This window comes from Salvia splendens, chromosome 7, assembly GCF_004379255.2.
Source record: "Salvia splendens isolate huo1 chromosome 7, SspV2, whole genome shotgun sequence".
In the NCBI taxonomy this organism is placed as follows: domain Eukaryota; kingdom Viridiplantae; phylum Streptophyta; class Magnoliopsida; order Lamiales; family Lamiaceae; genus Salvia; species Salvia splendens.
This window is the reverse complement of record NC_056038.1, coordinates 10073416-10144216: the sequence shown is the minus strand read 5'-3', so window position 1 is coordinate 10144216 and position 70801 is coordinate 10073416. Positions and strand designations below refer to the sequence as shown.

The following is a 70801-nucleotide window of genomic DNA, read 5'->3' as shown; positions in this document are numbered from 1 at the left end:
AAGAGAGTAAGAGCATCCACAACCGTGCGGCACGGTTGTGGGCCCGGGCGGTACTATTCATGCCTGCTCTCTGGCAAAAGCACAACACCCACAACTGTGCTCTTCCGCAAGGACGAGCACAATTAATTTAATATTCAATTAAACATAAACATTTCCATAATACTAAAATTCATTAAAAAATCACAATAAATATTACAAAATACAAATAAAATAAAAAAGACATAATTAAAATCCTAAAAATTAAAAATTACATAATTAAAATACTAAAAATTAAAAATTACATAATTATTGGCTAATATTACCCGAGGAAGACTACTCATCCGGCGGCAACAACCCCAATTGTTTTTGGAGACCCACTATCATGCCCTCGTGCGTTTGAAGTTGCGTGGGGGTCATAGTTGACCTATCGGCCAAATTGAGTTGGGCCAAAAGGGCCCACAACGAGTTGTTCGTGGGTGGAGGTGGAACATAGGGTGCGGGTTCGGGGGCGGGGGCGGGGGCCGATGGAGTCGCGGAGCGCCGGCGCTCGGCCGCCGCCTTCTTCCTTCCTTGCGGTCGGCATTGGGAACCGCTTGGTCCGGCGTCGGGGCTACCCAAGTTAGCTTCGGCGAGTTGGCTAGCCACTTCTTCGGAGCCGGAGTCGGATAGGGATACCGACCTTGACCGTTTGGAGGAGCCACTAGAGGAGGATGTTAGGCGTCCCAGATACCTCGGGTGGAACCGCGTTTCCTGCCAAACGTTGAGGTATTTGAACGACTTACCGTTCATGGATTGGTATGTGCTCAGCGCCGCAGTGATGATGTCGACCTCGCTCCGGCCGCTCCCGGCATTCCGCGACTCCTGGAGGAAATAGCCATTGAACTTGCCAATTTCGTCGTTGGCTCGGCCGATGCAGTTGCGCACCATACTCTCGTTGCGCTCGATCGTTCCCGGCGGCCGGTTTGCATTGTACCGGCGAAATACGCTCCACCAAAAGTGATCGCCCGATTGGTTCGTGCCAACCGCCGCATCTTTGGAGATTTCGAAGTACGCCTTGAACAATTTATCCATCTCCGCCGGCGTGTACGGTGTGCGGACACCGCTGCCGCGAGTAGGAGCTTGCGGAGGTTGGGAGGGGGCGGTCGGCCTAGGCTCCGGTGTCCACCCGTATCGTCCTTCGGAGGCACCTTGGTCGTCGATTGGGTATGGACGGTAGCCACCCAGAACGGCCGAATCTTGGGTTTGAGGCGGGGCTGAATATTCCATTTCCGAACTAGGAAACGGTTGTGAATCGAACCATTCGGGGTTCCTACCGTGGGAGCCCGTAGGGTTATCGCCTTGGCCGGACATAGTGATGTTGTAGGGTATGAGAGAATGAAGATGAAAATGGATATGAGAGATTGAAGATGAGAATGGAGATGAGAGAATGATGATGAGAATTGTGTAGTTTGATGTGAATTTTTTGGAGTGAAATTGGGGGTATTTATAGATGAAAGTGTGTATTTTGGGGGTAAAAAAAATAAAAAAAAAAATTAAAAAGTGGGAAAAAATGGTTATAAACGGATATAATTTTTTTGGGAAGTGAATTTTTTTTTTATTTTTTATCGGTACCGATTTTAAAAAAAATTATTTAAACCCAACGGCTATGCCGTTGACGAATGAGGGCGTGCCACGTCAGCTGCTCGCTGGCACGGCGCTGCTCGATCGAGCAGCGCCGTGCCAGCGGCGCGAGCGCAGCGGCGGCGGGTGGCGTCCGTGCCAGCGGCGCGGACGGCGGTGGCGAGCAGCGCCACCGTTGCGGATGCTCTAAGCAAGTTTCTGAAGTAAGCAATGTATCCCAAAAAAAGCACACTCTCAAATAGAATAAGCAAAACGTTCAACAAATTAAGCAATGTCAACAATAAGCAATTAGCAACTTGTCGTACCAAGAATAAGCATAGTTTAGACAAAGTAAACAATCATTTGTATAAAATAAGCAAACTTTCACACTACAATTGCAAAATTGAGTAAATTGTCAATCAAATTGAAAAAAAAATAAACATGCTTGAGTCGGTCAAGGATAGTAACTAAGTTTCTGAAGTAAGCAATGTATTTCAATAATTAAGAACAAACTCGAATAGAATAAGCAAAACATTCATCAAATTAAGTAATGTCCACAATAAGCAATAATCAACTTGTCGCACCCACAATAAGCATAGTTTAACACAAAGTAAACAATAAAAATAAGCAATTTTTCACACTAAAATTGCAAAATTGAGCAAATTCTCAATCAAATTCTCAAACTAAGCATATTGTCCAGCAAATTAGGCAACATTTCGAATAGCTTATGCAACATTAAGCAATATTTCCATCAAAATAAGCACATTCAAGAAGATATTAAGCAAAACACCAGTTGCAATAAGCAACAACAAAACACCGTTAACCAAACCCTGCACACCAAATCGATTAATCTACTTGAATTCGCGCAGAAATTTAAGAAACACCATCGCAATATTAAGCGGACAAATAAACTGATACGATTATTATTATTATTATTATTATTATTATTATTATTATTATTATTATTATTATTATTATTATTATTATTATTATTATTTAGTTAGTTAATTATGGATTTGCATATCTTTTTCATATCTTTTATCTTGCTCATTAAGTTAGTATCCACTATTATAAATAGTGGACATTGTTAGTCATTTTGATCAATTCAAGAAATATCAATTATCCTTCTATTTTATTTTCTCTTATTCTCTTTCCTTTCAAACGTGCAAAACGCACAAAACCCTAATTTTGACGCCGGATTGATCGACGGGCAAAAGCTCCCGCGACGTTCGACGTAAAATCTACGAGTTAAGGAACTTCATCCTTAACAATTGGTGCTTTCATCGTGATCTCTTCCTCCGAATCGCTGTCTACATTTTCAAACGTGCAAAACGCACAAAACCCTAATTTTGACGCCGGATTGATCGACGGGCAAAAGCTCCCGCGACGTTCGACGTAAAATCTACGAGTTAAGGAACTTCATCCTTAACATAAACAAATTAAGCAATTAACCGAAAGCTACAAACAATACTCTTTTTTTTACAAGAAGTGAACCAGCAAACCCAAACAAAGCAGGAAATTACCATTTCGTGAAGATTCTTCGACGTCAGGCTCTGTGTTGTTCAAAATTTCTCGTCTTTTAGACATTTATCGAATTGGTGGTCGGTTGATGGAAGCGGTTTACGCTATGCTGATGAAATTGCTGGACTTTAGGGTTTACGCTATGCTGATGGAAGCGGTGAGCGGCGGAATTGAGTTAGGGTTTTGAATTGAGACTGTGTTTTTGGAGGTTTTTGGAAGTGAAAGCGGCGGGAGAAAAAATTCCCTAGTCAAGGAATACCAAGGTGGCAATCCTATTTGGTATGTCACACTAATAAGATTTTGACATATGGAAATATTTATTCTCTCAATTCCAACTAGATAAATAAATTATGGAAACACTCTTGATATAACCTCACACTATTAATTATATAGAAAGTTTCTGCATGTTCCATATATAATACATGCACTACATATTTACACATAAAATAAGTGTTCCATTATCGTTTCATACATGCATTCATATAATACAATTAAGGTGCAATAATAAAATAAATTAAGATAATATTTTAAATCTTTCCTTTTGTTAATTTAATTAATAGTATTCATATAGTTCTTAATTTATTTTATTCGTTACACATTAATTACATGAATATTAATATATTATGTTAAACTATAGAAATATAATAATAATAATAATAATAATAATAATAATAATAATAAGATAATCTAAAAAAGAGCAGTATTTTATTATATTAATCATTTGTAATGTACCGTGAAAATTTCATAAACAAAATACGACATATGATTATTGTCTGACATAGCAATTAAATTTGAAATTATGAAAAAATAAATTACTATAATATAAGTTATCGTGATCCCCAATCAAAAAACTTAAATAAAATAAAACAAGTAATAATTTTAATTAAAAGGTATAAAAAAACTCTCTTCCAAACAATAATAAAATATATATTATGTGTATAAACTCTCCTCCAAACAATAATATATATTTTATGTTTGTAAAATATACAGTTCTAAATAGTTTTAATAGTATTACTTGCACATTAATCGTTCCAATAGAATAAAATAATACAAGTAACAGTACTGACATTAATTTAATTTTGATTAGTGTACCTTAATTCTATGAACACTATATGAATCAATTTTATCATTGCATGTATGAAACGATAATTGAATACTTATTTTATGTGTAAATATGTAGTGCGTGTATTATATATGGAATATGCAGAAACTTTCTATATAATTAAGAGTGTGAGGTTATATTAAGAGTATTTCCATAATTCATTGATCTAGTTGGAATTGAAAGAATATATATTTCCATATGTCAAAAATTTATTAGTGTGACATACCAAATAGGATTGCCACATTGGTATTCCTTGACTAGGGAATTTTTTCTCAAGCGGCGGAACGGAATCGAGTTTGGAAAGAGAGTGGAAGGTATTAAAAGGAGTTGAATGAGCAGACGGATTGTGTAATTGAATGATCCCTGAAATCTCGCGCCTCAAATTAGGAGAGTGGGTTAAATACACGAACTGACTAATTTACCCTTTAATGCAACGAAAATGCTAAAAAATGCAATCTCAGTTGATGAAATCACAACCCCACATCTGTCTATCTAACGGTTCATATCAGTAGGATGTTAGAAATGTATGTGTATAGGGAGTGTAGTGCTCCCCTATAGTAGTATGGAGCAATTTAATAAATAAATAATACTACTGTAATTAATAATAAAAATAAATTGATTAAAATTGTTTTGTTAATTTCAAAATCTATTCCATTCTGTTCAAAATTTAGAATTCTTGTTTTGTGTATATAATTTATGTAAATTTATCTTCATTCACAACATAAATCAGAATTCTATTTTTGAATAACGATAATTCAATATGTATTCGCAATCAATATAGGAGTATTAAATTTGTGATGCATTATTTTCAATTTGGTCAAAGTTTGCATTTTCCTACTATAGGACAAGACAGTAAAATTGAAAACCCAGCAGATTTTATTTCCACTCTCGAGAAAAAACAAAAATCTGTCATGATTCGTCCTTCATTACAACTAAATATATAATGAAAATGGTTTATATCATATTCCGAAGGTAAATTTATTATACTCCTGTCAAAGAAGCACATATATAGCAAAACTTTCATATTAATTTCATGTAAAAACGGATTCCTTTTATACTACTCGACAAGAAAGTGGAGGGGTATAGAATTGCTACTAGAAGCATTTAGGTAGTCAATCTACTCACAAGACATCTCTATTCATAAATATCCTAACATACCAATTATTAATGCAATAAGAAGTTGTAAAGACCACAATTCAAGTTGTATTAGTGGACATAATTCAACACGAATCTAGCCATCTAGGTGTTTTTATGGAAATGAACCACAAGAATCTAGGTATTTTATGAAATTGAACAATTAATGTTTTGAAAAGTGAGGAAGCACAAAAATTATTACTCCGCATTCTCAATCCAATCCAAGAGTTGTATAGAAGATTTCTTCACTATACTTTATAAAGAATTTGGGTGGTCCGGAATAGTAACTTGTATAAAATAAGTTCAACAATGATAGAAAATCATACTCCATTCGTCTACAAAAATTAGATAAAGTTGTAAATTGTAAATAATACGGATTTTAATGTATAATTAGTAAAGTAAGAAATAGAGTGAAAAAATGGTGGAAATAGTATTAGTGGATTGTGGGATCCACATTTAGAATGATTTATTTGGTTAGTATTAATTTAAAACTTTCTATTTTAAACTTAGCCTAATTTTGTTGGACGGTTCAAAATGATAAAACGTGTATATTTTATATGGACGGAGGAGTACGCTAAAAATATCACCAATTTAATTTGATCCTGAAAATTTGAAAGCATGTCCAAGTTGAATACACGTGTCATCAAAGCTTCAATTATTAGATCTCTAAACACAAGTTATTATCATTTCTGAAATGTTCAATCCAAGAGTCAAGACTGAGTTATACAAAGTAATAAAAAGTCAAGAGACTCAGAGCATCCACAACGCGTCCCGCGCGCGGCTCACGTTCCGTCCCGGAGGGACGGTTCTGCCGCAGGACGCGTTGCAACGTTCGTCCCGTACTGAGCCAGTCCCCAGCCCGTCCCGTAGCCCGTAGCCGCGAGACAAGGGACGCGTCGTCCCGTCACACGCCCGGGCGACGTGTCGCGCGCCCGATGCATGCGTGACGCCCACTCGCTGGCCCGCGAGTGGGCGTCGTCACGGATGACGCAATGATTCGTTTTTTTTAAAAAATTCGAATTTTAATAAAAAAAATTTATTTTTCAAACGGTAATGTTACCGTTTATTTTTTATTTTCTTTTTTTTTATTTATTTACTCTATAAATAATCATATTTCATACTCATTTAACACACAAACACACATTTATTCCTCTCAAATCCTCTTTATAACCACTCCAATTTCATCTTAAATCAACTCAAACAAATGGATCATTTTAATTTTAATGAAGTTTGTTTTTTAATAAAGTGTGTTTGTTTTAATTGAATTAGGTTGAAAAAAATATAAAAAATGAAATTGAATGAATAGTAATTTAAGGGACGGAATAAGGGAAGGTTAAGGGACGGAGCGTTGCAGGTTCCGTCCCTTAGTTAAGGGATGGAGGAATAAAGTACAGTGAGGCCCTCAAATAGTAATTTAAGGGACGGTGGGGAATAATGTAGATGCTCTCAAGACATTGTATATGACGTTTGATATGTCAATTTTCAATTTATTAAAATTTTATTACCAAACTGAAATTCTTTAAAAGTTACGCTAACATTCATGTTAGAATTTCTTTTCCCAATATACAATAAAACATCTGCAATGAGATATGACAACTTATCAACATTTCACAAATCAAGTCAAGGTAGGCAATTACGCCTTCCATGTCAGCTTTTATTATGGAGGAATTTTACATCGTTATAAATTTAAACAAATTAAAAATTCACATATTATCAAGCGTTCATGCCAGTTTGAATGCAATTTCGAAAATAGCTTAGGTATTAGTCCCAATAATACTTCCAAATAAATCTATTACCTCCGTTTTTTTTAAAATAACAACTATTTTTATTTTGGGTCATTCCTTAAAAATAGAAACTTTATAATCTTTCTATTTTAGGACATGGACCCTACAATCCATTAACTCTATTTTCACAACTTTTTCCCTTTCTCTTTTTTACTTTACTCATTTTTCTTTTCATCTCTCTTACTTTATCAACTCTTCTCACTTAATTTATCAATTGTGCATTAAAACCCGTGTCGTTTCAAATGTTTCTATTTTTCAATACGGATGGAGTAATAATTAATATTCCAAATTAAAACTCTATCCATCCATAATTAATAGTCAAATATTTATTTTGGGTTATCTAAAAAATTGACAATCTTCTATTTTTAGTAATTTTTCTCTCAATTGTCATATTTTTTTCGGATAGATAATTTTTATTTTGGGTTATCTACAAAAATTGACAATCTTATATTTTGGTACTTATCTCTCTCTGATGATGTTAGACTTATTCTATATCAATTATATTCTAACAACATTTTCTTTTTATCGGTTCTTACTTTATCAATTTTATACTAACACGTGACATTCACAACCAAAATTATTGGTAATGGACAGATTAATCCTCGATTTTGGCTTGTCGTATCTGATGATGTGGCGAATTTTTGATGGGAATAAATGCAAGTAATAAATGATCACAACACGGGAAATTACGTGGTTCGATTTACTGAGGTAAATCTACGTCCACGGGAAGAAGAGAGGGCAAATTTGTATTGCTTGGTCTCGCTTACAGATTACAATACTGATTCGCTATAAGATTCAGGATCTAGAGAGCTTAACCCTGGTCTATCTGATCTAAGTTCTATTTATACATTCGAACTAAGATCGTGGTTTGCAGCCCTGGTAGTGGGGTTGATAACTGCTTAATACCACTAAATAGATCGTGGGTGTAATGGAGGTCGTGGAGATCCTGCATGGGTCCACTATCTCCTTGTTCGGTCGAATACTGAGACCGAACTGCTGAACTTTGCCGATCAGCTTTTGCCGATCTGAGAGTTGAGCTCGATTGGTCGGCTTTTACCGAGCTATGGGCTGTGACCGGACTCTTTGGTTGTGCCGAACTGATATCAGCTTTTGCCGATCTGAGAGTTGAGCTCGATTGGTCGACTTTTACCGAGCTATAGGCTATGACCGAACTCTTTGGTTGTGCCGAACTGATACTCTTTCTTGGGTTTTGGGCTGATGGGCCGTCACTGCTATTGGGCTCGCAATTAGGGTTTAGTTGTTTAGTTCGTACCCCATCACCACCCCCCCCGAAAAGCGAAGTGAATCACTTCGGCATTTTGGATAAATGTAAGGGGAGGCTGACGTCAGGGGACGCGCCATGCGCGTGTCTGCATTAAATGTGACAGTAAATCCGGCCGTTGAATCCAGAAAAAGTGGGATTTGAAACGGCGCGACGGATTTGAAATGCCTTTGCGAATCCGATAAATATTTCCTTTCTTCATCATTGGAAACACTTTTGCGATTATTTCTTCTGTATTCTCTCCCTTTTTCGAAAAATTTTCTTCCGCTTCTTCAAGACTTTCTTCAGACTTTCGACCATCAGAGAGTAAGAATCATGTCTTCTTCTTCTGAATCTGTTTCTGAATCAGGTAGCGGTAGGAAGGGGGGTAAGGGGTCTTCTGGCCGGAAGAAGTCCGGGGAGAAGACGGTAGAATATTTTCCGAGCATTTTGAGTAAGGATACTGTGATATCCTTACACGGAAAATATTTTCTTCCTGGGGGGTTAGTGGTGATTCCCGACGACATTCATAGGGCTAACTCGCCGCCGGAGGGTTATGCCACCGTTTACGAAGCCTGCTTAGAATGCGGGCTTCGTTTCCCTCTTCCCCCTGCCTTTGTAGAGCTTCTTGATTTTTTTCAACTTCCTTTAGGTCAGGTGACTCCAAATTCTTGGAGGCACTTATCGGCCTTTGCTGCCGAGCTGCGTAGACTAGAAAAGGATCTGTCTCTGAGGGCAATCCTTAATTTCTTTCAGTTTAAGAGAAAGGGTTCCTGGTTTTACTTGATCCCTTTACAGCCCTTCAGAGCATTCTGTAAAACCAAATGGCCGAAGTGGCAAAATCGTTTCTTTTTTTACAATAGGACAGCGGCTCCGGACTTTTCCTGGAGAGGGCCGAAGTCCGTAATTCCTCATCCTCGGGTAGAACCGTTGGACGAGCTCGAGGGCGAGCTCAATAAGATTCCCATGATTAGGAAACAGTATTCGGAATCTGAGCTCGTCAAGGGCGACTTCGTGTTCGATTCCTCGTCTTCGGACGAAGAGACTGAGGGTGAGGATTTCTTTTTTATGCTTTAGTGCTTTAACGACGAAGACTAACCTTGTTTTCTTGCTTTTTGGCAGTGAACATGCTAAACAAGCTCGGTCGCAAATCCTCCGAATCTAATGAGCCGGAGAGACAGAAAGCCACCGGCTCGGCGTCTGATGCCGAGAAGAATCCGAAAAGGCAGAAGACCTCTTCTTCGGATCCAAAAAAGCCGGAGTCGACTTCGGCAAAGGGGAAGGGGAAGATTCAGAAACCCCCAAGAGCGCCGGAGAAAGACATTGTCTTGGCGGCCCCTTCGGAACATGTCTGTGAGCCTTTTGCATGGCCAACGGACTTTGTAGAGGTGAATTCTCTTCTTGATTTTCTGGCCTTGCTTTTTTCCTATATTTTTTGTGGCCCCTCTGTTGACTTTTTCCTTTTTCCTTTTTCAGAGGAACAATATGCTCTCCAAGCTCGTCGCCGTTGAACTCTCCAAAGCGTCCAACGATTATGCTGAGATGCAGAGGAAGTTGAATGCTGCTCGTCACCAGGCCGAACAGGCTCGGGCAGACTTTGAGAAGGCAAGGGCCGCTAGGATCTCGGCTCAGGATGAAGCTCAGCGTGCCAAAAACCAGCTCATCATCCAGAGAGAGCAATCTAAACAGAGGGAGGCTGCCGCCGTGGTTGCTCAGGGGGAGGCTCTCCGTGTTTTCGTGGAGAAACTCTTTTTGAGCAATCAATTTTCGGCCTTTATCGGTGATCTGCTGAAATTGATGACCGATAACGCTGAGCAGGGACCCGAAGTCGTCTTGCCGCTGTATGGCCGAGAGATTTCAGCTCGTCTCCAGAGTCTGCCGCTCCTTGAGGAGCTTGCTTCTTCCTCGGTCCTGCTCTCTGCTGAAAGAGTCCGTAACTGCCGCGCTGACCGGGACGAGAACATGGAGGCCATCTTTGCCTCCTTGGGACCTGTTTCACCCGCTTCAATCTTTAACGAAGAGGGTGGGCAGGAAAACGAGGCCGGCAAGGAGACCGAGCAGACGGATCAGCAGGCCGGCGACGGGCATGCCGAGCAGGAGGTGCTGCAGATCGGCGATGGGGGCACCGAGCAGGCTGGAGGGAGTAGGGAGGCCGAGGCTGAAGCCGAAGTAGACAAGGAGAAGGAGGCTGAAACCCACAGAGGAGCCGGAGACGAAACTGGCGGAGTATGATTTCGTCTCCCTTCTCTTAGTTTAGTTTCTCTCTCTCCTTGTAAAATGGCCTTGAAGCCCTCCTTGTGTAAAAAATTTTTCTTGTGAATGAAAAAATTCTTCTTTCTACACTCGTGTCTTCTTTATAGCTTTTCGTAATCTCTTTTACTCCTGTTGTGGTTTACTGCCTGCTCGGTAAACTGAAATGCCGAACTGACATAGCTGCTTTGTATTCTTAACTCTAAGGAGCTGGAGGTACTTCACTGGAAGCGGCTATACTCTTCGGCTTTAAACGAAGCTGAGAAAAAAGCCATAGATGACCAGGTGAAGTATGACGAACTCTTGGCTCGGTTAGTGGAGCTGGAGTCCAACAATAAGGACTTAAAGTCCATAAAGAAAGATCTGGAGGCCGAGCTGAACACTGTCATCGCTGAGAGGACTGCATATGAGGATTTCATCTGCGGGCGCGGGGGAATGACCATATCTGAAGTTCAGAATCAAGTTGATGAACTGTGGGAGGAGCTTCATGTACTCCGGAAGAACAATGCGCTGGAGAGCTCGGCTTGCCAACAAGTTGTGAAGTCATTGCGGCGCTTGGCTTCTCAGTACGACATCATTCTTTCCCGGCGTCCCTCAATCGAGAGATTCCTTGGGCGTTTCCCGCCAACAGATGCTCACACTCCAACTCAAACCTCTAATCCACTTGCTCAAGATTCTACTCCAAACCAACAACGGACTCAGGATGAACCGGAAACGTCAAGACGAGAACGTACTCCAAGTCAGCAACGGACTCCGGAGCAACCGGAAATGTCAAGACGAGAACGCCCTGAAGTTCGTAGAGGAGTTGTGATTATGAGTGAGCAAGATCAGCGGATGCTTCGTGAAGAGACTCTTCGCCGCCGAGGTGCTAGAACTTCCCGGACTCAGGGAAGGGGCGGTAGGTCGATCAGAGCATCTCGTCGACCTACTTATTCTTCAACTGTTCGGAACACCCGAACTCAGCATCATGAGGATTTTTTGGATAGGTGGCTCAACTTTAGCAACCGTGGACAGTAGAATAGTCCTTTGTAATGATGTAACGCCTTCTCGTAGGGCAGCGAAATTGTATGCCGAACAAGACTTAATAAATGAATTTTTTTCATTTCGCTTCTATCACTGCGTATTTACAGTTCAGCGATTTTTTATTTCATTTATTGTACTCGTCCGCGGTCTTATGAAGAAAACTCTTCTTTGGCCGGACTCGTCCTCAGTCTTATGAAGAAAACTCTTCTTTGACCGGACTCGTCTTCGGTCTTATGAAGAAAACTCTTCTTTGACCGGACTCGTCTTCGGTCTTATGAAGTAAATTCTTCTTTGACCGGACTCGTCCTTGGTCTTATGAAGTAAACTCTTCTTTGACCGGACTCGTCCTTGGTCTTATGAAGTAAACTCTTCTTTGACCGGACTTAGTTTGTGTCCTTATTTGGCGAGTTTTATCGCTTGGATTGGACTTTCCCTTTGTGTCCTAATTTGGCGAGTTTTATCGCTTGGATTGGACTTTCCCTTTGTGTCCTAATTTGGCGAGTTTTATCGCTTGGATTGGACTTTCCCTTTGTGTCCTAATTTGGCGAGTTTTATCGCTTGGATTGGACTTTCCCTTTGTGTCCTAATTTGGCGAGTTTCATCGCTTGGATTGGACTTTCCCTGGTTGACCGAAGTGGTTTTCGGCTTATTGCAGTCCGTTTCAGACGAACTGCTTGTTTCTTAAGCTGAATTGTGGTCTTGTATCTTCCTTAGAAGCTTGGACTCACAATTGTCTTTGATACATGATCTAAAAAGGGGATCAGCCTTTAAAGATCAATATACCTCAGTAATATTTGTAAGAGACAAAACGCACATAGAGACTAAACGCACATAAAGACAAATAAAAAAGACGAAAAAGATTTTAAACTTTTATAAAACGACCAGCATAAAGGACAAATAGAAACATGAAAGCACATATCCCTAGGACCGAACTAGATACAAGACTGACCGGACCTTGTCTCTTACAAATGGAACTTCTTGAGGTTGGAAATATGCCATGTTCGGGGTACTTGTTCTCCTGACATGTGACTCAATTTATAAGACCCTTTTCCCAGGACTTCTGACACCCGATACGGACCTTCCCATGTGGGTTCAAGTTTGCCCAGCTTTTCTGCTCGGCTTACTTCATTGTTTCTCAATACGAGATCTCCCACTTGAAACTGCAGCTTTTTCACCCTTTGGTTATAATACCGGGTTACTTGCTCCTTGTACTTGGCTGCTTTTATGCAGGCCAGTTCTCTTCTTTCTTCGGCAAGATCTAGTTCGGCTCTCAGTCCGTCATCATTCAGTTCTGTTGAGAAATTGAGTGTTCGGGGGCTGGGTATGCCGACCTCAACTGGAATTACGGCTTCAGTGCCGTACACTAGACTGTACGGAGTTTCACCGTTGGAGGTTTTTGGTGTAGTTCGGTAAGACCATAGGACTTGAGGAAGATTTTCTACCCATTGTCCTTTGGCTTGTTCTAACCGAGCTTTTAATCCTTTCACCAAAATACGGTTTGTTACTTCCGTTTGTCCGTTTGCTTGTGGGTGAGAGACCGAAGTGAACCGCTGTTGAATATTCAACTCTTGGCACCAATTCTTGAATGTCTTGTCGGTGAACTGAGTCCCATTATCCGAAATGAGGATATGGGGTATGCCAAATCGGCAAACTATGTTCTTCCAAACAAAATCCAATGCCTTCGAGCTCGTTATCGTAGCTAATGGTTCAGCCTCCACCCACTTTGTGAAGTAGTCCACGGCAACGATCAAGAATTTCATTTGCCGAGGGGCTTGTGGTAGTGGTCCTACTATGTCTATGCCCCATTGCATAAAAGGCCAAGGGCTTTGCATAGCACATAGATCGGTCTGCGGCCTCCTTGGGATATTTGCATGGATTTGGCACTTCGTACATTTCTTAACGAGCTGTACTGCTTCTTGTACCATAGTTGGCCAATAATATCCCCATCTCAGAACTTTTTTAGCTAAAGCTCTAGCTCCGATGTGGCTGCCGCACGATCCTTCATGAACTTCTCTAAGGATGTAGTCCGTCTCTTCTGGTCCTACACATCGCAATAACGGTTGAAGGTAGGACTTTCTATATAGGACTCCTTCATGAAGTTCATACCGAAGTGCTCGGCATGTGATTTTCCGAGCTTCTCTCTTATCCTCGGACAGTTGACCTTGATCTAGATACTTTGATATTGGCGTCATCCAGTTCGGCGAGCTGGTTACTGAAAGTACCTCAGCATCATCAATGCTTCTGTGCGGTAATTCCTCCACTTTTGAGCTCGGATATGAGGCCAACTTGCTTAAAGTATCTGCTCGGCCATTTTCCGCTCTGGGAATGCGGATTATCCGAAAATAAGAGAAACTTCGGCTAATGCTTTGCGCTTTGTCCAAGTATTTTTTCATCCTTTCATCTCGGGCTTCACTTGTACCCAACATGTGATTCACTATGACTTGTGAATCACAATGGATTTTGAGAGATTTGATAAAGAGACTTTGCGCTAACCGAAGTCCGGCAAGAAGGGCTTCGTATTCGGCTTCGTTATTAGTGGTTGGGAATAAGAACCGAAGTGAATAAGTTACCTCGTGTCCGTCGGGAGCGATAAGTAGAATACCAGCTCCACTTCCCGTCTTATTCGAAGCTCCATCTACGAATCCAATCCAACAGTCCGGCGGCTCTACTTCGGGTTCCTGGGGCTGTGTTGGTTCATCATTGGTAGGGCTTTTCTGTTCGGCTATAATAGGGATTGCTTGATCGAACTTTGCCTCTACCAGAAAATCTGCCAAGGCTTGTCCCTTGATGGCTTTCCGAGGTAGATATTCTATTGAATGTTCTCCCAACTCTATGGCCCACTTGGCAATTCTGCCTGATGCTTCAGGCTTAGTCAAAACTTGCCGAAGTGGAAGATCGGTTAAGACGCATACCTTGTGAGCATAGAAATATGGCCGCAGTCTCCTTGCTGCATTTACTAATGCCAGAGCAATTTTTTCCAGAGGTTGATACCTTGTTTCGGGACCTCTTAATGCTCGGCTTGTAAAGTAGATAGGACGCTACCTTCTTCTCGTACAAGTACCGCGCTAATGGTTTGATCTGATGCCGCTAAATATAAGAATATCACTTCGGCATCTGTTGGAGCAGAGAGAATAGGGAGTTCGGCTAAATAACTTTTGAGTTCGTCAAAAGCCTTTTTCTGTTCGGCTCCCCACTCAAACTTTGGTGCCTTCTTCAAAACATTGAAGAACGGCAGTTGCTTTTCGGCTGCTTGGGAAAGGAATCTATTCAGTGCGGCTAGACATCCAGTTAGCCTTTGCACATCATGTATGGACTTCGGCATTGCCATGTTCTGAACAACTTGAACCTTTAGGGGATTTGCCTTGAGTCCGTCCTTTGAAACCCAACAACCCAGAAACTTTCCCGAATCTACCAAAAAGGTACATTTTTGGGGATTGAGTTTGAGGTTGGCTTTTTTGAGCACGTCGAGAGTTGATTTGAGATTGTCTTCGTAATCCGAAGTGCTTCTACTTTTAACAACTATGTCGTCAACATAGACTTCAACCTCTTTTCCGATCAGGTGCCGAAATAGCTTGTCTACCATCCTTTGATATGTGGCTCCGGCATTCTTTAAACCGAATGGCATCTTTTTATAAGCAAAAATGCCGAAGTCAGTAATGAAAGCCGTTTTTGAAGCATCATTCTCATCCATTAAAACTTGGTGGTATCCTTTATACAAATCAAGAAAACAGAAAATTTCGAAGCCTATCAAAGCTTCTACTTTTTTATCTATGTTCGGAAGGGGGTAGCAATCTTTAGGACAGTGCTTATTTAGATCGGTAAAATCTATGCACATCCGCCATCCTCCTTCTTTTTTCTTGATCATCACAGGATTGGCCACCCAAGAAGGATATTTTACTTCGAATAATACATCCGCTTTCAGTAATTGGCGGACTTCGTCATGGATGACTTGATTTCTTTCTGCCGCAAAGAGTCTTTGCTTCTGTTTTATAGGCCGGACTGAAGGATCAATATTTAACCGATGTGTAATTACCTCGGAAGACACTCCGGTCATGTCCAACGGAGACCACGCAAAGACATCTTTGTACTCTTTGAGGAGCTGGATGGTCTTTTCCCGGAGCAGAGGTGTTCCCGCGAAACCGATCTTGACCGTTCTGGATGGATCATCTTCGTATAACTGAACTGTCATCGAGTTCGGCTCCGGTGTGACTTCGGTCATTTCGCCTGCCTCTGACTCCGGCTGCTGTGATTGCTATGCTTGATGGTGCCGATCTGATTGCTCGGCACTTTTAAGCGCAATCTGCAAACATTCTTTTGCTCTCTTTTGATCACCTCGGATGACTGCAATCCCTCCTTTAGTGGGGATCTTGATTGTGAGGTGATAAGTAGAGCAAATGGCCCGAACTGTGTTGAGCCAGTCTCTTCCCAGGATGATGTTATACGGGGACCGAGATTTTACCACAAAAAACTCGATCATCGTACTGGAGCTAGTAGGCGCTCTTCCCACCGTAATCGGAAGGCTGATAGTACCTTCAGGGCGGGTGTCTTCCTGGGCGAAACTTTTCAGAGGAAGTGGGGCCGGACTGAGCCGAGCTGGATCCACTTCCAGTTTATCAAAACATTCTTTAAAAAGAATGCTAACCGACGCTCCTGTATCCACAAACACTCTGTGGATCAGTTTGTTTGCCACTCCGGCTTGAATGACAATCGCGTCTTGATGAGGAGAAATGGCCGGGACGGGATCTGCATCTGAAAACGTGATTACTTCCTCCTTCTTCAGCCTTTTATGCATAGGCTCCTCTCGATTGACGCCTCTGCGTTCTGCTTTTAGAGACGACTTAGTCTTCCCGGCTGGGAGAGCGTCAATAGTCTGGATTACTCCGTCATATTGCGGCTCGTCATCGTCTTCGGGATCCTGTTGCCTTTTAGGATCCTGAGGAGCGCAGTTCGCACCTCTCTGTTTCTTATTCTTCTTCGGCAGCTTGCTTTGGTATTTTTTTAACGTCCCTGCTTTCACAAGAACATCAATACCTGCTGCCAAATTTCGGCACTCCTCGGTATCGTGACCGTGGTCTTGATGGTAGGAGCAGTACGTATCCTGACTTCGGCGCGTGGCTGATTTCGTCATCCGCTTTGGTTTTTCGAACATATCAGAATGCAGTTCGAAAATTTCCGCTCTCGACTTGTTCAATGGTACGAACTGAGCGGGCGGTTTCTCAAGATCGAGACGTGGTCCCAATCTGCCTTGTACCGGTGCCCTTTGAATTCTTTCAAAAGGAGTCTGGCGAGGAAGCCCCTGATCGCTATGATCGGGCTTCTTTTTGTCTCCTCTGGATGAGCTGTCTAAAGACCGTTTTCGACGGTCTGCCTCATCGGCACGAGAAAACTGGTCCGCAATGTCCCACATCTCTTGGGCTGTTTGCGGACTGCACTCAACGAGCTTTCTGTAGAGAGCTCCGGGCAGAATTCCATTTTGGAATGCCGAAATGACAAGTAGATCATTGAGATCATCTACTTGTAGGCATTCCTTGTGGAATCTCGTCATGAAGTCGCTAATTTTTTCATCGCGACCTTGACGTATAGAAAGCAGCTGAGCCGAAGTGATTCGGGCTTCCGCTTTCTGGAAGAATCTCCTGTGAAAAGCATCCATTAGATCTCTGTAAGATCTAATGCTCCCTTGAGGGAGGCTGTCAAACCACCTTCTTGCGTTCCCGATAAGCAGCTCGGGAAACAGCTTACACATGTGAACCTCATTGAGACCTTGGTTCGCCATATTATACTGATAGCGTCCCAGGAAATCATGAGGATCCACTAACCCGTCATAAGTCATTGACGGAGTTCGGTAATTCTGTGGCAATGGAGTTCGGGTGATATCATCCGAAAATGGAGTCTTCAGCGCTCCATACATGGCGAATCCGACATCTCTTCGGTATGGTGGAGATGGAGTTCTCCTGTGATTTCGGTACCGAGGAGGAGAAGGAACATGTCGGTGGTGAGGATTCTTTCTCCTGGAAGATACGACACTACTGCGGTAGTGACTTTCATGTCTGGAGGGGGAGGGAGAATCCTCCGTTTTCTTCTCCGGCTTCTGGCTCTTTTGCAGGAATGTTAAGAACTCATCCTGCTTCTCAGCCAAGAACGACTTGACAGCCTCATTCAAAGCGAGCTGCTGGGGAGGCTCGGTGCGATGACTTTTGGAGTGGTTTGTTCTTTCACCGTGAGAACTGGAGGCAGATTTCTCCCGAGGCTGTTTTCCGGGCCTACGGGCTGGACTAGCTTCCTCACGTTCATCACGGACGGAAGTATGGGTATTATGTGATCTGGTATGCATTTTTTGGTGGAAGAGGATCAAAAACTCGCTTTTATCACAGTTTTGGTTCTCTGTTTCACACAGACGGCGCCAGTGATGATGTGGCGAATTTTTGATGGGAATAAATGCAAGTAATAAATGATCACAACACGGGAAATTACGTGGTTCGATTTACTGAGGTAAATCTACGTCCACGGGAAGAAGAGAGGGCAAATTTGTATTGCTTGGTCTCGCTTACAGATTACAATACTGATTCGCTATAAGATTCAGGATCTAGAGAGCTTAACCCTGGTCTATCTGATCTAAGTTCTATTTATACATTCGAACTAAGATCGTGGTTTGCAGCCCTGGTAGTGGGGTTGATAACTGCTTAATACCACTAAATAGATCGTGGGTGTAATGGAGGTCGTGGAGATCCTGCATGGGTCCACTATCTCCTTGTTCGGTCGAATACTGAGACCGAACTGCTGAACTTTGCCGATCAGCTTTTGCCGATCTGAGAGTTGAGCTCGATTGGTCGGCTTTTACCGAGCTATGGGCTGTGACCGGACTCTTTGGTTGTGCCGAACTGATATCAGCTTTTGCCGATCTGAGAGTTGAGCTCGATTGGTCGACTTTTACCGAGCTATAGGCTATGACCGAACTCTTTGGTTGTGCCGAACTGATACTCTTTCTTGGGTTTTGGGCTGATGGGCCGTCACTGCTATTGGGCTCGCAATTAGGGTTTAGTTGTTTAGTTCGTACCCCATCAGTATCCAAGCTCACGAATGAAGTTTTTGTTAGGTATTCATGTAATCATCTAATGAGCGCAATGGAAAACATACACGAATCACATATCTAGAATCATTATCAAATTGTAAATTGAGCATGTTAAACACAACAGAATTAAATCTTAGTACTTGTTCTGTTGTTGTTTTCTTCGATTGATCGAAGGTTGAATCCACCACTATCGAAGTCCACGTGTAATCCAATCTGATGCAGGAACTATCCCAGGACAATTGCTTTGTAGAAGAAAGCTAGGAAATCTTCCTGCAAAGCTTTATGTATTGTATCATGTGACCTTTCTATTTTCTCTTCTTACTCAATTATCATTCTCCACAATGATGAATGAGTAATCATTAAGTAGATGAAGAGTTAGGTAATTGAAAAATTATTTGGGGTATGATCGTTGGACTCATGAATTAATAGAATTGTAATTCACTTACTCCATATTAATCAATTCAAGTCGTTTCCTTTCAGTTTTAGCTTGACAACTGGATGGGAGAAGAGAACGATTCCCTATATTGTTCGTCTTATTTACCCAAAAAGATGATTCCGTTGAAGAAATTGGAGAGTGGGTCGAGAAGAAACTTTTTTGCATGAAAGAGGAGTTAGGCTGGCAGGGACCTTAGTCTAGCCATGAATCTCATTTTTCATTAGAGAAACACAAGCAGTATGATTATGAAGGGTGTGTGGTCTTTTGAAAAATCTTATATATTTTCAGTTTCTAACTTTATTTAGCAGGTTAATCAACTTTATTTTGCAAAATAAACTTCTTTTTATCATTTCTTTTTCACTCCTTCATCCATTCTTGTGGTGTCTAGTGGGCTTTCCAAAAAGCCCATGGACTATATAATGAGTTCAATTTTAACATTTAGTTTTAAATTTAAAATAGTAGTACTTATAAGTATAAATAAGTTATTTAAGTTAATTGAATAACTGATCAGCTATTTTTCTAACCAATTTCTTACTATTTGGTTCCGATTATCTATTTAGGTTGTAATTGAGATTGGTAATAATTTTGGTTTGATTATCTATTTAAGCTGTATTTAACCAACCTCTGATGATACGACACATTTGATCTGCGATAAATTATTTAAGCTTATCGATGTATGGAAATGTGAAATAGCCCTTGTCAATTTTTTTAGTGGACTTGAGTTGGGGCTGTAGTCAGAAAACGAATCATGATAGTAGTAGTATTTTGTTTTGACTTGGAAGAAACACGAATATTTGTTTTAGGGCATTGATTATAGATGTTATGGGCTGAGAATTATTTTATTTAACTGAATGAATACGCTGTGAGCCGGTCTTATTGGCATAAATCATGATTAAGGAACATAACTTCAGTCTTATTAATTTATAAATCCCTTTTCTTATTCTAAGTATATGATTATTTATAATTTTAATCTAGGATTTAATTATATTTGATAATTTCGGATCCTAAATTTACAAATTAGTTTCTTTTATATTCTAAAAATGTAGGTCATGACGTTGAAATGATTTTTAACTCTAATGCGTTTTAAATAAATTAAACATAACCATAAATATATGAATATTTTGGTTCAAATTGTATATATGCAGCTTGAGATTCTAATAAATCGATCCATTTTTTTAGGATAATTACACCATACATACAAAATGTTTCATCAATGTTTCAAATTAGTACAAAAAGTTTGATTACTGTTTCAAATTAATACATTCCGTCAAATAACACTAACACCGTTAACTTTTTCTTATTTTTCATGCTTCACTCCACCCCACCGCCAAGCGAATCATCCATATTGTCGAATGCAGATTATTCATCGTCCTTGTTTTCTAATCAAAGAGATGGATAGTCGAGTTAGCTACTGTTGTATAACACATTTATAATATACGACAACATCAAAAGATAACGAATATAACAATTCAACGGGAAAAGGAAATCCCTCAACAAACAGGTAAACTAAAGAATAATGATTAGCTGAATATCCAGGAGAGTTACCACATGAGAAAGAAAAGGAATCGATGATTGTATTTCCGGCAGCTAACTATCATCATCGGGCTCAAATTTCATGCTTTAAATCCGTTGCTGCACTCTCGGATTCCTCAACTTCAGGGAAGGAAACAAATAATTAATCATCTTCAAACAAGCATTAAAAACGGGAGAAATGTAGCAAGTAGTGATCTCACCTCTTCCATAAGAAGAAAAAATTTATTGCGCTGGCATTGAACGTTGTCTTGGATCTCCTGCCGCTGCATAACAAAATCTTGAATAGTCTCTTGCCCTTCTATAATGCAAAAATTGCTGCACACAAATAATCAATGTCATTTATAAGACAAAACAACCGATTAAGCATGAAACACTAATTTAAACAGAAGCTTTCATGCTGTAAAGAAACACTCATTTTTGGAGTGAAGCATGAAAAATAAAAGAAGTTAACGGTGTTAGTGTTATTTGACGGAATGTACTAATTTGAAACATTAATCAAACTTTTTGTATGATATATGCTAACTTAAAATTTTTTGTACTAATTTGAAACATTGATCAAACATTTTGTATTCATGGTGTGATTATTATTATTATTATTATTTTTTACAAAAGTCGACAAAGTCATTAAATTTTGATGGGGCTTCATTGGTGACATACATTGTTACATGTATCGATAGTAATATCATTTAATCCTCAAAAATCAAAATCCCTGAAATTGGCTGCTCAGCTGCTGGTCGTGAAATTGTACATCGACGCCCAATTTTGAAGGATAAAATAATAATAATAATAATAATAATAATAATAATAATAATAATAATAATAATAATAATAATAATAATAATAATAATAATAATAATAATAATAATAATAATAATAATAATTCAATGGATTTGGAAAAAGAGTATATATAACTCCAATTCCCTGAATAGGGATTTCAAAACTACAGAGAGAGTTATAGTACTTCCGTTATCCAAGTATACAACTCCATATCACTCTTTTCGGTTTTCTGCAATTCAAATGGGGATAAAGGTATCTATATCGCTTGTTTTCAAGTTTCTTTTGAATGATCAAACTCAAAACTTACTTCTTTGCGGATATCACAGGGGTTGACGAAGCTGTTGGCGGAGAAGTCGCCCAACGCCATGAAAGAGCAGAATTTCGAAAGCTACTTTGGCCGGGAAATTGCAATTGATGCTAGCATGAGCATATACCAATTCCTTGTAAGCATGTACTACTATATTATTCATGTTTAAAGGATAATTTTCGCATCACTTGGTCCCTTGCTCTATATTTTTTGGTATTTTGTTGTACTATGTGTTTGAAGAACAATTTAAATTACTAATTAGACGCTTAAAACAAGTATAAATGCTGAGCGCGCAGTTATAATAAGTTGCAGAGAAAATCTGGGCAATAATGGATTTGGTGATTTATAGGTGATTTGTATTTGCAGATTGCTGTTGGAAGACGCGGTACTCAAACACTTACTAATGAAGCTGGCGAAGTCACGAGGTTATTCCGACTGTCTAGACTAGAGAAAAGCAAGTTTTAATCACCAGAATCTTTAATGTATTTCAAATACACAATACAAAAGGAAAATGAAATTGTTGAATTGGAGAGCAGTTGTGCTGATTTATGAAAAACTGCCCCTTCATGATTCTGAATTTTGAATGCTCAAGGAGGCTGGTTAAATATTTACTTCGAGGTCATTTTTTCTCTTTAATTAGATTTTACTCCGAATATCACAATTATTCGAAGTGAATATAGACACTGGTACTGCTGGTAAATCAGTAATTGATGTTTCCTTAGTCATTTACAGGGGATGTTGACAAGGACAATCCGACTTTTGGAAGCTGGAATCAAACCTGTGTATGTTTTCTCACTTTGTTCATGTCACGTTGCAAAGTTTTTTGAGTTTCTTCGTAAAATATTGATCTTCGTGATGTTAGCTATGTTTTTGATGGTACACCTCCTGATTTGAAGAAAGAAGAGCTTGCAAAGAGGTTTTTGGTACCTTTCCCTGATTCACAGTTTGAAATTCCATCAATTGTTAGATTATTGCAAACTAAGATGTTAATATTCCAAATACAGAGTATTAAAAAGGGCTGATGCTACCAATGACCTAAATGATGCGCTGAAGGTAGTCCTTGATACCTAAAACTTCTTCTTATTACCCCACTTTATCACTTGTGTCACCTTTGACAACCCCTATCACAGTGTCACCTTTTGCATTTCATAGTTTATAACTGCAGAATACTTTGTGTCATTGCAGGAAGGAAACAAGGAGGATGTCGAAAAATATAGCAAAAGAACAGTAAAAGTGAGTTTATGACAGTAGCATCTTCTTTTGCATAAATGTTCTCTAATAATTCTTGCTCTTCCATAAGAAACTATGACACCCCATTATATCCCATTTGAATAGGTAGTTTAGAAGTAGAAAAATGTTAAGGAACGGGTTGCTAATCTGTCCTTACCCTAAAGCTTTGTTAATAAACTCAACCAAACCGTATGCCCTTTGCTGAAGGAAGTATTCCAGAGGGTTGCACTTTAATGGTAGTATAAATGACTTTTACTGAAGCAAGACATCTCATTAAATTCAACCGGACCCTTGATGCAACTGAGATATATTCCCTTGATTGAAGAAAGTATTTACAGAAGTTTGCACTAGTATAATAACAAAAAGTTTAAATTAGTTTTATGGAAGCCAGGCATCACAGTAAACTGCATTCTGGTCCCATGAAGTGCAAAGGGACATATACCGCTATATTCCTTTAGAGGCATCATCAATAAGAGTTGCTGTGTTTCTAGATTAAGAGAAGTCATTCAGAAGTATCCGATTTTCCACAAGATATCACAAGGCTCCAAAGTATGAAAGTCCCACTTAATCATTAGCTGAGTAGCTAGATAGCTTAGTGGCTAATGATAAGTGGATCTAGTTAGTCAGCAAGTGGCTACTCAGTACTCTATTCTCAAATCTCGATGCTGTCTGATGAGATTTCAAATATTTTAATTCTGTCAGTTTCCTGCTGTTATAGTTCCTTTGCCTATCATGCTATTTAATTATGCAAAGTTATGAACCTATTTGAACTGATTTAGATATTCCATTTTTGGTTAATACAGGCCACTAATCAGCATTATGAGGACTGCAAAAAGCTTCTTAGGCTTATGGGCGTGCCTGTGGTTGAGGTGATCCTAAGAATGATTTCATAACTCTTTATTTTCATAGAGGTCGTAGCTCTACATGAGATATGCTTCTTATTTCATGTAGAGGACTGCAAAAAGCTTCTTAGGCTTATGGCTGTGTCTGTGGTTGAGCTGATCCTAAGAATGATTTCGTAACTCTACTGAAATATGCTTCTTTAGCAATCTTTTCTTCTAGAAGAGAAAATTTCACTTCCATGATAACAGTTTCTTTGATCACCCAGGCTCCTTGCGAAGCAGAAGCACAGTGTGCTGCACTTTGCAAAGAAGGCAAAGTATGTATATTGTTTTTCATGATTGTATATATATCTTCAACTTATAACTCTTAACTCTTTTTGCACATAAGGTTTATGCTGTTGCCTCTGAGGATATGGATTCCCTGGCTTTTGGGGCTCCCCGACTTCTCCGCCATTTGATGTGTCCTACCTCCAAAAGGATCCCTGTGGTAGAATTTAAAGTGTCAAAGGTACTAATGCTGACCAGTCCTGGTTGTGCTAAATTTTTGATGTAATTATTCTTTTCCTTTCTCCTTCCAGTTTTTTTTTTCAATTGACAGGTTTTGGAAGAATTGAACCTTACTATGGATCAGTTTATTGATCTTTGCATACTCTCTGGTTGTGATTATTGTGAGAGCATTAAAGGTATTTTTGCTTTGCCAGCTGTTTTAGTTGTCGAGGGAGCTTTATATAAAGGAAAAAATTGTAGAGAAGGGTTAGCAGTTTCCTTTTTTGAGCAATTGATATTTTCTAGTTATTTCCAATAAGCTCATTATGCTAATATTGAGGATGGAAATCTAGCGCATGTAATAGATGTTAATTGTGGGTGGGTATTATACAACGGTTGCTTAGGCATGAATAACAATTGTTTCTTGGGCATAGTACTGCTGCCTGACGTTAATCAAGCTCATGTAATAGAAATTAATCGTGGTTGGGTATCATACAACAATTGCTTAATAGAATGTCTTAGGCATGAAGAACAATTCTCTCTCAGGCATAGTTCCACAGCCTGACCGGAGTGATCTCCTGGTTTTTCTTGCCTTTTTTCAGTACTTCGTCAAATAAAACAACACTGCATTTTATTTGTATTGTCACTCATTTACTTTATCAAAATCTCTGTAAATTGGTGGAGGATCTTTCTTGTTCGTTTGACAAAAGGTTGTCCCTAGAGTTTGTAGATTTCTATATTTTTGGCCTAGTGGCTAGATTTGGATAGAATATTCACACACATCCTATAATTATGTACTAAAAAGTTAGGTTCATTCATTCATTGTAAAGGGTGTGTGTAATAGGGGCTTATTTGTGGTTCTGATGAATTTACAGCTACATGTAGTTGTCTGTATGTGTACTCTAGCGTGATGTTTATACTTCCATTTACATCAGTGCCTAAGCTTCTTCTTCTTCAGGGATTGGAGGGCTAACTGCTTTGAAATTAATCCGCCAGTATGGCTCACTAGAGCACATTCTTGAGAACATAAATAAAGAAAGGTGCTTGTTTTGTCCGTATATGTATCATGGTTTCTTAATTCCATGAATTCAAGTGAAAAAAATCATTACTGCGCTTCTCACCAATCCCACATCTCACTTCTATATGGGAGTTAAGTTTGAGATAAGCTGTTCTTCTAAGGATGTAGGAACTGTTATCATTTTGTGTCGAAGAGATTTATCCTGAGCAGTTTGTCAAGTTTATTGTGATTGTGACGCAATAAGGGCCATATAACTATCTTAGGTTCAGAAGATAAATTGATGGCAATATATAAAGATTTTATAGCTATAATAGTCATTTATTTCATATCCGTTTTTTTTTGTTTTTCATATAATTCTTTCAAGCATATTATCATAAATTTTCTCTTACATTAATTTTGTATAAATATCCATTATAGAATATGTTCCAATAGTAATTGTTTTTACTATATTCTTTGGCTTTAATAAACTGCAGTTCAATTCCTTTTTTAGATTCATTATCTCGCTGAGAGCTCTTTTAATTATGTTAGTTCATCTTAAGATTGCAAATATGCTAATGATCTATATTATGACTTCAAATTCGGTTTACTAATCAATTGAGGTTACTTTCAGTTTGTTCTGTGTTCTTGTCACATACTCATGGATGCAATTTTTAGAAATTATCAATACCATTTCCCTATGGTTTATGGAAGGAGTTTTTCTTTGTTTGATAATTGTATGTTTCTTCTTTTTATTAATAAAGGTAAATTGGTGCACTCAATATTATCTAAGACAAATTATGTGTCATTTGAAAATTGCTGACTATAGAATATTATTCTAAAGCTATTGAAGTGCATAAAGTGCAGGGAATTTTTTACTTTTTTTCTTTAATGTGTTTTGTGATTATAGCTTGTTTTTATTATACTGCTGAAATATTTTGGAATATATTGTACAGATACCAAATACCATTTGATTGGCCATATCAGGATACGCGAAAGCACTTTAGAGAACCATCAGTTTTGACTGACTATGATAAACTTGAGCTAAAGTGGACAGATCCAGATGAAGAAGTAATTAATTTGTGAAATTTTTATTTTGTCTGGTTGTTTTCCTGTATGAAAATTTGATGGTGAATTTTTGTATTGTTGTCTAGGGTCTGGTCAGATTTTTGGTAAATGAGAATACTTTCAACAGAGACAGAATAAGTAAGGTACGTGTTCTTGTATAATAGCTGTTTTTCCATTTCAATTCTCTACCATCAGAGCATATGAACTTTTAAGTAAATCCATTTTTTGTTTAGGCAATTAAAAAGACCAGAACTGCCTTGCACAAGTTGCCCCAGAACAGGTATTAGTCACTAGAATAAGAGAACGGTGTTAATTAGCACATTCAATATATTACCACTTCTGGACTAAATTTCTGTAACAGGTCAGAATCACATTCCAAACCAGTTGGTATCTCTCTACCTGCTAAAGTGGAGGTACAACCTTTTTTCTGTTGCATTGTCAAGATCTTGCTTGCAGGCCAGAATTAAGATGACTACTAGGTTGGACTTGCTATTGTTTGCTGGCCTGAACTAATTTGGTTTATCACATAGAGATTGGTCCTTTGCTGGAAGTTCCAAATATATACTCATATTTCCATTTCACTTTACATTAGTTCACTAAGACATTATTGAAATTATATTGAAAACCACACACTTCCATAGAGACAGTATCATATAGACACTCATGTATAAAGCGCATAACAAGTCTATATGGTCGTACGTCATCTTAAGTAGACATCATTTAGTCAGTATGCGCTTTTGACAGTAAGCACATATTTTAAGATGCTTAGGATGAGATTGGAAATCATATAGACACTGCCTGCAAGTTGGGTGGTGTTTATCATTTTGGAGACTTATTATAGACAGTGATTTTCAAGCTAAGCATCTTAAAATATGTGTTTAATCATTTTATCATATACGCTTTTATGGTTAAGTTTAATTCATGAATGTAGACAGTTAAAAATGATTTTGGTACTTGTGGACAGGTTGCTAGATGCATTCTTGCAGTTCCACAACGAGCAATGAAGCCGGTGATACTCCCGCTTGGAGCATCCCGTGGTTCCAGGCCTAAGGGTGTTGTCTGCGTGAGCCCCCCACCTGTGGGATATGCACACAAAGCACTCCATGCACAAAATTTAAAAGTTTAGCAGTGCAAACTTCACGATTAACCTTACGTGCTACAACATACATCACTTTGCGTTGATTGAATTTAAGTTAATTGCAGTAGTATATCTAGAATTTTTTTTACAGGCCAAAGTTGATCCGGTCCTAACATGGATGACCCTAGCGTAAATCTTCTACGTTTGTTTTTTACTTTTACCAATTATAACGTACTCAATTTAAAATAAGGAGAAACATTGATTTATATCTTCCGATCATAGTTAATTGAACTAATTTATAAGTTAGACTAAATCTTCACCAAATATTTATTGGGACTTATTTATATGCAAATTGCTAAGACGTCGCTTGGAGTTGGTTAATCTACGTACGAGTTTTTTTTTGAATGAAAGTAATTAAGTAAGCGGAGTTAATGAGTACAGCCACAGACAAACTTTTACCAAATATATTGAAAATTATCATTAAACAATACGTATGTGTTTGGCTTATCTTTAGAGAATAGAACAAAATGCACTATCGTATTCGTAGGTAGTATCGTAAATCACTGCGACAAGCTGGCATTGGGCACGAGGCGGGTCCGGCACTGGCGGCGGCGGCTTCTTCGATTCATCAATGTCAGGTTTGGGATCGGGTTTCTTTGGTGGTCCAACGCTCGTCCGAATAACCAGCTTTTCTTATCGCGGTGGCAACAGTTATCTTTCCTTTCTCAGCATCAACTTTGAGCACATCCACACCTGCGCAACTTTCTTGTCATTAATCATACTAGTATGTGGAGTTCGGTTGTGCATCGATGAATCCTCACAATTTCATCGCGCAAATAGTACCTGTAAGCTTCGCAACTGCTTTAAAGAAATCCAATTCGGCATTTTTGGTTGCTAATGCTCAATTTCCTGAAATAGTATACGTAAATATATTTATAAACAAACTTCTTTTGCATCTATAAATTAAATGAGTTGCGTCACATACCTTGGCGCTCATGATCCAAATTTGTGTATATACATACTCTATATTGTTGGAGTTTTGGAGATGACTTAAAAACCTAGGCTTTTTGTTCTCTTAATAACTGAGATGTGATGAGGATTGAATAACATTTTAAAATTTGTGTCCGGTCGCGTGTGATAGTTAATTGCTTGTTATACTTTTAAGACTAAAGTCTCAAAATGTTCTTTAACATATTGCAATTTTTTAATTTTTGTCTAAAACATTATCTTTTGAATTATTCGGTTCCTCACATTTGAAATCGGATCACATTTGGTCCATTTTAGACGGTTCCGTCAAATTTTTGACGGTTTTAATTACTAAGTCACAAATCCGTCATTAATCCGTCACTAATACTAATTACCCTAATTAACCCAATTAATTACCAAAAACTCTGTTGTTTAAAATAAGAAAATAGAAAGATAAAATGATGATAGGCAATTGGCAAAGACAAGCTTCACAAATTCACAACCATTCATATAATTTTGAATATATTATGCAAAGAAAGCAAAAATTCCAAGTTCAGAAATCAACTGCATATTTTTCTACGGTAAGCACTCAAAATTATGTTGGCTCCAACCTATCTAAATATTTGTAAATGAATTTAAAGATGTAAATTGATGGGTTAATAAATTTTGGGGAAAATACTGCTGATGAAGGTTCTCATACCGAGGGATTTAAAGAGGTGAGCAATTGATGAAGGTGTACAGCTAGTATAAAGATGAACAGAAAATGGTGGTGGGAGAGAGAGGAATCGCAGCGATGGTACTGGGTTAGAGTTGAATCGAAGATGATGGCGAGAGAGAGAAGAATCGAAGATGATGGAGAGAGATGAATCGCAGATGATGGTGGGAGAGAGATGAATCGCGTAGATGGAGAAGGGAAGCATGATTTTACAAATGAGAATTACGTGCTAGGGCAACAAATTTCAGGGATATGGAAGTAATTCTATATTACTAACCTGGTTGGAATTTCTAGACGGTTAAATAAAACCACCCACTTTATTCGGTTATATTAGAGCATCCACTATAGGAGAGAATGAGGCGGACGAAAATTTGGGGCGAGGGTGGGGCGGTATATAGTGCATCGGACGTCCGCCCCGGGGCGGATAAGAAAAATGGGGCGAGGGTGGGGCGGTAGAGGCATCGCCTCCTACGGGGCGATCGCCTGGCGGTGGGGTGATCCGGGGCGATGGGTGGGGCGGTCTATAGTGGGGCCGACGGGCTATGGACGTCTGCCCCCTTTGATTTTTTTTATTTTTTAAAATTTTTTTCGAAAATTACATCTATAAATACCACTCCTCCACTTCTCATTATTTTTCACACCAAACATTCCACCACCTCTTCACACACATATTTTCTCTCACTAGAATTTGTAGTTTGAAAATGGACAATTTATGGAAGGACGCGTGGAATTAATCTGATCCAAGAGGTGGAGTACGAGGCCGCGGAGGAGGAAGCGGCGCGAGCGGCGGAACGCAATGCGGAAGTGGCGGAGGGCGCGATCCCTCGTGCGATTAGTCGTCGGCGGACCATCCCACGAGACCATACCGAAAAGAGCGCACCAACCTCTAATGGCTGACTAATTGTGGATAACCCAAGGTATCCACCCGAGATTTTTCGCCGCCAGTTCAGAATGTCGCAACCCCTTTTCAACCATATAGCGACGAAATTGGCGGAACGTTACCGGTGCTTCACCCTTCGGAGTGATTGCACTGGGGCGAATCGGGGTTGTCGACGCTTCAGAAGTGCACCGCTGCAATCCGACAGTTTGCGTATGCCAGACCGGCTGATATGTTCGACGAATACCTACAGATGGGTGAGACGACTGGCCTCACGGTGCTTAGGCAGTTTTGTAAGGGGATTCGGGAAATATTTGGTGGGGAGTTCCTACGAAAGCCCACCCCTGCTGAATGTCAAAATCTGCTGGATATGCACGGTTCGATCCACGGTTTCCCAGGAATGTTAGGAAGCATCGATTGCATGCATTGGGAGTGGAAGAACTGCCCGGTGGCGTGGAAAGGCCAGTTCACAACTGGATTCAAAAGCAAACATCCATCGATGATTCTGGAAGCCGTAGCAAACTAACCGCTTGCGGATCTGGCATGCATATTTTGGTGTTGTCGGTTCGAACAACGACATAAACGTCCTTCAGTCATCGCTGCTCTTCAATGATGAATGTCGGGGCGAGGGTCCAGAAATCAGTTTTGTAGCCAACGGCACGCAATACAGAAGGGGATACTATTTGGCAGATGTGATATATCCCCGTTGGCCCGTATTCGTCAAGACAATTCGCCAACCGGTAGGACCTAAGAAACAATACTTTGCGCGGAAACAAGAGGGTGCTAGGAAGGATGTTGAGCGAGCTTTTGGTGTCCTCCAAGCGCGATGGGGCAATTATACGGTGCCCGGCAACGAGTTTGGCACGAAGATGATGTCGCAAATATTATGTTAGCATGTATCATATTGCATAATATGATAATAGAAGATGAAGGATTTGGGGCAGAGCGTTGGGCCACCGGAAGAGGGCGCAAGTACAAGTAACGGATTCGCCTCCGCGCGCGATCCAGATGGGCGTACCACGGAGCAATGAATATTTGATCCAACGTTTCAGTGATATGCGCAGGAGCACATCACATACCACACTCCATGCCGATTTGGGTTGAAGAAGTTTGGGCACGTAGGGGAGGTGTCGGTTGCAGTGTGAACACTATTATGATGTTTAGTAGATTAATATTCGTTGTATACTTTTACCCCCACTTTAATACAACAAAAATATGGTGTTTAATTTTAATTTCTTCACTTATACCCTTTTTTTTATAATTACGTATAGTCCGATAAATTTAATTACTTATTATAATTGAATTAAAATTAAAATTAAAATTAAAATTGGTTATTAAAATTTCGGGGCTATTGGAAGTGTCCGCCTATAGTGGGGCATGGAGGAAAAAATTGGGGCTATGGACAAAAAAAGTGGGGCTGTGGACAAAAAAAGGGGGCAGGGCTATTGGAAGTGTCCGCCTATAGTGGATGCTCTTAACAAGGTAAAACATGAAAATGAAGATGGGCTTGACCGGGCCAGAGTAATTCTATATCACTAATGAAGCATTAGTGACGAGTTAGTGACAGATCAGTTTCTCCCAGTTAGTGACGGATTTGTGACTCAGTAATTAAAAACCGTCAAATATTTAACGGAACCGTCCAAAAATGGACCAAATGTGATCCGATTTCAATGTGATGGACCAAATAATTCAAAAGATAATGTATTGGACCAAAATAAAAAATGCAATATGTTAAGGACCATTTTAAGACTTTAGTCTACTTTTAAACTTATAAATAATACTAATATTTCTGACCAACAAGGAAAACACCACTCATGCCGCAGCCACAATCCGAGAGCACTAATCATTGGGATGTACACATTTATTGAATACAATAATGTATCTAGAGTTCAATATAATCGATAGCCCGGCGGGGCGGAATTTAAATATTAAATATTAATAAATTTAATATTTAATATTATATTAATATTTAAGTAGCACTAACTTCGTTAATAAAATATAAACATGTATTATACCTTGCAAATATGTATTATTCATTTTAAAATATAAAATTATTATAATTATTACGTACATTCAAAATCATTGTAAATATTATATACAAAAGTGATATAAGTAAAGTAGTAAATATTTAGATTTCAAAAATATTTAAAACGTTTATTTTGTTACATAGAGAATAAGATGCATGGATCACAATTTATAAGTACTTTAGGACCAAAAAACTTTAACACAAGATTAAAAATGGTTTTAATTAAAGAATAAATATAACAGCATAATATATGCACATTAGTAAAAGTTTAGATTTCATAAAGTATTTAAAGGTATTATTTTGATAATAAGAAGAAATATGAATTGGTAAAATAAAAAAAGTAAAGAATGGTATAACATATGTTGTTGTTATTGATGATTGAACCCTAGCCTCTAGGTTAAAAACTCAACAATCAAACCATTGGATACATTTTATATGACGTTTGTTGAAAGCAAATAGAGTTCTACACTCCACGGAGGGGGCGGATATGCTATTTTTGACTCGATTCAAGGGAAAGTTTAAGCTCTTCGAACAGCCGGGACCCCCCCCCCCCCCAAAGATCCGCCACTTGCATATTGTTGAAAGCAAATTGTTTGTACATGTGGTTAAACACTATGAGCATCATGAAGGTTGTCGCAATGGTGTCCAAATAAACCACAACAATCATCTAAATGAAATAATTTGTCATGTCACGTGTGCTCTAAAACAAGAGTTTTTTTTCGGACTTTTATAAATCTTTTAGAGTTCTAGTATAAAATAAAATATGACTCCCAAGACTCCAATAACTCAATAAAGAGCTAGAAAATTAGTTATAACGGAATTTTATTACTTTATTCTTGATCACATTAACAAAGTAAATTTTACCTACACATTATTTAAATCACTACTAATCAATAATTGTACACAAAAACACAAACTCAAGTGGAGTATAAAATTAATAATTTTATGAACTCAAGGTGCAAACTTGGACTTAATCTTGTCGACCTGAAACGCCTTGGTGAGCACATTATCCGGCACCGGCGGCGAAGCAGCAAACAATGTCTCAGCGATGGACTGCGTCCCCGGGAGCTGGCTGTTGAAGGCGGCGGGGAGTCACCACTGTTCTTTTGGAAGTGGACTAGGCCTTTAGGGAAAACGAAGATGTCCCCTTCCTTGATGGACTTGGAGATGAGGACGTTGGCGGTGGTGATGAAGCCGACGTCGAGTTCGCCTTTGAGCACCAACACGACCTCGGTGGCGCGTGGGTGCTTGTGGGGCGGGTTGAGGCCGCCCGGGGCGTAGTCGACGCTGGCCAGGGAGACGCCGAGTGTGTTGACGGCTGACCCGGTGGAGGTGTTGGTGGCGCCGGGTTTAGCTAAGCCACCGGAGAAGAAGTCCTCCGCCGTCACGTTTGACTTGCACGAATATCCGTTTAGCTTCAATTCTGTTTACCAATATCCGTCATTGTAGACTATATTTATTTATCCATAAATATTAAGTGCATGATGGAAATTGAACTCATTTCTGTTTAAATTATTCAAATTGATTGGTGATAAGGCAGGCATAAATTTCTTATCAGAAAAGTACTTCAAAATTAAGAGTTTTATGGATATTTTAGTAATTAATGAATATTTAGTGAGGGAATTAATAAGTTGAAGGGTTCTTGAGATAAGAGTAGAGCAAATAATTTGAGTTGTTATCGGGTCAAATTGATATTGATTCAATCCACGGTTAAGGTGACACTACAAATCTAACATAACAACTACTACAAGAGACGATTCATCAAGCGTGTTAAAAATGAGATATGACTCCACAAAGGAGTTGTGATGGTCATGGCAATGAGGACAATGAATTGAACGGAGGCGACATATTAAAAATGAAGAAATAATTTGAACACTAATAAAATAATTAAAATAATAATACTTCTTAATGGATTATAAAAGGACACAAGAACCCAATGATTCCGTGCGTTTTCAATAGCAGCATTGACGTAGATAAATGTTAGTACTACTGTTAGAGTGTCCACTATGAGGCGGACACCCTCAATAGTCTCATCCCAGTTTTTGTCCATAGCCCCAGTTTTGTTGTTCATAGCCCCAAAATTTTATTTCCGCCACTATAGTGGACACCTCCAATAGCCCCCAAATTTTATAATCAATTTTAATTTATAATGTTTCAAGCAATTATGAATAAATTTATCGGGCTATACGTAAATAGAAGAAGACGACTATACGTGAAGAAATTAAAATTAAAATTAAAATTAAACACTAAATTAAAAAAAAAAATCGTCCACCGGCGCGGCGGACAGGTCCGCCACTATAGGCGCCGCGCCTATCGCCGCGTCCGCCCCGGAGGAGGCGCGTCCTCGCCCCGGAGTCGCCTGAAGCCCGTCCGCCGCCTACCGCCCCCATTTCGGTGTCTGCCCAATGCCACTATAAGCCGCCCCGCTTCCGCCCCAAACCGATGCTATAGCCGCGGCTATCCATAGTGAATACCCTTAGGGCTTGTTCTGTTTGTCCAATAGGATTTAGGGTAGATAAGGAGAGGCCAGATAAATATGACACAAATTAGAAGTTGGGTTATTCATTTCAGCTGTTTGGTTTGCACTATATAAAGCACAAGTGATATATATCGTGTGTTTGGTTTGCTGTAAATCAAATACCACAATACCCAAACCTAAATTGGAGAATATATATTACAACTCTCTTCCGCCGCTCTTCCATTTCAGTGTTCCAGAATCGCCTCGCAAATTCCGCAGAAGCTATTTTCACTTTGTCCAGTTGAAGATGTCTGACTACATGCGTTCAAGGTTCACTTCCCCTGATGTGCCGAGTTCGCAAGGTACATATAGCTATCTCAGAATTGAATAAAAGAGAGTTTATTTTCGTATGGTTCAACATCATTTCGTTTGGTAATTTATTTGAAAGCACCAGTGAATTCGCATTTCGTTCTTAGATCTTGCAGTGCTTTACAGTTTTAATTGGGTGATTTTGTTGTGGTTCAGTGAATTCCCGCCTTGGACGGTCAAGGAGAGGCAACGGTGACCGAACCCGCCGAACCTGGTCATACCGTGAGGAGGAGATTCTTGTGGTTGCGCTGAAGGACCTTGTTGTCACCGGATGGAAAGCCGATAATGGATTTCGGACAGGCTACCTTGGCAGACTCGAGGAAGCCCTGAAGAAGCATTACCCCAACACTGACATCAAAGCAACTCCTCATATTAACTCGAAGCTCACTTCCTGGAAAAGATGCTACAATTCTTTGCGTGGCATCTTAAGTCGTAGCGGTGTGGGGTTCAACCTCCACGACGACTACAAGATAGATTGCGACGACGATCAGTGGTCGCAAATTGTCAAGGTACCAAATCTCGTTCTAATGGATATCATCATGTTTTCAAGTTAGTTTTAAAAATAATACTCAATATGTTTGCTTCACATTGGCAATTCTGATGGTGTGTGTTATGTTACGAATTCGTATGTACAGCAAGACCCTCATGCTCGCTACATGAGGGATAAGAGCTGGCCATTCTGGGACCATTGGCAGGTCATCTTTGGTAAGGATAGGGCTGCTGGGGGATCAGCTACTGGTTTGATGGATGCGGTCAATGGGCTTTACACTCAGGACACCGGCTCAGGCTCAAGCGATGGAGGTGAGGTTGGCAACTCTGTTGGCTCTACTGATGTGCCCACTTCTCATCCACTGAGTCAGACCAGCACTCCTCCCGATGCTCCGGTTGAAAGCTCAGGCAACACTAACCGTGAGAAAGCTGCTCGGCCTGCGGGTGGGAAAAAGAGAAAGGCTGACCATTCTATAGATGGTCTCATTGAACTGCTGGGGAAAATCAATGACGCCACCAACGTGAGGTTGGATTCTTTATCCCTCCGCATTGGTTATGAGTTCGATCTGAGCAAAGCACGGAAGGAAGTATTTGCTGAACTAGGTCGCTTGCCTGGACTGACAAGGGAGCAAAAGTTTGATGCAGGGGAGATTATTCTGGAGAAGGTGGAAAGGTTGGATTTCTTTCTTGGGATGCCGGATGATGACCGTATCGCGTTCGTGCTTCGTGTGCTTGCGAAATATGGTTCGGGATAGATGGGGGAATCTACAACGGGTGAAGGGGTGGCGTAGGTCGATGGCTTGCCTGATATAATTTATAAAGCCTATTTTCTGTCTGAAACTTTTTTTTTGGAAGCCCCTCTTCAACATTGGCTTGTTGCAATTGTCTGTAGATTATATTATTATCTATCATCTTTTGTAGGAAGGATTATGTTGCCTTAATCAGTAAACGATTTCCTAGTATTCCTTAATCAGCTGCATTTGAAGGAAAACCTTAATCAGCAAATATTGATCTCATTGATTGAATTTCCACATAGATATTCCAGCAAAACGTACACGAGATAGATCACATACACAACCTAGCTTAATAGAGTAGAAGGAAGACAAATACAACATAAAACGTCAATACTTGTGGGTGTTCGAAGAGCCACATGAACTTCCATGTGGCGAACCTAAATTGCTTGGAGGAAATTTCTTCGGCTTTGGGGGTATTTCTTCCCGATACGCGGGTCCATATCCTCGTTATTGGACTGACTACCCACATTCGTGAACCCGTCTCCAAACAAATTGCGTTTCATCTTTGGCACTTTGGGCATGGGAGGAGAAGAGACGGACACGCTTAGCTCCACGGTCGGCGCCATTCCAACTCCATCTAATGGCTTAAACATCAGATTGAGATCCTCTACGGGCACGGTAGTGTCAGAAATATTGAATATCAGTGGTGCACTCTCCTGCTTAATATCTTGCGGTCCGAACAGCAACCTCAATCTTGGAAATTCGGGGTCCCCACAATAGTAATAAGCTGCAGCCAATTTATTTTCCTACAAGAACAACGGAGCCATGGAGTTACAATGAACAAGCTGACATAAAACAAACATTGTATCCACCTACCTTCAAAATGGGTTTCCATACTTGCTCCGGTGCCATGACCACGTTGGTGTTAGCATTCCAATACACACCGTTGGTTTTGACTACCTTGTCGAAAAGTATGTGTCTCTCTTCAAGGTTCTGAAATCTCTCGTACAATTGTGGCCATGTGAATGGCACCCCCACTTCTTTGGTGAGCACCTCCGCCACTTCTTCGAGGATGGGTATGGGGATCACGGAACCGCTCCACTTGTTCATTTCTTTGGTTTTGATTATCAAGGATAGCAGCAGTGAATCTACCTCAGCTGTCCAGCTTGATTTGTAAAAGAAAAAGCCTTGTTGAGGGATTTTTGTTCCCATTTCAAGTGAAGGAATGAAAGAAGCCAAAGTTGCTGGGTCCAAGCTTCAATTGAAGGGTCAGCTAAATATGAGTTATTTCATCACCATCCCAAGCAATTGTATGCCCGTGAATGACTAGACAAATCAGACTCGTGAGGGGCATATCTGCCATCGCAGCCTTGTTTAGAGTAGATTCCTGCATGATAATAGGAGATTCCTGCATGATTTTACAGCTCATTGTTGCTACTGTGTTGTCTTTCATATAGTGATGGGTGGAGCAGATTTATTTTGTTTGGAAAATGCTTTGTCAAATCAGCTCACGGGTAAGATGTAGCCTCCACAAAGCTATATTGAAGAGCTTATGTTGTACAAGCCCCCAAAGTATCACTCTTCGGAACCAAACTGTATTCTCTAATCACATCATGTATGCAATGGCATCAGCATCAGCTCCTCCGCCACTGCTGCCGGAGTAAGTAATTTATTGTTGTCGATTATCGAACATTTTTATTTTGCATATAACCACTAACTTTCCGGTTCCTAGGCACATTAAACCATCGTTTTGTCGGACATTGACTACACGGTCATGCTTGTACCGCATGGTAAGTTGGAAAATTCATATGTATTTTACATGCGAGGCTTGCTTTCCAAACTAACAACGACACATACTTTTTTGACATGAAGGTTATTCCTTATGAATGGATGTGCGAGCATGGAGGTAGCTTACCTAATCTCTGCAGACTCCAAATGCTCAATGGCCTTGAATGGGTGGTGGGCGTAACAAGGGATGATCAAGATGACGTTGCCTCAACGTAGTCAACGTATTCAATGTCCCTATGATCTCCCTCGGCCTCAGCCCCTTGGCTCTCAGGCATGCAGTCCAAAAGGTCATCGAGTGGATCAATTGGCATCTCAGACCGAACGTAGTTATGGAGAAGGAAGCATGCTATAATTAAATTTATTTGAACTTTGAGGGGATAGAAGGAGGCACTGCGCAAAATACCCCACCGCATCTTCAGTACCGCGAATGCTCTCTCAATTACATTCCTAGCTTTGGTATGACGCATGTTGAAGAGCTCTACAGCATTTTGTGGAATTTGCGCATCAGGACCCCAATCTTGGAGGTGATACCTCACCCCCTTGTAAGGGGTTAGAAAACCTTCACTGTTCGCATATCCATTATCACACAAATAATAATTACCTAGACCAGACAAAACTCAACATCAGTTTAGTAAAAACTAACCAAATATAAATTTTCCATTTGAATTGATATATGTTGCTGAATATTGTAACTTATTCAAAGCTAGTCAATTTACCTATTGGGACTCGCAACCCATGAGGACGAGTTACGGCATCGCGAAGCACTCGAGCATCGCCAGCTGATCCCTCCCAGCCGGGTAATATGTATGTGAAACGCATGTGCCTGTCGCAAGCGGCCAAAGTGTTGGTTGTTATCTGACCCTTCCTATTCCTAAACCGTGGTTTGTCCTCGTTTGGTACTAAAACGTCAATGTAGGTGCCATCAAGAGCACCAAGACACCCCTGTATGCACAAGAAGTAGCCACACACTCACGTAGTGAAATGCTGAATATATAGTTTATTCCAAAAAGAATAGTCTTCGCTACTAAAATATAAAACATACCTGAAAACATTTCCATCGCCAATCTACACAATCTTCGCGAATAGGCTCGGGTTTGACCAAGAACAAGGAATGCAACTTTAATACTGCTGCAAGGACCTCATGAACGTAGAATGAAACTGTGTTCCCTGATCGCCAATGATCAAATCGAACAACACGGTTTTTCTTGTGATGTGCTATGACACCTAGAAAAATGGCGACTTGCTCTTCTATCCCTACGAACCGCCGGACGCGTAACATTCCCAACTCTGTAAACAATGAACACAACCTTCCAAACGTATTCCGGTCCATCCTACAATTAACTAAACAATCTGTGTCAGTTACCCCAACGAGTCTGTTTAAACGTTGAATCTGCATCGGTACTCGATTCAGAATGTCGTAAGCCAACGCAAATTCAGCTCGCCTCCTTTTCTTCGAAACTTTGCTAAAAATCATGTGCAGTATACAAATTCGCGCCACGGTTTGAGTCCAAATTATGTCCTCAATTATTTGCCTCACATAAGCATTTTGCTTCTTATGTTCCCTCATCTGTGCATAGATATACAAATAAGTTTCAATTCCAACTAATCTTTCATCATTCAAATAAAGGAAGCTTAAACTATTCAACTACCCTTTCATTATTCAAATAATAACCACAAAGCTGTGAATTCTCTACATCACAATTAGCACGATGCAACATCAATATTAATTTTTTTCACACAACAAGTTGCTGAAATACTGGTATATTTCTCACACTATATTTTGAATCGATTGGATTCAACATTACAAATTCAAAGTAAGCAATTGGATGAGAAAAAATTAAACTATGCACCATTGCAGTGGAAAACTTCAAAATCCCATTTTTCTCACTGAGTTCAACCAAAATTCAGCATCTTTAATTCTTTATCATTAAACCAGACATCTTAATTAACATCTATTACGCGGTTTCATTTGCATTCAAAAACCCCAAATCACACGTCGAGACGCACAAAACGAATCAGCCACGTAATTCTACAATCCATATAACCTATAACACCGGATTGCATTCGAAAACGGCCAAATGAATTAATAAATTCGTTTGCTACATTAACTGAAAGGCAGATTCCCCACAATACGATCTAGGGTTTTTTAGCCTCCAAAAAAATTCAAATTCAAATGAATTAATCAATTCAATTGTAAACTTGGGTTGGATTCAAAATTACAAATTCAAATTATTCAATTAGAAAGGGAGATTCCATGGGTTTTGTAGATTTCGAAAAAAAAATAGGGAATGAACCGGTAGGAGGATTAATTCAAAATTACAAATTCGAATTGGGTTTGTAGCCTTCGAAAAAATTAATCAATGCAAACAAAACAAAGAACAGACTCACCTGAAATCTCTCGTTGCGGTGAGTGTCGCTTCTCTTCTGCACAGATTTGTTCAAAGGGCTTGTGTTGGTTTGGGAATGTTATGCTACGATTCCCCCAATTTTCTATGCATGTTCAAAGCAAATGTTATTGGTTTACCTCAAACCCTGATTAGAGCCTAATATGTATCGTAGGGCCAGACCCCGATACACTAACGCCATTATATGGCCAAAAAGAAACGGGCCAAAGCCCATTTGTAGGGCTGTGCATTTATGGTGTATGTCAAATAGAACACATGATAGGCACAGATACATAATTTAAATGACCTCTATATGACAAACAGAACAAGCCCTTAGAGTAGAGATAAAATAAGAAATTATGGAGAATTGAAGTAGTGGTCATGTCATGTACAATCATAAAATAGTTTAAAATGGATAAGTAGCAGAAGTGAGATCAGCAACACAAATATCTTGAAGCAAGTCTGGATCGCCAAATACTCTGCTGCAAAGCATCACAACCAGCCACAGCTGCCATCATTCTATACATAACCGCACCAGCCATGCTTGCATTTTGCAAACTAAAAAGAAAACTGTGTGTGTGTGTGTTTGTGAGAGAGAGAGTGAAAAACTATTGAACAAAATGAGCATTTAAAAAAAACAAAACACCGTATTGCCAAAGTAAGGCACTCGAATGTTTATATTTCATTTTCACATCTTTGAATATATATTGAAATGTCATAATATTAAGTTCAATCAAAACCTAAATGTTGGGAGTTGGTATATATATCTAAATTCTAATCACAAATTGATGGAGTACGTACTAAACAAGCCAACAGCAGTAAAGCCCAAGAAGAGTATCAGTTCGGCATGACTAAAGAGTTCAGTTCGGCACAACCAAAGAGTTCGGCCCCAGCCTACAGCTCGGTAAAAGCCAACCAATCAAACTCTGCTCTCAGGTCGGCATCAAGCTCTACTCTCAGATCGGCAAAAGCTGCTCGGCAATAATTCAGCAGTTCGGTCTCAGTATTCGACCGAACTGGGAGATAGTGGACTCATGCAGAACCTCCACGACCTCCACTACACCCACGATCTATTAGTGGTGTCAAGCAGTCATTAACTCATGCAGGATAGTGGACCCATGCAAGATCGCCACGATCTCCACGACATCCACTACCTAGTAAATAGCTGCATGCCACGATCTTGGTCCTTTGTATAAATAGAACCTAGATCAGATAGATAGGGTTACATTCTCTCGATCTCTAGAGATAGAATACAAATAGCAAGTCTGTATTGTAAGCTGTAGAAAACAGATCAAGCAATACAACTCTGCTCTTTTTCTTCCCCGTGGACGTAGATTTACCTCAGTAAATCGAACCACGTAAATTCTCTGTGTCGTGATCTGCGTTTTTCCTGCATTCACTAACATCAGAAATTCGCCGATTCATCACTGGCGCCGTCTGTGGGAACCAGAGAACCAAATTTGTGATAAGCGAATTTTTGACCCTTTTTCCACCCCAAAAAAAAATGCATACCAGATCACACACTACCCGTAATACCGTTCGTGAAAACCATGAGGAAGCTAGTCCAGCCCGCAGGTCCGGAAAAACAGCCTCGGGAGACATCTACTTCCAGTTTTCACGATGAAGAACAAGCCACTCCAGGAGTCATCGCACCGAGTCTTCCCAGCAGCCCGATTTAAATGAAGCTGTCAAGCTGTTCTTGCCGAGAAGCAGAGGAGTTCTTAACCTTCCTGCAGAAGAGCAAACAGCCGGAGAAGACAACGGCGGATTCTCCCTCCTCATCCAGACATGAAAGTCACTACCGCAGTAGTGACGTGTCTTCCAGAGAAAGAATCCTCAACCCCGACATGTTCCTGTTCCTCCTCGGTACCGGAACCACAGGAGAACTTCATCTCCTCCGTACCGAAGAGATGTCGGTTCGCCATGTACGGAGCATTAAAGACTCCGTTCTCAGACGACATCACCCGAACTCCTTGCCGCGGAACTACCGGACACCGTCAATGACTTATGACGGGCTAGAGGATCCTCATGACTTCTTGGGACGCTATCAATATAATATGGCGAACCAGGGTCTCAATGAGGTCCATATGTGCAAGCTGTTCCCCGAGCTGCTCATTGGGAACGCCAGAAGGTGGTTCGACAGCCTTCCTCAAGGCAGCATTAGATCCTACCGAGATCTAATGGATGCTTTCCACCGGAGGTTCTTTCAGAAAGCGGAAGCCCGGATCACTTCGGCTCAGCTGCTTCATTCGTCAAGGTCGCGACGAAAAAATCAGCGACTTTATGACAAGATTCCACAAGGAATGCCTGCAAGTAGACGATCTCAACGATCTGCTTATCATCTCGGCATTCCAAAATGGAATCCTGCCCGGAGCTCTCTACAGGAAGCTCGTGTGAGTGCGGTCCGCAGACAGCTCAGGAAATGTGGGACATTGCGGGACCAGTACTCCCGGGCCGATGAGGCAGACCGTCGCAAACGGTCGTTAGACAGCTCATCGTCCCGAGAAGACAGAAGGAAGCCCGATCATAGCGATCGGGGGCATCCTCGCCGGACTCCATTTGAAAGAATTCAAAAGGCCCCGGTGCAAGACAGATTGGGACCCCGTCTCAATCCCGAGAAAGCTGCCCGCTCAGTTCGTACCGCTGAACAAGTCAAGAGCGGAAATTTTCGAACTACATTCCGATATGTTCGAAAGACCAAAGCGGATGACGAAATCAGCCGCACGGCGACCTCAGGATCAATATTGCTCCCTTCCATCAAACCCACGGTCACGATACGAGAATGCCGAGAATTTGGCTGCAGGTATTGATGTTCTTGTGAAAACAGGAACGTTAAAAAAATATCAAGCAAGCAGCCGAAAAAGAACAAAAGGCAGAGAGGTGCGAACTGCAATCCTCAGGATCCGAAAAGGCATGAGGATCCCGAGGACGACGACGAGCCGCAATACGATGGAGTAATCCTGACTATTGATGCTCTCCCTGCCGGAAGACTAAGTCGTCCCTAAAAGCAGAACGCAGAGGTTCCAATCAAGAGGAGCAACACATAAAAGGCTGAAGAAGGACGAAGTGATTACATTTTCAGATGCCGATCCCGTCCCAGCCATCTCTCCTCACCAAGACGCTATTGTCATTCAAGCCGGAGTGGCAAACAAACTGATCCACAGAGTATTTGTGGATACAGGAGCGTCAGTCAGCATTCTTTTTAAAGAATGTTTCGATAAAATGGAAGTGGATCCAGCTCGGCTCAGTCCGGCTCCACTTCCTCTGAAAAGTTTCGCCCAGGAGGAACCCGCCCTGAAGGTATTATCAGCCTTCCGATCACGGTGGGAAAAGCGCCTACAAGTTCCAATACGATGATCGAGTCTTTGTGGTAAAAGCTCGGTCTCCGTACAACATCATCCTGGGAAGAGACTGGCTCAACGCAGTTCGGGCCGTTTGCTCTACTTATCACCTCACCATCAAGATCCCCACTAAAAGGGATAGCGGTCATCCGAGGTGATCAAAAGAGAGCAAAAGAATGTCTGCAGATTGCGCTTAAAAGTGCCGAGCAATCAGTTCGGCACCATCAAGCATAGCAATCACAGCAACCGGAGTCAGAGGCAAGCGAGATGACCGAAGTCACTTCAGAGCCGAACTCAATGACCGTTCAGTTATACGAAGATGATCCATCCAGAACGGTCAAGGTCGGCTTCGCAGGAACGCGCTCTACTCGGGAAAAGACCATTCAGCTCCTCAAGGAGTACAAAGATGTCTTTGCATGGTCTCCGTTGGACATGACCGGAGTGCCCCCCGAGGTAATCACTCATCGGTTAAATATTGATCTTCAATCCGGCCGGTAAAACAGAAGCAAAGACTCTTTGCGGCAGAAAGAAGCCAAGTCATCCATGACGAAGTCCGCCAATTACTAAAAGCGGATGTACTATTCGAGGTGAAATATCCTTCTTGGGTGGCCAATCCTGTGATGATCAAGAAAAAAAGGAGGAGGATGGCGGATGTGCATAGATTTTACCGATCTAAACAAGCACTGTCCAAAAGATTTGCTATCCCCTTCCGAATATAGATAAAAAAGTAGAAGCTTTGATCGGCTTCGAAATTTTCTGTTTTCTTGATTTATACAAAGGATATCACCAAGTATTGATGGATGAGAGTGACGCTCCGAAAACAGCTTTCATTACCGATTTCGGCATTTTCGCTTATAAACAGATGCCATTCGGTCTAAAGAATGCCGGAGCCACTTATCAAAGGATGGTAGACAAGCTTTTTCGGCACCTGATTGAAAGGAGGTCGAAGTGTATGTTTGACGATATAGTCGTCAAAAGCAAAAGCACTTCGGAGTACGAGCACAACCTCAAGTCCACTCTCAACGTGCTCAAGAAAAGCCAACCTCAAACTTAATCCCAAAAGTGTACCTTTTTGGTAGATTCGGGAAAGTTCTGGGTTGTTGGTTTCAAAGGACGGACTCAAGGCAAACCCTTCAAAAGTTCAAGTCGTTCAGAACATGGCAATGCCGAAGTCCATACATGACGTGCAAAGGCTAACCGGATGTCTAGCCGCACTGAATCGATTCCTTTCCCAAGCAGCCGAAAAGCAATTGCGTTCTTCAAGGTGTTGAAAAAGCCACCAAGTTCGAGTGGGAGCCGAGCAGAAAAAGGCCTTTGACGAGCTCAAAGTTATCTAGCCGAGCTTCCTATTCTCTCTGCTCCAACCGAAGCCGAAGTAATTTTCTTATACTTAGCGGCATCCGATCAAACCATTAGCGCGGTGCTTGTACGAGAAGAAGGCCTAAAGCAGTTTCCCATCTACTTTACAAGCCGAGCATTAAGAGGTCCAGAAACAAGGTATCAACCTCTGGAGAAAATTGCTCTGGCGTTAGTAAATGCAGCAAGGAGACTGCGGCCATACTTCTATGCTCACAAGGTATGTGTCTTAACCGATCTGCCTCTTCGGCAAGTTTTGACCAAGCCAGAAGCATCAGGCAGAATCGCCAAATGGGCCATAGAGCTGGGAGAACACTCGAATCGAGTACCTACCTCGAAAAGCCATCAAGGGACAAGCCTTGGCAGAATTTCTTGCAGAGGCCAAGTTCGATCAAGCAATCCCTGTCATTGCCGAACAGAAAAATTCTGCCAATGCCGAACTAGTACAGCCCTTGGAATCCGAAGTAGAGCCGCCAGACTGCTGGAGCGGATTCGTAGATGGAGCTTCAAACAAGATGGAAGTGGAGCTGGTATTTTACTCGTCGCTCCCGACGGACACGAGGTAACCTACTCACTTCGGTTCCTATTCCCCACTACTAATAATGAAGCCGAGTACGAAGCCCTCCTTGCCGGACTCCAGTTAGCGCAAAGTCTGCTCGTTAAATCTCTCAAAGTCCATTGTGATTCACAAGTCATAGTAAATCACATGTTGGTACAAGTGAAGCCCGTGACGAGAGAATGAAGAAGTATTGGACAAAGCGCAAAAGCATCAGCCGAAGTTTCTCCTATTTTCGGATAATCCGCGTTCCCAGAGCGGAAATAGCCGAGCAGATACCTTAAGTAAGTTGGCCTCAGATCCGAGCTCAAAGGCGGAAGAATTAATGCATCGAAGCATTGATGAAGCGAGGTACATTCAGTGTCCAGCTCGCCGAACTGGATGACGCCGATCTTGCAGTATCTGGATCAGGACAATTGCCCGAGGATAGAGAGAAGCTCGGAAGATCACGTGCCGAGCACTTCGGTACGAACTTCATGAAGGAGTCCTCTTTAGAAAGTCTTACCTCCAGCCGTTATTGCGGTGCGTAGACCAGAAGAGACGGACTACATCCTCAGAGAAGTTCATGAAGGATCGTGCGGGCCACATCGGAGCTAGAGCTTTAGCTAAAAAAGTTCTAAGATGGGGATATTATTGGCCAACCTTGGTACAAGAAGCAGTGCAGCTCGTCAAGACATGCCCGAAGTGCCAAATCCATGCAAATATCCAAGGATGCCGCAGACCGATCTATTCACTATGCAAAGCCCTTGGCCTTTCATGCAATGGGCATAGACATAGTGGACCACTTCCTCAAGCTCCTCGGCAAATGAAATTCCTAATCGTTGCCGTGGATACTTTACGAAGTGGGTGGAAGCTGAACCATTAGCTACGATAACGAGCTCGAAGGCATTGGATTTCGTCTGGAAGAACATAGTGTGCCGATTTGGCATACCCCACATCCTCATCTCGGATAACGGGACTCAGTTCACCGACAAGACGTTCAAGAATTGGTGCCAAGAGCTGAATATTCAACAGCGGTTCACTTCGGTCTCTCATCCACAAGCAAACGGACAAACGGGGTAACAAATCGTATCCTGGTGAAAGGGTTAAAAGCTCGGTTAGAACAAGCCAAAGGACAATGGGTAGAAAATCTCCCTCAAGTCCTATGGTCCTACCGAACTACACCCACAACCTCCAACGGTGAAACTCCGTACAGTCTTGTGTACGGCACTGAAGCCGTGATTCCGGTGGAGATCGGCGTACCCAGTCCCCGAACTCTAAATTTCTCCTCAGAAATGAATGACGACGGACTGAGAGCCGAGCTAGATCTTGCCGAAGAAAGAAGAGAATTGGCATGCATAAAAGCAGCCAAGTACAAGGAGCAAGTAGCCCGGTATTACAACCAAAGGGTGAAGAAGCTACAATTTCAAGTGGAGATCTCGTCTGAGAAACAACGAAGTAAGCCGAGCAAAAAAGCTGGGCAAAGCTCGAACCCACATGGGAAGGTCCGTATCGGGTGCAGAAGTCCTCGGCAAAGGGTCTTACAAATTGGCTCACATGTCAGGAGAAACAGGTACCCCGACATGGCACATTTCCAACCTCAAAAAGTTCCATTTGTAAGAGACAGTCCGGTCAGTCAGTCTTGAGTCTTGTTCAGTCAATGTGCTTTATTTGGTTTACTTGTCTTTATTTGTCTCTGTGCGTTTTGTCTGTATGCGTTTTGTCTGTCTCTGTGCGTGTCGTCTCTTACAAATGTTACTGAGGTATCTTGTTCTTCGAAGGCTGATCCCCTTCTTAGAACATATACAAGCTAAACGGTTGTGAGTCAAAAGCTTCTACAGAAGATACAAGACCACAATTCAGCTTAAACAAGCACTTCGTCTGAAACGAACTGCAATAAGCCAACGATTGAAGTCAAAGCTTCTAAAGAGGATACAAGACCACAATTCGGCTTAAACATTTATAAGACCCTTTTCCCAGGACGTCTGACACCCGATACGGACCTTCCCAGTGGGTTCAAGTTGCCCCAGCTTTCTCTTCGGCTTACTTCATGTGTTTCTCAATAACGAAGATCTCCCACTTGAAAACTGCAGCTTTTTTTCACCCTTTGGTTAACTACCCGGGTTACTTGCTCCTTGTACTTGGCTGCTTTATGCAGCCCATTTCTCTTCTTTTCTTCGGCAAGATCTAGTTCGGCTCTTCAGTCCTCATCATCATTCTGTTGAGAAATTGAGTGTTCGTGGGGGCCGGCGCGTTCTCGGTTGGCTGGGTTGCCGACCTCAACTGGAATTACGCGGTTCAGTGCGTACACAGACTTGTACGGGTTTCATCACCGTTGGAGGTTTGGGTGTAGTTCTGTACGACCATAGGACTTGAGTAAGATTTTCTAAACCCATTGTCCTTTTGGCTTGTTCTACCGAGCTTTTAAAATCCTTTCACCAAAATACGGTTTGTTACGTCCGTTTGTCCGTTTGCTTGTGGTGAGAGACCTAAGTGAACCGCTGTTGAATATCAAACCTTGGCACCATCTTGAATGTCTTGTCGGGGACTGAGTCCTCATTATCCGAATGGGATTGGGGTATGCCAATCGGCAAACTATGTTCTTCCAAACAAAATCCAATGCCTTCGAGCTCGTTATCGTAGCTAATGGTTCAGCCTCCACCCACTTTGTGAAGTAGTCCACGGCAACGATCAAGAATTTCATTTGCCGAGGAGCTTGTGGTAGTGGTCCTACTATGTCTATGCCCCATTGCATAAAAGGCCAAGGGCTTTGCATAGCACATAGATCGGTCTGCGGCCTCCTTGGGATATTTGCATGGATTTGGCACTTCGTACATTTCTTAACGAGCTGTACTGCTTCTTGTACCATAGGTGGCCAATAATATCCCCATCTCAGAACTTTTTTAGCTAAAGCTCTAGCTCCGATGTGGCTGCCGCACGATCCTTCATGAACTTCTCTAAGGATGTAGTCCGTCTCTTCTGGTCCTACACATCGCAATAACGGTTGAAGGTAGGACTTTCTATATAGGACTCCTTCATGAAGTTCATACCGAAGTGCTCGGCATGTGATTTTCCGAGCTTCTCTCTTATCCTCGGACAGTTGTCCTTGATCTAGATACTTTGATATTGGCGTCATCCAGTTCGGCGAGCTGGTTACTGAAGTAGTACCTCAGCATCATCAATGCTTCTGTGCGGTAATTCCTCCACTTTTGAGCTCGATATGAGGCCAACTTGCTTAAAGTATCTGCTCGGCCATTTTCCGCTCTGGGAATGCGGATTATCCGAAATAAAGAGAAACTTCGGCTAATGCTTTGCGCTTTGTCCAAGTATTTTTTTCATCCTTTCATCTCGGGCTTCACTTGTACCCAACATGTGATTCACTATGACTTGTGAATCACAATGGATTTTGAGAGATTTGATAAAGAGACTTTGCGCTAACCGAAGTCCGGCAAGAAGGGCTTCGTATTCGGCTTCGTTATTAGTGGTTGGGAATAAGAACCGAAGTGAATAAGTTACCTCGTGTCCGTCGGGAGCGATAAGTAGAATACCAGCTCCACTTCCCGTCTTATTCGAAGCTCCATCTACGAATCCAATCCAACAGTCCGGCGGCTCTACTTCGGGTTTCCTGGGGCTGTGTTGGTTCATCATTGGTAGGGCTTTTTCTGTTCGGCTATAATAGGGATTGCTTGATCGAACTTTGCCTCTACCAGAAAATCTGCCAAGGCTTGTCCCTTGATGGCTTTCCGAGGTAGATATTCTATTGAATGTTCTCCCAACTCTATGGCCCACTTGGCAATTCTGCCTGATGCTTCAGGCTTAGTCAAACTTGCCGAAGTGGAAGATCGGTTAAGACGCATACCTTGTGAGCATAGAAATATGGCCGCAGTCTCCTTGCTGCATTTACTAATGCCAGAGCAATTTTTTTCCAGAGGTTGATACCTTGTTTCGGGACCTCTTAATGCTCGGCTTGTAAAGTAGATAGGACGCTACCTTCTTCTCGTACAAGTACCGCGCTAATGGTTTGATCTGATGCCGCTAAATATAAGAATAAGACTTCGGCATCTGTTGGAGCAGAGAGAATAGGGAGTTCGGCTAAATAACTTTTGAGTTCGTCAAAAGCCTTTTTCTGTTCGGCTCCCCACTCAAACTTTGGTGCCTTCTTCAAAACATTGAAGAACGGCAGTTGCTTTTCGGCTGCTTGGGAAAGGAATCTATTCAGTGCGGCTAGACATCCAGTTAGCCTTTGCACATCATGTATGGACTTCGGCATTGCCATGTTCTGAACAACTTGAACCTTTAGGGGATTTGCCTTGAGTCCGTCCTTTGAAACCCAACAACCCAGAAACTTTCCCGAATCTACCAAAAAGGTACATTTTTGGGGATTGAGTTTGAGGTTGGCTTTTTTGAGCACGTCGAGAGTTGATTTGAGATTGTCTTCGTAATCCGAAGTGCTTCTACTTTTAACAACTATGTCGTCAACATAGACTTCAACCTCTTTTCCGATCAGGTGCCGAAATAGCTTGTCTACCATCCTTTGATATGTGGCTCCGGCATTCTTTAAACCGAATGGCATCTTTTTATAAGCAAAAATGCCGAAGTCAGTAATGAAAGCCGTTTTTGAAGCATCATTCTCATCCATTAAAACTTGGTGGTATCCTTTATACAAATCAAGAAAACAGAAAATTTCGAAGCCTATCAAAGCTTCTACTTTTTTATCTATGTTCGGAAGGGGGTAGCAATCTTTAGGACAGTGCTTATTTAGATCGGTAAAATCTATGCACATCCGCCATCCTCCTTCTTTTTTCTTGATCATCACAGGATTGGCCACCCAAGAAGGATATTTTACTTCGAATAATACATCCGCTTTCAGTAATTGGCGGACTTCGTCATGGATGACTTGATTTTCTTTCTGCCGCAAAGAGTCTTTGCTTCTGTTTTATAGGCCGGACTGAAGGATCAATATTTAACCGATGTGTAATTACCTCGGAAGACACTCCGGTCATGTCCAACGGAGACCACGCAAAGACATCTTTGTACTCTTTGAGGAGCTGGATGGTCTTTTCCCGGAGCAGAGGTGTTCCCCGCGAAACCGATCTTGACCGTTCTGGATGGATCATCTTCGTATAACTGAACTGTCATCGAGTTCGGCTCCGGTGTGACTTCGGTCATTTCGCCTGCCTCTGACTCCGGCTGCTGTGATTGCTATGCTTGATGGTGCCGATCTGATTGCTCGGCACTTTTAAGCGCAATCTGCAAACATTCTTTTGCTCTCTTTTGATCACCTCGGATGACTGCAATCCCTCCTTTAGTGGGGATCTTGATTGTGAGGTGATAAGTAGAGCAAATGGCCCGAACTGTGTTGAGCCAGTCTCTTCCCAGGATGATGTTATACGGGGACCGAGCTTTTACCACAAAAAACTCGATCATCGTACTGGAGCTAGTAGGCGCTCTTCCCACCGTAATCGGAAGGCTGATAGTACCTTCAGGGCGGGTGTCTTCCTGGGCGAAACTTTTCAGAGGAAGTGGGGCCGGACTGAGCCGAGCTGGATCCACTTCCAGTTTATCAAAACATTCTTTAAAAAGAATGCTAACCGACGCTCCTGTATCCACAAACACTCTGTGGATCAGTTTGTTTGCCACTCCGGCTTGAATGACAATCGCGTCTTGATGAGGAGAAATGGCCGGGACGGGATCTGCATCTGAAAACGTGATTACTTCCTCCTTCTTCAGCCTTTTATGCATAGGCTCCTCTCGATTGACGCCTCTGCGTTCTGCTTTTAGAGACGACTTAGTCTTCCCGGCTGGGAGAGCGTCAATAGTCTGGATTACTCCGTCATATTGCGGCTCGTCATCGTCTTCGGGATCCTGTTGCCTTTTAGGATCCTGAGGAGCGCAGTTCGCACCTCTCTGTTTCTTATTCTTCTTCGGCAGCTTGCTTTGGTATTTTTTTAACGTCCCTGCTTTCACAAGAACATCAATACCTGCTGCCAAATTTCGGCACTCCTCGGTATCGTGACCGTGGTCTTGATGGTAGGAGCAGTACGTATCCTGACTTCGGCGCGTGGCTGATTTCGTCATCCGCTTTGGTTTTTCGAACATATCAGAATGCAGTTCGAAAATTTCCGCTCTCGACTTGTTCAATGGTACGAACTGAGCGGGCGGTTTCTCAAGATCGAGACGTGGTCCCAATCTGCCTTGTACCGGTGCCCTTTGAATTCTTTCAAAAGGAGTTCGGCGAGGAAGCCCCTGATCGCTATGATCGGGCTTCTTTTTGTCTCCTCTGGATGAGCTGTCTAAAGACCGTTTTCGACGGTCTGCCTCATCGGCACGAGAAAACTGGTCCGCAATGTCCCACATCTCTTGAGCTGTTTGCGGACTGCACTCAACGAGCTTTCTGTAGAGAGCTCCGGGCAGAATTCCATTTTGGAATGCCGAAATGACAAGTAGATCATTGAGATCATCTACTTGTAGGCATTCCTTGTGGAATCTCGTCATGAAGTCGCTAATTTTTTCATCGCGACCTTGACGTATAGAAAGCAGCTGAGCCGAAGTGATTCGGGCTTCCGCTTTCTGGAAGAATCTCCTGTGAAAAGCATCCATTAGATCTCTGTAAGATCTAATGCTCCCTTGAGGGAGGCTGTCAAACCCCTTCTTCTTGCGTTCCCGATAAGCAGCTCGGGAACAGCTTACACATGTGAACCTCATTGAGACCCTGGTTCGCCATATTATACTGATAGCGTCCCAGGAAATCATGAGGATCCACTAACCCGTCATAAGTCACTGACGGAGTTCGGTAATTCTGTGGCAACGGAGTTCTGGTGATATCATCCGAAAATGGAGTCTTCAGCGCTCCATACATGGCGAATCCGACATCTCTTCGGTATGGTGGAGATGGAGTTCTCCTGTGATTTCGGTACCGAGGAGGAGAAGGAACATGTCGGTGGTGAGGATTCTTTCTCCTGGAATACGACACTACTCTACTGCGGTAGTGACTTTCATGTCTGGAGGGGGAGGGAGAATCCTCCGTTTTCTTCTCCGGCTTCTGGCTCTTTTGCAGGAATGTTAAGAACTCATCCTGCTTCTCAGCCAAGAACGACTTGACAGCCTCATTCAAAGCGAGCTGCTGGGGAGGCTCGGTGCGATGACTTTTGGAGTGGTTTGTTCTTTCACCGTGAGAACTGGAGGCAGATTTCTCCGAGGCTGTTTTCCGGGCCTACGGGCTGGACTAGCTTCCTCACGTTCATCACGGACGGAAGTATGGGTATTATGTGATCTGGTATGCATTTTTTGGTGGAAGAGGATCAAAAACTCGCTTTTATCACAGTTTTGGTTCTCTGTTTCACACAGACGGCGCCAGTGATGATGTGGCGAATTTTTGATGGGAATAAATGCAAGTAATAAATGATCACAACACGGGAAATTACGTGGTTCGATTTACTGAGGTAAATCTACGTCCACGGGAAGAAGAGAGGGCAAATTTGTATTGCTTGGTCTCGCTTACAGATTACAATACTGATTCGCTATAAGATTCAGGATCTAGAGAGCTTAACCCTGGTCTATCTGATCTAAGTTCTATTTATACATTCGAACTAAGATCGTGGTTTGCAGCCCTGGTAGTGGGGTTGATAACTGCTTAATACCACTAAATAGATCGTGGGTGTAATGGAGGTCGTGGAGATCCTGCATGGGTCCACTATCTCCTTGTTCGGTCGAATACTGAGACCGAACTGCTGAACTTTGCCGATCAGCTTTTGCCGATCTGAGAGTTGAGCTCGATTGGTCGGCTTTTACCGAGCTATGGGCTGTGACCGGGACTCTTTGGTTGTGCCGAACTGATATCAGCTTTTGCGATCTGAGAGTTGAGCTCGATTGGGTCGACTTTTACCGAGCTATGGCTATGACCGAACTCTTTGGTTGTGCCGAACTGATACTCTTACTCTTCTGGGTTTTGGGCTGATGGGCCGGTCACTGCTATTGGGCTCGCAATTAGGGTTTAGTTGTTAGTTCGTACCCCATCAGTATCCAAGCTCACGAATGAAGTTTTTGTTAGGTATTCATGTAATCATCTAATGAGCGCAATGGAAACATACACGAATCACATATCTAGAATCATTATCAAATTGTAAATTGAGCATGTTAAACACAACAGAATTAAATCTTAGTACTTGTTCTGTTGTTGTTTCTTCGATTGATCGAAGGTTGAATCCACCACTATCGAAGTCCACGTGTAATCCAATCTGATGCAGGAACTATCCCAGGACAATTGCTTTGTAGAAGAAAGCTAGGAAATCTTCCTGCAAAGCTTTATGTATTGTATCATGTGACATTTCTATTTCTCTTCTTACTCAATTATCATTCTCCACAATGATGAATGAGTAATCATTAAGTAGATGAAGAGTTAGGTAATTGAAAAATTATTTGGGGTATGATCGTTGGACTCATGAATTAATAGAATTGTAATTCACTTACTCCATATTAATCAATTCAAGTCGTTTTCCTTTCAGTTTTAGCTTGACAACTGGATGGGAGAAGAGAACGATTCCCTATATTGTTCGTCTTATTTACCCCAAAAAGATGATTCCGTTGAAGAAATTGGAGAGTGGGTCGAGAAGAAACTTTTTTTGCATGAAAGAGGAGTTAGGCTGGCAGGGACCTTAGTCTAGCCATGAATCTCATTTTTCATTAGAGAAACACAAGCAGTATGATTATGAAGGGTGTGTGGTCTTTTGAAAAATCTTATATATTTTCAGTTTCTAACTTTATTTAGCAGGTTAATCAACTTTATTTTGCAAAATAAACTTCTTTTTATCATTTCTTTTCACTCCTTCATCCATTCTTGTGGTGTCTAGTGGGCTTTCCAAAAAGCCCATGGACTATATATGAGTTCAATTTTAACATTTAGTTTTAAATTTAAAATAGTAGTACTTATAAGTATAAATAAGTTATTTAAGTTAATTGAATAACTGATCAGCTATTTTTCTAACCAATTTCTTACTATTTGGTTCCGATTATCTATTTAGGTTGTAATTGAGATTGGTAATAATTTTGGTTTGATTATCTATTTAAGCTGTATTTAACCAACCTCTGATGATACGACACATTTGATCTGCGATAAATTATTTAAGCTTATCGATGTATGGAAATGTGAAATAGCCCTTGTCAATTTTTTTAGTGGACTTGAGTTGGGGCTGTAGTCAGAAAACGAATCATGATAGTAGTAGTATTTTGTTTTGACTTGGAAGAAACACGAATATTTGTTTTAGGGCATTGATTATAGATGTTATGGGCTGAGAATTATTTTATTTAACTGAATGAATACGCTGTGAGCCGGTCTTATTGGCATAAATCATGATTAAGGAACATAACTTCAGTCTTATTAATTTATAAATCCCTTTTCTTATTCTAAGTATATGATTATTTATAATTTTAATCTAGGATTTAATTATATTTGATAATTCGGATCCTAAATTTACAAATTAGTTTCTTTTATATTCTAAAAATGTAGGTCATGACGTTGAAATGATTTTTAACTCTAATGCGTTTTAAATAAATTAAACATAACCATAAATATATGAATATTTTGGTTCAAATTGTATATATGCAGCTTGAGATTCTAATAAATCGATCCATTTTTTTAGGATAATTACACCATACATACAAAATGTTTCATCAATGTTTCAAATTAGTACAAAAAGTTTGATTACTGTTTCAAATTAATACATTCCGTCAAATAACACTAACACCCGTTAACTTTTTCTTATTTTTCATGCTTCACTCCACCCCACCGCCAAGCGAATCATCCATATTGTCGAATGCAGATTATTCATCGTCCTTGTTTTCTAATCAAAGAGATGGATAGTCGAGTTAGCTACTGTTGTATAACACATTTATAATATACGACAACATCAAAAGATAACGAATATAACAATTCAACGGGAAAAGGAAAATCCCTCAACAAACAGGTAAACTAAAGAATAATGATTAGCTGAATATCCAGGAGAGTTACCACATGAGAAAGAAAAGGAATCGATGATTGTATTTCCGGCAGCTAACTATCATCATCGGGCTCAAATTTCATGCTTTAAATCCGTTGCTGCACTCTCGGATTCCTCAACTTCAGGGAAGGAAACAAATAATTAATCATCTTCAAACAAGCATTAAAAACGGGAGAAATGTAGCAAGTAGTGATCTCACCTCTTCCATAAGAAGAAAAAATTTATTGCGCTGGCATTGAACGTTGTCTTGGATCTCCTGCCGCTGCATAACAAAATCTTGAATAGTCTCTTGCCCTTCTATAATGCAAAAAATTGCTGCACACAAATAATCAATGTCATTTATAAGACAAAACAACCGAATTAAGCATGAAACACTAATTTAAACAGAAGCTTTCATGCTGTAAAGAAACACTCATTTTTGGAGTGAAGCATGAAAAATAAAAGAAGTTAACGTGTGTTAGTGTTATTTGACGGAATGTACTAATTTGAAACATTAATCAAACTTTTTGTATGATATATGCTAACTTAAAATTTTTTGTACTAATTTGAAACATTGATCAAACATTTTGTATTCATGGTGTGATTATTATTATTATTATTATTTTTTACAAAAGTCGACAAAGTCATTAAATTTTGATGGGGCTTTCATTGGTGACATACATTGTTACATGTATCGATAGTAATATCATTTAATCCTCAAAAATCAAAATCCCTGAAATTGGCTGCTCAGCTGCTGGTCGTGAAATTGTACATCGACGCCCAATTTTGAAGGATAAAATAATAATAATAATAATAATAATAATAATAATAATAATAATAATAATAATAATAATAATAATAATAATAATAATAATAATAATAATAATAATAATAATAATAATAATTCAATGGATTTGGAAAAAGAGTATATATAACTCCAATTCCCTGAATAGGGATTTCAAAACTACAGAGAGAGTTATAGTACTTCCGTTATCCAAGTATACAACTCCATATCACTCTTTTCGGTTTTCTGCAATTCAAATGGGATAAAGGTATCTATATCGCTTGTTTTCAAGTTTCTTTTGAATGATCAAACTCAAAACTTACTTCTTTGCGGATATCACAGGGGTTGACGAAGCTGTTGGCGGAGAAGTCGCCCCAACGCCATGAAAGAGCAGAATTTCGAAAGCTACTTTGGCCGGGAAATTGCAATTGATGCTAGCATGAGCATATACCAATTCCTTGTAAGCATGTACTACTATATTATTCATGTTTAAAGGATAATTTTCGCATCACTTGGTCCCTTGCTCTATATTTTTTGGTATTTTGTTGTACTATGTGTTTGAAGAACAATTTAAATTACTAATTAGACGCTTAAAACAAGTATAAATGCTGAGCGCGCAGTTATAATAAGTTGCAGAGAAAATCTGGGCAATAATGGATTTGGTGATTTATAGGTGATTTGTATTTGCAGATTGCTGTTGGAAGACGCGGTACTCAAACACTTACTAATGAAGCTGGCGAAGTCACGAGGTTATTCCGACTGTCTAGACTAGAGAAAAGCAAGTTTTAATCACCAGAATCTTTAATGTATTTCAAATACACAATACAAAAGGAAAATGAAATTGTTGAATTGGAGAGCAGTTGTGCTGATTTATGAAAAACTGCCCCTTCATGATTCTGAATTTTGAATGCTCAAGGAGGCTGGTTAAATATTTACTTCGAGGTCATTTTTTTCTCTTTAATTAGATTTTACTCCGAATATCACAATTATTCGAAGTGAATATAGACACTGGTACTGCTGGTAAATCAGTAATTGATGTTTCCTTAGTCATTTACAGGGGATGTTGACAAGGACAATCCGACTTTTGGAAGCTGGAATCAAACCTGTGTATGTTTTCTCACTTTGTTCATGTCACGTTGCAAAGTTTTTTGAGTTTCTTCGTAAAATATTGATCTTCGTGATGTTAGCTATGTTTTTGATGGTACACCTCCTGATTTGAAGAAAGAAGAGCTTGCAAAGAGGTTTTTGGTACCTTTCCCTGATTCACAGTTTGAAATTCCATCAATTGTTAGATTATTGCAAACTAAGATGTTAATATTCCAAATACAGAGTATTAAAAAGGGCTGATGCTACCAATGACCTAAATGATGCGCTGAAGGTAGTCCTTGATACCTAAAACTTCTTCTTATTACCCCACTTTATCACTTGTGTCACCTTTGACAACCCCTATCACAGTGTCACCTTTTGCATTTCATAGTTTATAACTGCAGAATACTTTGTGTCATTGCAGGAAGGAAACAAGGAGGATGTCGAAAAATATAGCAAAAGAACAGTAAAAGTGAGTTTATGACAGTAGCATCTTCTTTTGCATAAATGTTCTCTAATAATTCTTGCTCTTCCATAAGAAACTATGACACCCCATTATATCCCATTTGAATAGGTAGTTTAGAAGTAGAAAAATGTTAAGGAACGGGTTGCTAATCTGTCCTTACCCTAAAGCTTTGTTAATAAACTCAACCAAACCGTATGCCCTTTGCTGAAGGAAGTATTCCAGAGGGTTGCCACTTTAATGGTAGTATAAATGACTTTTACTGAAGCAAGACATCTCATTAAATTCAACCGGACCCTTGATGCAACTGAGATATATTCCCTTGATTGAAGAAAGTATTTACAGAAGTTTGCACTAGTATAATAACAAAAAGTTTAAATTAGTTTTATGGAAGCCAGGCATCACAGTAAACTGCATTCTGGTCCCATGAAGTGCAAAGGGACATATACCGCTATATTCCTTTAGAGGCATCATCAATAAGAGTTGCTGTGTTTCTAGATTAAGAGAAGTCATTCAGAAGTATCCGATTTTCCACAAGATATCACAAGGCTCCAAAGTATGAAAGTCCCACTTAATCATTAGCTGAGTAGCTAGATAGCTTAGTGGCTAATGATAAGTGGATCTAGTTAGTCAGCAAGTGGCTACTCAGTACTCTATTCTCAAATCTCGATGCTGTCTGATGAGATTTCAAATATTTTAATTCTGTCAGTTTCCTGCTGTTATAGTTCCTTTGCCTATCATGCTATTTAATTATGCAAAGTTATGAACCTATTTGAACTGATTTAGATATTCCATTTTTGGTTAATACAGGCCACTAATCAGCATTATGAGGACTGCAAAAAGCTTCTTAGGCTTATGGGCGTGCCTGTGGTTGAGGTGATCCTAAGAATGATTTCATAACTCTTTATTTTCATAGAGGTCGTAGCTCTACATGAGATATGCTTCTTATTTCATGTAGAGGACTGCAAAAAGCTTCTTAGGCTTATGGCTGTGTCTGTGGTTGAGCTGATCCTAAGAATGATTTCGTAACTCTACTGAAATATGCTTCTTTAGCAATCTTTTCTTCTAGAAGAGAAAATTTCACTTCCATGATAACAGTTTCTTTGATCACCCAGGCTCCTTGCGAAGCAGAAGCACAGTGTGCTGCACTTTGCAAAGAAGGCAAAGTATGTATATTGTTTTTCATGATTGTATATATATCTTCAACTTATAACTCTTAACTCTTTTTGCACATAAGGTTTATGCTGTTGCCTCTGAGGATATGGATTCCCTGGCTTTTGGGGCTCCCCGACTTCTCCGCCATTTGATGTGTCCTACCTCCAAAAGGATCCCTGTGGTAGAATTTAAAGTGTCAAAGGTACTAATGCTGACCAGTCCTGGTTGTGCTAAATTTTTGATGTAATTATTCTTTTCCTTTCTCCTTCCAGTTTTTTTTTTCAATTGACAGGTTTTGGAAGAATTGAACCTTACTATGGATCAGTTTATTGATCTTTGCATACTCTCTGGTTGTGATTATTGTGAGAGCATTAAAGGTATTTTTGCTTTGCCAGCTGTTTTAGTTGTCGAGGGAGCTTTATATAAAGGAAAAAATTGTAGAGAAGGGTTAGCAGTTTCCTTTTTTGAGCAATTGATATTTTCTAGTTATTTCCAATAAGCTCATTATGCTAATATTGAGGATGGAAATCTAGCGCATGTAATAGATGTTAATTGTGGGTGGGTATTATACAACGGTTGCTTAGGCATGAATAACAATTGTTTCTTGGGCATAGTACTGCTGCCTGACGTTAATCAAGCTCATGTAATAGAAATTAATCGTGGTTGGGTATCATACAACAATTGCTTAATAGAATGTCTTAGGCATGAAGAACAATTCTCTCTCAGGCATAGTTCCACAGCCTGACCGGAGTGATCTCCTGGTTTTTCTTGCCTTTTTTCAGTACTTCGTCAAATAAAACAACACTGCATTTTATTTGTATTGTCACTCATTTACTTTATCAAAATCTCTGTAAATTGGTGGAGGATCTTTCTTGTTCGTTTGACAAAAGGTTGTCCCTAGAGTTTGTAGATTTCTATATTTTTGGCCTAGTGGCTAGATTTGGATAGAATATTCACACACATCCTATAATTATGTACTAAAAAGTTAGGTTCATTCATTCATTGTAAAGGGTGTGTGTAATAGGGGCTTATTTGTGGTTCTGATGAATTTACAGCTACATGTAGTTGTCTGTATGTGTACTCTAGCGTGATGTTTATACTTCCATTTACATCAGTGCCTAAGCTTCTTCTTCTTCAGGGATTGGAGGGCTAACTGCTTTGAAATTAATCCGCCAGTATGGCTCACTAGAGCACATTCTTGAGAACATAAATAAAGAAAGGTGCTTGTTTTGTCCGTATATGTATCATGGTTTCTTAATTCCATGAATTCAAGTGAAAAAAATCATTACTGCGCTTCTCACCAATCCCACATCTCACTTCTATATGGGAGTTAAGTTTGAGATAAGCTGTTCTTCTAAGGATGTAGGAACTGTTATCATTTTGTGTCGAAGAGATTTATCCTGAGCAGTTTGTCAAGTTTATTGTGATTGTGACGCAATAAGGGCCATATAACTATCTTAGGTTCAGAAGATAAATTGATGGCAATATATAAAGATTTTATAGCTATAATAGTCATTTATTTCATATCCGTTTTTTTTTGTTTTTCATATAATTCTTTCAAGCATATTATCATAAATTTTCTCTTACATTAATTTTGTATAAATATCCATTATAGAATATGTTCCAATAGTAATTGTTTTTACTATATTCTTTGGCTTTAATAAACTGCAGTTCAATTCCTTTTTTAGATTCATTATCTCGCTGAGAGCTCTTTTAATTATGTTAGTTCATCTTAAGATTGCAAATATGCTAATGATCTATATTATGACTTCAAATTCGGTTTACTAATCAATTGAGGTTACTTTCAGTTTGTTCTGTGTTCTTGTCACATACTCATGGATGCAATTTTTAGAAATTATCAATACCATTTCCCTATGGTTTATGGAAGGAGTTTTTCTTTGTTTGATAATTGTATGTTTCTTCTTTTTATTAATAAAGGTAAATTGGTGCACTCAATATTATCTAAGACAAATTATGTGTCATTTGAAAATTGCTGACTATAGAATATTATTCTAAAGCTATTGAAGTGCATAAAGTGCAGGGAATTTTTTACTTTTTTTCTTTAATGTGTTTTGTGATTATAGCTTGTTTTTATTATACTGCTGAAATATTTTGGAATATATTGTACAGATACCAAATACCATTTGATTGGCCATATCAGGATACGCGAAAGCACTTTAGAGAACCATCAGTTTTGACTGACTATGATAAACTTGAGCTAAAGTGGACAGATCCAGATGAAGAAGTAATTAATTTGTGAAATTTTTATTTTGTCTGGTTGTTTTCCTGTATGAAAATTTGATGGTGAATTTTTGTATTGTTGTCTAGGGTCTGGTCAGATTTTTGGTAAATGAGAATACTTTCAACAGAGACAGAATAAGTAAGGTACGTGTTCTTGTATAATAGCTGTTTTTCCATTTCAATTCTCTACCATCAGAGCATATGAACTTTTAAGTAAATCCATTTTTTGTTTAGGCAATTAAAAAGACCAGAACTGCCTTGCACAAGTTGCCCCAGAACAGGTATTAGTCACTAGAATAAGAGAACGGTGTTAATTAGCACATTCAATATATTACCACTTCTGGACTAAATTTCTGTAACAGGTCAGAATCACATTCCAAACCAGTTGGTATCTCTCTACCTGCTAAAGTGGAGGTACAACCTTTTTTCTGTTGCATTGTCAAGATCTTGCTTGCAGGCCAGAATTAAGATGACTACTAGGTTGGACTTGCTATTGTTTGCTGGCCTGAACTAATTTGGTTTATCACATAGAGATTGGTCCTTTGCTGGAAGTTCCAAATATATACTCATATTTCCATTTCACTTTACATTAGTTCACTAAGACATTATTGAAATTATATTGAAAACCACACACTTCCATAGAGACAGTATCATATAGACACTCATGTATAAAGCGCATAACAAGTCTATATGGTCGTACGTCATCTTAAGTAGACATCATTTAGTCAGTATGCGCTTTTGACAGTAAGCACATATTTTAAGATGCTTAGGATGAGATTGGAAATCATATAGACACTGCCTGCAAGTTGGGTGGTGTTTATCATTTTGGAGACTTATTATAGACAGTGATTTTCAAGCTAAGCATCTTAAAATATGTGTTTAATCATTTTATCATATACGCTTTTATGGTTAAGTTTAATTCATGAATGTAGACAGTTAAAAATGATTTTGGTACTTGTGGACAGGTTGCTAGATGCATTCTTGCAGTTCCACAACGAGCAATGAAGCCGGTGATACTCCCGCTTGGAGCATCCCGTGGTTCCAGGCCTAAGGGTGTTGTCTGCGTGAGCCCCCCACCTGTGGGATATGCACACAAAGCACTCCATGCACAAAATTTAAAAGTTTAGCAGTGCAAACTTCACGATTAACCTTACGTGCTACAACATACATCACTTTGCGTTGATTGAATTTAAGTTAATTGCAGTAGTATATCTAGAATTTTTTTTACAGGCCAAAGTTGATCCGGTCCTAACATGGATGACCCTAGCGTAAATCTTCTACGTTTGTTTTTTACTTTTACCAATTTATAACGTACTCAATTTAAAATAAGGAGAAACATTGATTTATATCTTCCGATCATAGTTAATTGAACTAATTTATAAGTTAGACTAAATCTTCACCAAATATTTATTGGGACTTATTTATATGCAAATTGCTAAGACGTCGCTTGGAGTTGGTTAATCTACGTACGAGTTTTTTTTTTGAATGAAAGTAATTAAGTAAGCGGAGTTAATGAGTACAGCCACAGACAAACTTTTACCAAATATATTGAAAATTATCATTAAACAATACGTATGTGTTTGGCTTATCTTTAGAGAATAGAACAAAATGCACTATCGTATTCGTAGGTAGTATCGTAAATCACTGCGACAAGCTGGCATTGGGCACGAGGCGGGTCCGGCACTGGCGGCGGCGGCTTCTTCGATTCATCAATGTCAGGTTTGGGATCGGGTTTCTTTGGTGGTCCAACGCTCGTCCGAATAACCAGCTTTTCTTATCGCGGTGGCAACAGTTATCTTTCCTTTCTCAGCATCAACTTTGAGCACATCCACACCTGCGCAACTTTCTTGTCATTAATCATACTAGTATGTGGAGTTCGGTTGTGCATCGATGAATCCTCACAATTTCATCGCGCAAATAGTACCTGTAAGCTTCGCAACTGCTTTAAGAAATCCAATTCGGCATTTTTGGTTGCTAATGCTCAATTTCCTGAAATAGTATACGTAAATATATTTATAAACAAACTTCTTTTGCATCTATAAATTAAATGAGTTGCGTCACATACCTTGGCGCTCATGATCCAAATTTGTGTATATACATACTCTATATTGTTGGAGTTTTGGAGATGACTTAAAAACCTAGGCTTTTTGTTCTCTTAATAACTGAGATGTGATGAGGATTGAATAACATTTTAAAATTTGTGTCCGGTCGCGTGTGATAGTTAATTGCTTGTTATACTTTTAAGACTAAAGTCTCAAAATGTTCTTTAACATATTGCAATTTTTTAATTTTTGTCTAAAACATTATCTTTTGAATTATTCGGTTCCTCACATTTGAAATCGGATCACATTTGGTCCATTTTAGACGGTTCCGTCAAATTTTTGACGGTTTTAATTACTAAGTCACAAATCCGTCATTAATCCGTCACTAATACTAATTACCCTAATTAACCCAATTAATTACCAAAAACTCTGTTGTTTAAAATAAGAAAATAGAAAGATAAAATGATGATAGGCAATTGGCAAAGACAAGCTTCACAAATTCACAACCATTCATATAATTTTGAATATATTATGCAAAGAAAGCAAAAATTCCAAGTTCAGAAATCAACTGCATATTTTTCTACGGTAAGCACTCAAAATTATGTTGGCTCCAACCTATCTAAATATTTGTAAATGAATTTAAAGATGTAAATTGATGGGTTAATAAATTTTGGGGAAAATAACTGCTGATGAAGGTTCTCATACCGAGGGATTTAAAGAGGTGAGCAATTGATGAAGGTGTACAGCTAGTATAAGATGAACAGAAAATGGTGGTGGGAGAGAGAGGAATCGCAGAGATGGTACTGGGTTAGAGTTGAATCGAAGATGATGGTGAGAGAGAGAAGAATCGTAGAGATGGAGAGAGATGAATCGCAGATGATGGTGGGAGAGAGATGAATCGCGTAGATGGAGAAGGGAAGCATGATTTTACAAATGAGAATTACGTGCTAGGGCAACAAATTTCAGGGATATGGAAGTAATTCTATATTACTAACCTGGTTGGAATTTCTAGACGGTTAAATAAAACCACCACTTTATTCGGTTATATTAGAGCATCCACTATAGGAGAGAATGAGGCGGACGAAAATTTGGGGCGAGGGTGGGGCGGTATATAGTGCATCGGACGTCCGCCCCGGGGCGGATAAGAAAAATGGGGCGAGGGTGGGGCGGTAGAGGCATCGCCTCCTACGGGGCGATCGCCTGGCGGTGGGGTGATCCGGGGCGATGGGTGGGGCGGTCTATAGTGGGCCGACGGGCTATGGACGTCTGCCCCCTTTGATTTTTTTTATTTTTTTAAAATTTTTTTCGAAAATTACATCTATAAATACCACTCCTCCACTTCTCATTATTTTCACACCAAACATTCCACCTCTTCACACACATATTTTCTCTCACTAGAATTTGTAGTTTGAAATGGACAATTTATGGAAGGACGCGTGGAATTATCTGATCCAAGAGGTGGAGTACGAGGCCGCGGAGGAGGAAGCGGCGCGAGCGGCGGAACGCAATGCGGAAGTGGCGGAGGGCGCGATCCCTCGTGCGATTAGTCGTCGGCGGACCATCCCACGAGACCATACCGGAGCGCACCAACCTCTAATGGCTGACTACTTTGTGGATAACCCAAGGTATCCACCCGAGATTTTTCGCCGCCAGTTCAGAATGTCGCAACCCCTTTTCAACCATATAGCGACGAAATTGGCGGAACGTTACCGGTGCTTCACCCTTCGGAGTGATTGCACTGGGCGAATCGGGTTGTCGACGCTTCAGAAGTGCACCGCTGCAATCCGACAGTTTGCGTATGCCAGACCGGCTGATATGTTCGACGAATACCTACAGATGGGTGAGACGACTGGCCTCACGGTGCTTAGGCAGTTTTGTAAGGGGATTCGGGAAATATTTGGTGGGGAGTTCCTACGAAAGCCCACCCCTGCTGAATGTCAAAATCTGCTGGATATGCACGGTTCGATCCACGGTTTCCCAGGAATGTTAGGAAGCATCGATTGCATGCATTGGGAGTGGAAGAACTGCCCGGTGGCGTGGAAAGGCCAGTTCACAACTGGATTCAAAAGCAAACATCCATCGATGATTCTGGAAGCCGTAGCAAACTACCGCTTGCGGATCTGGCATGCATATTTTGGTGTTGTCGGTTCGAACAACGACATAAACGTCCTTCAGTCATCGCTGCTCTTCAATGATGAATGTCGGGGCGAGGGTCCAGAAATCAGTTTTGTAGCCAACGGCACGCAATACAGAAGGGGATACTATTTGGCAGATGTGATATATCCCCGTTGGCCCGTATTCGTCAAGACAATTCGCCAACCGGTAGGACCTAAGAAACAATACTTTGCGCGGAAACAAGAGGGTGCTAGGAAGGATGTTGAGCGAGCTTTTGGTGTCCTCCAAGCGCGATGGGCCATTATACGGTGCCCGGCACGAGTTTGGCACGAAGATGATGTCGCAAATATTATGTTAGCATGTATCATATTGCATAATATGATAATAGAAGATGAAGGATTTGGGGCAGAGCGTTGGGCACCGGAAGAGGGCGCAAGTACAAGTAACGGATTCGCCTCCGCGCCGATCCAGATGGGCGTACCACGGAGCAATGAATATTTGATCCAACGTTTCAGTGATATGCGCAGGAGCACATCACATACCACACTCCATGCCGATTTGGTTGAAGAAGTTTGGGCACGTAGGGGAGGTGTCGGTGCAGTGTGAACACTATTATGATGTTTAGTAGATTAATATTTCGTTGTATACTTTTACCCCCACTTTAATACAACAAAAATATGGTGTTTAATTTTAATTTCTTCACTTATACCCTTTTTTTTATAATTACGTATAGTCCGATAAATTTAATTACTTATTATAATTGAATTAAAATTAAAATTAAAATTAAAATTGGTTATTAAAATTTCGGGGCTATTGGAAGTGTCCGCCTATAGTGGGGCAGTGGAGGAAAAAATTGGGGCTATGGACAAAAAAGTGGGGCTGTGGACAAAAAAAGGGGGCAGGGCTATTGGAAGTGTCCGCCTATAGTGGATGCTCTTAACAAGGTAAAACATGAAAATGAAGATGGGCTTGACCGGGCCAGAGTAATTCTATATCACTAATGAAGCATTAGTGACGAGTTAGTGACAGATCAGTTTCTCCCAGTTAGTGACGGATTTGTGACTCAGTAATTAAAACCGTCAAATATTTAACGGAACCGTCCAAAATGGACCAAATGTGATCCGATTTCAAATGTGATGGACCAAATAATTCAAAAGATAATGTATTGGACCAAAATAAAAAAATGCAATATGTTAAGGACCATTTTAAGACTTTAGTCTACTTTTAAACTTATAAATAATACTAATATTTCTGACCAACAAAGGAAAACACCACTCATGCCGCAGCCACAATCCGAGAGCACTAATCATTGGGATGTACACATTTATTGAATACAATAATGTATCTAGAGTTCAATATAATCGATAGCCCGGCGGGGCGGAATTTAAATATTAAATATTAATAAATTTAATATTTAATATTATATTAATATTTAAGTAGCACTAACTTCGTTAATAAAATATAAACATGTATTATACCTTGCAAATATGTATTATTCATTTTAAAATATAAAATTATTATAATTATTACGTACATTCAAAATCATTGTAAATATTATATACAAAAGTGATATAAGTAAAGTAGTAAATATTTAGATTTCAAAAATATTTAAAACGTTTATTTTGTTACATAGAGAATAAGATGCATGGATCACAATTTATAAGTACTTTAGGACCAAAAAACTTTAACACAAGATTAAAAATGGTTTTAATTAAAGAATAAATATAACAGCATAATATATGCACATTAGTAAAAGTTTAGATTTCATAAAGTATTTAAAGGTATTATTTTGATAATAAGAAGAAATATGAATTGGTAAAATAAAAAAAGTAAAGAATGGTATAACATATGTTGTTGTTATTGATGATTGAACCCTAGCCTCTAGGTTAAAAACTCAACAATCAAACCATTGGATACATTTTATATGACGTTTGTTGAAAGCAAATAGAGTTCTACACTCCACGGAGGGGGCGGATATGCTATTTTTGACTCGATTCAAGGGAAAGTTTAAGCTCTTCGAACAGCCGGGACCCCCCCCCCCCCCAAAGATCCGCCACTTGCATATTGTTGAAAGCAAATTGTTTGTACATGTGGTTAAACACTATGAGCATCATGAAGGTTGTCGCAATGGTGTCCAAATAAACCACAACAATCATCTAAATGAAATAATTTGTCATGTCACGTGTGCTCTAAAACAAGAGTTTTTTTTCGGACTTTTATAAATCTTTTAGAGTTCTAGTATAAAATAAAATATGACTCCCAAGACTCCAATAACTCAATAAAGAGCTAGAAAATTAGTTATAACGGAATTTTATTACTTTATTCTTGATCACATTAACAAAGTAAATTTTACCTACACATTATTTAAATCACTACTAATCAATAATTGTACACAAAAACACAAACTCAAGTGGAGTATAAAATTAATAATTTTATGAACTCAAGGTGCAAACTTGGACTTAATCTTGTCGACCTGAAACGCCTTGGTGAGCACATTATCCGGCACCGGCGGCGAAGCAGCAAACAATGTCTCAGCGATGGACTGCGTCCCCGGGAGCTGGCTGTTGAAGGCGGCGGGGAGTCACCACTGTTCTTTTGGAAGTGGACTAGGCCTTTAGGGAAAACGAAGATGTCCCCTTCCTTGATGGACTTGGAGATGAGGACGTTGGCGGTGGTGATGAAGCCGACGTCGAGTTCGCCTTTGAGCACCAACACGACCTCGGTGGCGCGTGGGTGCTTGTGGGGCGGGTTGAGGCCGCCCGGGGCGTAGTCGACGCTGGCCAGGGAGACGCCGAGTGTGTTGACGGCTGACCCGGTGGAGGTGTTGGTGGCGCCGGGTTTAGCTAAGCCACCGGAGAAGAAGTCCTCCGCCGTCACGTTTGACTTGCACGAATATCCGTTTAGCTTCAATTCTGTTTACCAATATCCGTCATTGTAGACTATATTTATTTATCCATAAATATTAAGTGCATGATGGAAATTGAACTCATTTCTGTTTAAATTATTCAAATTGATTGGTGATAAGGCAGGCATAAATTTCTTATCAGAAAAGTACTTCAAAATTAAGAGTTTTATGGATATTTTAGTAATTAATGAATATTTAGTGAGGGGAATTAATAAGTTGAAGGGTTCTTGAGATAAGAGTAGAGCAAATAATTTGAGTTGTTATCGGGTCAAATTGATATTGATTCAATCCACGGTTAAGGTGACACTACAAATCTAACATAACAACTACTACAAGAGACGATTCATCAAGCGTGTTAAAAATGAGATATGACTCCACAAAGGAGTTGTGATGGTCATGGCAATGAGGACAATGAATTGAACGGAGGCGACATATTAAAAATGAAGAAATAATTTGAACACTAATAAAATAATTAAAATAATAATACTTCTTAATGGATTATAAAAGGACACAAGAACCCAATGATTCCGTGCGTTTTCAATAGCAGCATTGACGTAGATAAATGTTAGTACTACTGTTAGAGTGTCCACTATGAGGCGGACACCCTCAATAGTCTCATCCCAGTTTTTGTCCATAGCCCCAGTTTTGTTGTTCATAGCCCCAAAATTTTATTTCCGCCACTATAGTGGACACCTCCAATAGCCCCCAAATTTTATAATCAATTTTAATTTATAATGTTTCAAGCAATTATGAATAAATTTATCGGGCTATACGTAAATAGAAGAAGACGACTATACGTGAAGAAATTAAAATTAAAATTAAAATTAAACACTAAATTAAAAAAAAAAATCGTCCACCGGCGCGGCGGACAGGTCCGCCACTATAGGCGCCGCGCCTATCGCCGCGTCCGCCCCGGAGGAGGCGCGTCCTCGCCCCGGAGTCGCCTGAAGCCCGTCCGCCGCCTACCGCCCCCATTTCGGTGTCTGCCCAATGCCACTATAAGCCGCCCCGCTTCCGCCCCAAACCGATGCTATAGCCGCGGCTATCCATAGTGAATACCCTTAGAGTAGAGATAAAATAAGAAATTATGGAGAATTGAAGTAGTGGTCATGTCATGTACAATCATAAAATAGTTTAAAATGGATAAGTAGCAGAAGTGAGATCAGCAACACAAATATCTTGAAGCAAGTCTGGATCGCCAAATACTCTGCTGCAAAGCATCACAACCAGCCACAGCTGCCATCATTCTATACATAACCGCACCAGCCATGCTTGCATTTTGCAAACTAAAAAGAAAACTGTGTGTGTGTGTGTTTGTGAGAGAGAGAGTGAAAAACTATTGAACAAAATGAGCATTTAAAAAAAACAAAACACCGTATTGCCAAAGTAAGGCACTCGAATGTTTATATTTCATTTTCACATCTTTGAATATATATTGAAATGTCATAATATTAAGTTCAATCAAAACCTAAATGTTGGGAGTTGGTATATATATCTAAATTCTAATCACAAATTGATGGAGTACGTACTAAACAAGCCCAACAGCAGTAAAGCCCAAGAAAGAGTATCAGTTCGGCATGACTAAAGAGTTCAGTTCGGCACAACCAAAGAGTTCGGCCCCAGCCTACAGCTCGGTAAAAGCCAACCAATCAAACTCTGCTCTCAGGTCGGCATCAAGCTCTACTCTCAGATCGGCAAAAGCTGCTCGGCAATAATTCAGCAGTTCGGTCTCAGTATTCGACCGAACTGGGAGATAGTGGACTCATGCAGAACCTCCACGACCTCCACTACACCCACGATCTATTTAGTGGTGTCAAGCAGTCATTAACTCATGCAGGATAGTGGACCCATGCAAGATCGCCACGATCTCCACGACATCCACTACCTAGTAAATAGCTGCATGCCACGATCTTGGTCCTTTGTATAAATAGAACCTAGATCAGATAGATAGGGTTACATTCTCTCGATCTCTAGAGATAGAATACAAAATAGCAAGTCTGTATTGTAAGCTGTAGAAAACAGATCAAGCAATACAACTCTGCCCTCTTTTCTTCCCCGTGGACGTAGATTTACCTCAGTAAATCGAACCACGTAAATTCTCTGTGTCGTGATCTGCGTTTTTCCTGCATTCACTAACATCAGAAATTCGCCGATTCATCACTGGCGCCGTCTGTGGGAACCAGAGAACCAAATTTGTGATAAGCGAATTTTTGACCCTTTTTCCACCCCAAAAAAAAATGCATACCAGATCACACACTACCCGTAATACCGTTCGTGAAAACCATGAGGAAGCTAGTCCAGCCCGCAGGTCCGGAAAACAGCCTCGGGAGACATCTACTTCCAGTTTTCACGATGAAGGAACAAGCCACTCCAGGAGTCATCGCACCGAGTCTTCCCAGCAGCCCGATTTAAATGAAGCTGTCAAGCTGTTCTTGGCCGAGAAGCAGGAGGAGTTCTTAACCTTCCTGCAGAAGAGCCAACAGCCGGAGAAGACAACGGCGGATTCTCCCTCCTCATCCAGACAT

The 70801-nt window shown here is 40.3% G+C and overlaps 5 protein-coding genes, 1 long non-coding RNA gene and 2 pseudogenes across 12 annotated transcripts; 3 read left to right on the top strand and 5 right to left on the bottom strand.

Moving 5' to 3' along the window:
• The first annotated feature begins 21642 nt into the window (after positions 1-21642).
• LOC121811377 (flap endonuclease 1-like) lies at positions 21643-27623 on the top strand. Of its 4 annotated transcripts, none has more exons than XM_042212223.1 (17): positions 21643-21720; positions 21795-21911; positions 22142-22200; positions 22498-22557; positions 22638-22691; positions 22780-22828; positions 22961-23008; positions 23809-23874; positions 24114-24164; positions 24236-24355; positions 24446-24530; positions 25292-25373; positions 26284-26398; positions 26482-26538; positions 26629-26675; positions 26757-26808; positions 27360-27623. In XM_042212223.1, exons 1-17 carry the CDS (start codon positions 21709-21711, stop codon positions 27519-27521), a joined length of 1236 nt encoding a protein of 411 aa, XP_042068157.1. In that variant the 5' UTR covers positions 21643-21708; the 3' UTR covers positions 27522-27623. The 4 variants fall into 4 exon arrangements, with proteins under 4 accessions (XP_042068157.1, XP_042068158.1, XP_042068159.1 ...); XM_042212224.1 differs by having other exon boundaries at positions 26757-26874; positions 27360-27582; XM_042212225.1 differs by lacking the exon at positions 21643-21720 and having other exon boundaries at positions 21823-21911; positions 22142-22393; positions 22508-22557.
• A 5239-nt stretch (positions 27624-32862) lies between these two features.
• LOC121810375 lies at positions 32863-34107 on the bottom strand (annotated as a pseudogene).
• On the top strand, positions 33716-36343 carry LOC121741803. The gene is made up of 3 exons (XM_042134722.1): positions 33716-34877; positions 35041-35393; positions 35520-36343. The coding sequence occupies exons 1-3, from the start codon at positions 34823-34825 to the stop codon at positions 36126-36128; spliced, it is 1017 nt and encodes a 338-aa protein (XP_041990656.1). The 5' UTR covers positions 33716-34822; the 3' UTR covers positions 36129-36343.
• Positions 36344-36366: 23 nt separating this feature from the next.
• Positions 36367-40274, bottom strand: LOC121741804. The gene is made up of 3 exons (XM_042134723.1): positions 39984-40274; positions 36984-37343; positions 36367-36913 (listed from the first exon to the last, which is right to left on the bottom strand). Exons 2-3 carry the CDS (start codon positions 37317-37319, stop codon positions 36545-36547), a joined length of 705 nt encoding a protein of 234 aa, XP_041990657.1. The 5' UTR covers positions 37320-37343; positions 39984-40274; the 3' UTR covers positions 36367-36544.
• Positions 37837-40565, bottom strand: LOC121741802. The gene is made up of 4 exons (XM_042134721.1): positions 40284-40565; positions 38938-39462; positions 38612-38837; positions 37837-38496 (listed from the first exon to the last, which is right to left on the bottom strand). Exons 2-4 carry the CDS (start codon positions 39460-39462, stop codon positions 38087-38089), a joined length of 1161 nt encoding a protein of 386 aa, XP_041990655.1. The 5' UTR covers positions 40284-40565; the 3' UTR covers positions 37837-38086.
• A 16077-nt stretch (positions 40566-56642) lies between these two features.
• On the top strand, positions 56643-62543 carry LOC121741801 (flap endonuclease 1-like). 4 transcript variants are annotated; one of them, XM_042134718.1, is made up of 16 exons: positions 56643-56729; positions 56960-57211; positions 57327-57376; positions 57457-57510; positions 57599-57647; positions 57780-57827; positions 58629-58694; positions 58934-58984; positions 59056-59175; positions 59266-59350; positions 60112-60193; positions 61104-61218; positions 61302-61358; positions 61449-61495; positions 61577-61628; positions 62180-62543. In XM_042134718.1, exons 3-16 carry the CDS (start codon positions 57330-57332, stop codon positions 62339-62341), a joined length of 1035 nt encoding a protein of 344 aa, XP_041990652.1. In that variant the 5' UTR covers positions 56643-56729; positions 56960-57211; positions 57327-57329; the 3' UTR covers positions 62342-62543. The 4 variants fall into 4 exon arrangements, with proteins under 4 accessions (XP_041990652.1, XP_041990654.1, XP_041990650.1 ...); XM_042134720.1 differs by having other exon boundaries at positions 56648-56729; positions 56960-57018; XM_042134716.1 differs by having other exon boundaries at positions 56649-56729; positions 56960-57018; positions 57317-57376.
• A 205-nt stretch (positions 62544-62748) lies between these two features.
• LOC121741805 lies at positions 62749-64174 on the bottom strand. Its single transcript, XR_006037930.1, has 3 exons — positions 63280-64174; positions 63139-63203; positions 62749-63048 (listed from the first exon to the last, which is right to left on the bottom strand). It is a non-coding gene; the product is annotated as an uncharacterized LOC121741805 (long non-coding RNA).
• Positions 64175-67665: 3491 nt separating this feature from the next.
• Positions 67666-68911, bottom strand: LOC121810374 (annotated as a pseudogene).
• Between the last annotated feature and the right edge of the window lie 1890 nt (positions 68912-70801).

Excerpts from the sequence above, each read along its gene's own strand:
- LOC121741802 (XM_042134721.1), bottom strand. The coding sequence starts at position 39,462 with ATGAGGGAACATAAGAAGCAAAATGCTTATGTGAGGCAAATAATTGAG. Across the intron at positions 38,838-38,937 it reads GGCGATGGAAATGTTTTCAG|GGGTGTCTTGGTGCTCTTGA; the intron begins GTATGTTTTATA and ends TTGTGCATACAG. Across the intron at positions 38,497-38,611 it reads TGGGTTGCGAGTCCCAATAG|GTAATTATTATTTGTGTGAT; the intron begins GTAAATTGACTA and ends TGTCTGGTCTAG.
- LOC121741801 (XM_042134716.1), top strand. The coding sequence starts at position 56,652 with ATGAAAGAGCAGAATTTCGAAAGCTACTTTGGCCGGGAAATTGCAATT. Across the intron at positions 57,377-57,456 it reads GAAGCTGGAATCAAACCTGT|CTATGTTTTTGATGGTACAC; the intron begins GTATGTTTTCTC and ends TCGTGATGTTAG. Across the intron at positions 61,629-62,179 it reads CTCTACCTGCTAAAGTGGAG|GTTGCTAGATGCATTCTTGC; the intron begins GTACAACCTTTT and ends ACTTGTGGACAG.
- LOC121811377 (XM_042212223.1), top strand. Across the intron at positions 22,201-22,497 it reads GAAGCTGGCGAAGTCACGAG|TCATTTACAGGGGATGTTGA; the intron begins GTTATTCCGACT and ends ATGTTTCCTTAG. Across the intron at positions 23,009-23,808 it reads ATAGCAAAAGAACAGTAAAA|GCCACTAATCAGCATTATGA; the intron begins GTGAGTTTATGA and ends TGGTTAATACAG.
- LOC121741803 (XM_042134722.1), top strand. The coding sequence starts at position 34,823 with ATGTCTGACTACATGCGTTCAAGGTTCACTTCCCCTGATGTGCCGAGT. Across the intron at positions 34,878-35,040 it reads TGATGTGCCGAGTTCGCAAG|TGAATTCCCGCCTTGGACGG; the intron begins GTACATATAGCT and ends GTTGTGGTTCAG. Across the intron at positions 35,394-35,519 it reads AGTGGTCGCAAATTGTCAAG|CAAGACCCTCATGCTCGCTA; the intron begins GTACCAAATCTC and ends TCGTATGTACAG.
- LOC121741804 (XM_042134723.1), bottom strand. The coding sequence starts at position 37,319 with ATGGGAACAAAAATCCCTCAACAAGGCTTTTTCTTTTACAAATCAAGC. Across the intron at positions 36,914-36,983 it reads TATGGAAACCCATTTTGAAG|GAAAATAAATTGGCTGCAGC; the intron begins GTAGGTGGATAC and ends TTGTTCTTGTAG.